The sequence below is a fragment of the Neopelma chrysocephalum genome, unplaced genomic scaffold (genome assembly GCF_003984885.1).
Source record: "Neopelma chrysocephalum unplaced genomic scaffold, ASM398488v2 Primary Assembly neopelma1_59, whole genome shotgun sequence".
NCBI classification, from domain to species: domain Eukaryota; kingdom Metazoa; phylum Chordata; class Aves; order Passeriformes; family Pipridae; genus Neopelma; species Neopelma chrysocephalum.
The window spans coordinates 15,584,547-15,655,508 of NW_020897714.1; the positions used below are offsets into that span (position 1 = coordinate 15,584,547).

At 44.9% G+C, this 70,962-nt stretch overlaps 3 protein-coding genes across 6 annotated transcripts in view; 2 read left to right on the forward strand and 1 right to left on the reverse strand.

Annotated features, from left to right (window-relative positions):
• Positions 1–5,609: 5,609 nt before the first annotated feature.
• On the forward strand, positions 5,610–27,533 carry FAM234B (family with sequence similarity 234 member B). 2 transcript variants are annotated; one of them, XM_027680047.1, is made up of 13 exons: positions 5,610–5,686; positions 11,554–11,946; positions 12,874–12,972; positions 15,575–15,763; positions 17,263–17,393; positions 18,075–18,222; positions 18,566–18,707; positions 19,337–19,480; positions 22,873–22,954; positions 23,185–23,340; positions 23,858–23,975; positions 25,129–25,355; positions 25,511–27,533. In XM_027680047.1, exons 1-13 carry the CDS (start codon positions 5,650–5,652, stop codon positions 25,514–25,516), a joined length of 1,872 nt encoding a protein of 623 aa, XP_027535848.1. In that variant the 5' UTR covers positions 5,610–5,649; the 3' UTR covers positions 25,517–27,533. The 2 variants fall into 2 exon arrangements, with proteins under 2 accessions (XP_027535848.1, XP_027535849.1); XM_027680048.1 differs by lacking the exons at positions 25,129–25,355; positions 25,511–27,533 and adding an exon at positions 24,068–25,119 and having other exon boundaries at positions 23,858–24,037.
• Positions 27,534–27,649: 116 nt separating this feature from the next.
• GSG1 (germ cell associated 1) lies at positions 27,650–40,679 on the reverse strand. 2 transcript variants are annotated; one of them, XM_027680050.1, is made up of 8 exons: positions 40,575–40,679; positions 40,383–40,486; positions 39,523–39,589; positions 34,863–35,181; positions 32,257–32,304; positions 30,121–30,273; positions 29,889–30,000; positions 27,650–28,675 (listed from the first exon to the last, which is right to left on the reverse strand). In XM_027680050.1, exons 2-8 carry the CDS (start codon positions 40,412–40,414, stop codon positions 28,363–28,365), a joined length of 1,044 nt encoding a protein of 347 aa, XP_027535851.1. In that variant the 5' UTR covers positions 40,415–40,486; positions 40,575–40,679; the 3' UTR covers positions 27,650–28,362. The 2 variants fall into 2 exon arrangements, with proteins under 2 accessions (XP_027535851.1, XP_027535852.1); XM_027680051.1 differs by lacking the exons at positions 39,523–39,589; positions 40,383–40,486; positions 40,575–40,679 and adding an exon at positions 36,289–36,327.
• Positions 40,680–53,565: 12,886 nt separating this feature from the next.
• The window catches only part of EMP1 (epithelial membrane protein 1), a 28,294-nt gene continuing 10,897 nt past the window's right edge, over positions 53,566–70,962 (forward strand). Inside the window, exons 1-2 of one of the 2 annotated variants that reach the window (XM_027680858.1) lie at positions 53,566–53,601; positions 67,029–67,211. The gene's annotated coding sequence lies outside the window, so the exon portion shown is untranslated. Of the gene's footprint in view, positions 53,602–53,967; positions 54,027–67,028; positions 67,212–70,962 lie in introns of those variants that run through there. The other variant, XM_027680857.1, reaches the window with a different exon arrangement.

Below are 70,962 nucleotides of genomic sequence, written 5' to 3' on the forward strand. Positions count from 1 at the left end.
GAACAGAGAGGTTCCACTGGAACCAGACTCAGGGGTATCTGCTTCTCTGACACCAGAAGCACGTGGTTTTGGCTGCTTCTGCTCCCCCAGTCCCACTGGCTCTGTGGCAGGGAAATTTCTGAGAAGACTGTGTTGTTTATGGAGCCTTGCCATTGAAATGGCAGGACACTCATTTGCAAAGTTATAAAACACTAGTTTTTAAAAGCAGCTTGTAATATACAGGCTTAATACAGGCCAACCCCTGGAGGAACTGGAAACCTATTTTTTCAGGGCTGGAGCAAGCAAACAAAACGTCCAGGCAACAGGCAAATAACCCAAACAATCATCTGCCTCCAGCTGTTCCCCATTCAGCATATGGCAAACACAGTCCTGTTATGCCTTTGCAACTCCCTGCTAAGAGGAAGTGAACTACTGATGGTCAGCATGAGATGAGGACACCAGACTGAGCAAGAACCCCTCCATGGGGGCATGGCACAGAGACACCGGCCGAGCAAACCTGATGGAGAAACACACACGCTTCCAAAATTCTGGTCCAAATCCAAACTGTGCTGGTGAAGGGTTGCAATGTGTACCCAATGTCCTAGTCCTGTGCTGGCAGCCTGCTAGCTCAGGACAACTCTCAGCAGGCAGGAGTGTGTATCAGCAAAATTGCCCATTCTGTGTGCCTCCTTGGGAATTGACAGGAAAAGAGGGAGCTGTATCTTTTCCCTTCCCTGTCTCCTTTCTGCTACCATCCACATTTCCAGTGATGTGAAAGGACCACTGCCCAGTCCACTGTCACCACCATGGCTGCATTCAGCACCCACCTGCCATCACTACCACAGCAAGCATAGACTAGGGAACTTTAACACAACCAACAAACAAGAAACTCCCTTTTTTTGCTGTTGACAAATTTACATAACTGTATTGTAAGCAACAGCAGGGTGTTCCATTTGCTGTCCTGAATGAGGACTGCTGCTTCCCGTCAGTTTTTTAAACTTGAGTAGCCTAGCATGAAGCTTGTTTGTGATATGTGTGTGTCTGTCTGTGGCTCTCTCAGGACACACAAGAGCTCTGAGACAGCAAAACTCTCCTGGAAAGAACAACATCTGCAGAAACATTTGTGGTCATCTCCCCAGAACCTGGTTCAGCCCATGGCCTTTGGGCAGGTGCAGATTTAACAAGCTAAGGGCAAAACAAAAGGGACATAAACCTTCCCTTGTGCCTGGCAGGGTGTTTGTGCTCCGGACTATGTGGGAGAGCAATATCTGTGAGAGTCTCCTCAAGACTGCTGCTTGTGTACTGCCCTGGGTGCCATACAGGCACTGAGCCAAAATACCCTGAGTGCAAAAACTGGGCACCCCGAGTGAGATGAAATCACAGAAGAATTCCTAACACAACATGGGGAACAGATGGCAGGCTGGCTCTGAGATGTTAATACCTGTAGGGCTGGACGCCTTTTAAAAATCCACACACAAGCCACCAGGGATTTCAATAAAGGTCTAAAGGGACACAGATGCTCCTGTGCAATTTCTAGGAGCATCCATCTTTGGAGCTGCCCCAGGGGCCAGCTGGCCAGCAACTGCTGGACTCTGACTGGTTTCAGCCCCCCATGCAAGTTAGAAAGCAGCCCATCTGAAACAGCTCCTCTCTTCCCAGCCTTTATTGTCCCAGTCACCTCCACCGCTGCTGTGCCCATTCACCTGCCTGTCCCTGCACAAACCACCACTGTCTTACTCACTCAGCCGCAGCCATTTCTCTCTCACTTTAGATCGAGACAAGTGCTGAGCATCTGTGAAGTGTTGCACTCTTCCCCTGGTACCATTTCACACCTGCTTTGGACCACTGCAAATCAGTAAACAAAATGTCTCTGATGCATGATGCCTCCTCCCTTCCCTAGCTGGGATGACTGCATGTCACTGCTCCAGGCACAGGCATCTGCAACTGGACTCAGACTGCCCGTGGCATCACCATGGGCTCATGCAGGGAGGCCAGGCAGTCAGAGGAAGCCACACAGAACAACAGGGAACACAGGTCTGGCACTGAGAGCCTACACAACACTTCACAGCATGCATTGACCCAGTGTTGTCAGACCCAACGGGTTAGAAGGAAGACAGCAATTCCCAAGGGTGCATCAAGATATATGCTTGCTGCTGGGCAGTTTGCAGGATTTTGTAGCAGATGCTGCCTCCTCTTTTGCATAACATGTCCCTTTATTACCTACCGTCAACTCTCACTTTATTGCTTCTCCAGTTCATACACCACTGGGCACTTCCCTCTGGGCTCTCAGCCACAAGACTCCCAGCAATGGCAGAACAACAGTGGGACTAGAGATGGACCCATCAGGAATTTGGTCGGGGCAGCCGTCCATAGTAACTCCCTCAACTAACACACCCCATCCCTACCCCTGTGAAAGCAGGATGTGAGCACACTCCACAGCCTCAGGTGCTGCAAGGCTTAAACTTTTGCACAGTCCTGAGCATCTTTTGGCCTTTTCTCATGCTGGGGTGAACACAGGGCTGCCACTGGTTTTACTGCCTGGGTTCATTAGAAACTATGATCATCCACTCAAAATTGCCTGAAGTGTGTCTGCTGTTTTGCACCTGCTAGAAATGTTATTGTCATTTTTCTTGGTTTTACTTGCTTTCATTGTTTCCTCCTGTTAGCCTTCACTGCTTGACTGTATTTATTTGCTGCATTTCCTATTTATTGTAATGTCTGCTCCTGTATGACTCCTCTGTCACAGAAGAACTCAGCTAGGCACAGGAGGAAAGAGGATGTTGCTCTTGGCTTGTCCATGTAGCCATGCAGAGGAGAAGGGTGAGACAAATAGAACAGGCAAAAGGATTAGCTTAATGCTAATAGGAGTCCCAGGATAAAGGTTATTTCTTCCCTCTGGACACATGGAGAAAGGGACAGCTGAGAATAATTCCCATACCAGCAGTTCTTCAGGAGGCAATTGTCCCTCTGTTCTTACAGCAGAACTGTGTGTGCAATCACTCCACTGTGCAGCTCTGCACAAGTGACCTTCTCTAGGTTAATGACCTTAAATAACAGTGTTTAATGTGGGTCCTTTCAGTGTCAAGGAGCAACCAGAGGTTCTTATGCTGGCATGCTGGAAAAGGCTATAATTTCTGTCAGACAGGTGTCAAGAAGCAAGTCAGTGAGGTGTGTCCTAGTTAAACTGCAATCCAACCCAAACCTCATTCTCCATTTGTTTGGATTAGCCTCATCCTTTACTAAGTGATTGGCAGGAAATCACTGCACAAAAAGGGCAATGCATTTGCCTTGTGGGAGCGTCAGGGTAGGCTGGTCCAGTGGCTAAAGCAGAAGAGTACTGAACAAACTAATTGTGGGGCAGGAGAGGCAAGAAGCGTGGCCTGTCCCAGAAGGAAATCAAGGAGAGGAAAAGACAGCTGCAACCTTGATGCAGAGCTAGAGTGTGTTATCTGGGATTGCTGGACAAGGCAGCTGTCCCTACGTATTGTGTTCTTGCTGCTGTTGTCAGACTTCACCCCTCTCCTTTTGTTGGAGCGATGGTGAGAAGTTACTAGAAGAGGTGACACTGAAAAGGTTTCCTTATGGTGTTTCCCACCAATTTTGAGCCAAATGCAAAGTCTTCTGAACTAGTCCTATTAGGTGGACCCTGGACCTACAGTTTGTGTAGGTTGGGTGAATATTGTGTACCTGTACAAAGATTCCAACACATGGCATTGCAAAGGGCATGGATCAGGTCAGAAATCAGGCACAGCAAATTTACCTCAGGCAGGGTATTCAGGACAGCAGGTGCCAGAGTGGGCAGAGAGGGCTTGCACAGGCTTAACACTGGTAAGGGGCTGGTAACTGTATTTTCATGCTTTTTGGCTTGTAACATTTTTCTGAATGACCACATTGTTTACCCAAAGCTCTCAGACTTCCAAACTTAAGCCCAAGGATCTAATTTTTCAGCATCTGGCTTTTTCAAACTGCTTTGGAAAAAAATAAATAAAATGAACATTCACATAAATGAATTATTTATTTGCAACTTTTTGATTGATATTAGTACGCTTAACAGGTCCAATTTATATGCGAATCAGCTTACATTCACAGCATAAAGAAGGAAAACTTAATTTCTCATGCTTTGCAAATCATTAAACCCTCTGAACTCTTCGCTTAGTCATATGTTCCTCAAAAGCATCAGTTTAATCACAAATCACTTGTCCTTGCAATCCATTAGCCTCACATAGAACTCTGGGCTTGGAGAACAAGCCATTTTTGTGGGAATGCATGAAATTAATGTAAAAGCTTTGCAAATTATGGGCTTTTGCAGTGTATGTGTGTGCACCAGATGTTAGAAGATCACAAATGAGGACACCAGATTTCCTAGTTCCTGCTTCTGGCTGTTTTCTGCTGTTCCTTTGCTCCCAGCTCTAATTGGTACCAGAAGCATTTTCTTAGAAGGAATCACTCTGCTGGACAGCTCTTGCTCTGTGTATCACAGGCTTTGCTAACTGAGACTTGAAAAGGATCCAGGACCTATCCTGTAAATATTTACATAGATACAGGACTGTCACTGCTCTTAAATCAAAGAGTAGAGGACAGGAAATGGCATACAGAACAGAAGGACTCTGTATTCAGAAAGTCCTGGAAGGGAAAGAACAATAACTACTGTGATGGCTTCTCCAGAGTTTGCCACCTGGGACTGCCCCCGCAAGTGCTGTGTTCTCGGGAGAGTCCTGGTCTGAAGCTTGTTGACACCAACGGGAAAAAAAAATCCCTCTGGTACCAAAAGGTTTTGGATCAGAACTACTCTTTCCCATTCGTATCTGAAAAAAAAATATCTTCACCAGCTAGACCACTTGGTGTCTCTCTTCTGCTCCTAATTTATTATTACTATTTAAGGACAGACCTAGACAGGAAAGGGTAACTACATTATTTGCAGAAAGAGCACCTGAAATAGGAAAGCAAGAGCAGCAGTAGATGCTGAGGAAACACGATGTGTCTTTTAGTTGGTCGGACTGTCTTTTCATGTATTTAGCCAATACTCCTTTCTCTCAATCTGTGACAGAGGACATTGCCTTGTAAGTTCTCATACAAGTCATGACTTGAAGAAGGGGCAGTGTTAGGTGGCCTGTGCATGATCCTGAGAATCAGGAAGCTGGATTCTTGTGGCTTTGCAGAAGCCGCAAAACCGTCCTTGCTCAATTTCCCCATCATGGGAAAGGGAGAGTTCACTTGTTCACTTACCTCGGAAGGCTGCAGTGATGATTGAAGACAGCTTTGGAAAACGCCCTGACTATCTTTTGTAGTTAAGCAACAACAACAACAAACCATTGCAAAATCAAACAAAATCAACAAGATTTCTTCCAAACAAAACCTTCCCAAGAATGAAGATATATATATAGCAAGAACAATTTAAAGGACTGGCATTTTCTGTGTAAACCACTTAGGATACTGAGCGTTTTTCCATCTGTCTGTGCCTACACAGTCGTGCAGCCTGTGGAAATATGATCTGTCTTTGGCCAGGGCTCGCTGCCACCAGGCCACTCCGCCCTGCGCATCCCTGTCCCTTCAAAACCGCAGGGAGGGCACGCAAGGGCGCGGAGTTTTTCGCGGCTCGGAACTACAGTTCCCAGCAGGCTGCGGGAAAACGCGGGGCGAGCGGCGCGCACGCGCACTACTCTGTCAAGCATGGCTACGGTGCTGTCCCGGGCGCTGAAGCTGCCGGGTAAGGGCTCCGCGCCCGCGACAGGGACGGAGGCAGCGCCGGCCGGGCAGGGCCGGGCAGGGCCGGGCAGCCGCGCCCGGGGCGGCGCCCGGGGGTGAGAGGCGCGGGTGGCGCTGGCCGGGGCGGCGGGGCGCGTTGCCATGGTGATGTGGCGGTGTGGGTCTCGGCCCCGGGGCGCGGGCCGGGCCCGCGGCGGAGCGGGGCCGCAGGGGACGGGGCAGCGCCGCGGGGCGCTGGAGGAGTCGTGCGTGGCGGCGGGGGGCCTGGGCCGCGGCCCGGTGAGGGGGCTGCGCGGGAGGAAAGACAGAGCTAGTCCCTCTCGGACCCGCTCCTGCCGGGTTTTGCCCGCAGAAGCCAAGGCAGGAGTTCGGTGAGTGCCCCTGCAATTACCCAGGTAAATGTTTAAAGCCTGCCTGCCGCCTCTGCACCTTCGAGCCAGAGATCTTCAGCGAGATGAAAGGACATACAAGCATAAGGGACTATTGTGTGCGGTGAGCAGCAGTCCAACAGCCGTTCTCTTCAGCGAGGAGATTAAAAGGGAATTAAAATACCTTGTGAAACCAGATCTTGAGCAAACTAGTTGCTCTTGGATTGACTGGAGACGGTGCCAATGCACCTGGCTGTATTAACTTCAATGGAAAAGTACCTCATTGCCCTTCCTAACTGTGTCTGGCCTCTGGGACAGCCATGGGACAGAGACAGGGCCCAGCTGTGTGCTGCTGGGGTGGGCTCCAACCTGGCACTACACACCACTGTGGTCTTGCAGTGCTCCAACCTGTGAAGCTGCACTCAGTGGACCAGTGATACTTTCTTCTTCCCTTGGTCCATGAAGTTATGTCTTCAAGGTCCTTCCTGCCATCTTTTAGTAACCCATACCAGGAGTCGTTACTTTTAGTTTATGTGCTGCCTGTTAGATCTCATCCAAAGAAATTTTTTTTGCAAATCGGTTACTTCCTGGTTTTTTATATATATATATATGTCTGTCTAAATGGGAAAGAATACATTTTACATGAAGTCTGTTTAGGAAAAGGGCAAACTGGTGGGTATAAATGTGTTCATTAGGACAAGACCAGCGGGGAACTGTGCAATAAAAGTGCACTTCTGGGACCTTTACAACCAGAATGATCTATTTGATATCTGCTGGTAGGAGACACTGATTTGGAAAGATCACAACAATTGCCCTTAAGAAAAAGGTTCTTGCATCAGTCCTTTGGTTAAATTGCAGAAATCATACCTTTTTTGTGTGTTTAATTCTTGAACAATGCAGCTTCCAACAGCAATGAGAAAGCAGAAAGCCTATTGCTATATCTGTTTTTCCTGCTGCATCTCATTAAATTTATTAAAAATCAATATGTGGCGACTTATCTCCCTGTGCGCTGAGAGATATGTCTGCAGTACCCCCTGACTGGTGCCGGCCAACTGCCAGAAAAATAAACAGAACATGAAGTGAGTACAAAGGATACTAGAACCAGTCATCATTGGAATAGTGCACTGAGAATTGCATTCCAAAAATCTACTCATTCACCCCAAAGTGAGTGCAAAGAAAAGCCTTTCCAGTCAGTCAAAACCAGAAAAAAAAAGATTACAATTAGTATCTTTCAAGCCATCAGCCCTAGAAATGAATATTTCATTATGAGTGGGACCTAATTTCAACACAGATCACCTCACAGATGCCTCCTTTCGAAATCATGATCACACAATTCACATGTTCTTCATTGAGGGGTCTCGTTCTTCTATTGCAATAGTTGCAAGAGCTGCCTGTGCAAAAATAGCGTTAGGCAAATACATAGGGGATTTTCAAAGTCATAAAGTGCAGTTTAGAAACTTACTCTACTTGAAAGTTGGTAAGTTTGGGGCATTTTCTCTCTGTTCTGCCTTTGAAAACCTCCATCTTCAGTTTTTGCTTTTTCTTCCAGTGGCTTAAAAAAAAAAAAAAGAAAATTCAGAGTGATGTGACCAGTAAGTTAGCCACAGACCACAAGCAACAGTTCCTCTGGTTGTAACCACAGGCCACTGAATGGGAACCTCTCTTTTATCACTGGTGCCATGGAAAAAATGGCAATTTACAGCAGGTCAGAACAGAAGGTGCTTTATTCACTGTACCTCTAGGAGGGAGGGAACACAGAGCAGTAGGGAAAACTGACTTAGCTGATACTAACTCCATAACTGCAAAGTGGATGCAAGGTTTATATACAGTTAGAGTCGCTATGGAAAAGACAGATAACAAAGTGTCAGTTATACAGAGCTGGTACATACATAAGGCCACAGAACTGCAGCTTACTTTAGCACAGAGACTAATTTATCATGAAGGCTACACAGTGATTATTGTTTCAGGAGATATGGTAAGAGTTTGACCAAGAAACTGGCTCAGATCTTAGCATATCTGCTTCCACAATGGAAACCTGAAAACTGCATGTATTTTCTGACAGCTGATCGCTTGCAACAGAGGCAGTTTTAGCTTTCTCTTGATGGACAAATGGTTTTCCCCCAGCCTGAGCCTTGTTGTTGACCAGAAAGGGAAGAACTTGACTTCTGGAGCACTTACAAATAAATCGTAGTTCCCTAAATGGTGTGAGACTGCCCCTGTTTTCTCATATTCTTTTCTGGTTTTTATGTTTATCTATGCTTTTCTGTTGAAAAATCATTTGGGATTGATTAAGGGAAGCCAGGTGTGATATCCCACTTTCCCACAGCAAGTGATCTAAAACTTGGATGAAGAGTCATGTTCCTCCTGGTCTCTCTCCAGCCAGGTGAATCATGAGTTATGTGTTCTCTGCACCTCAGGACAGCCTTGGGAGTCTGGGCTGAGCACGTCCCTGCCAGCTCTCCAGATGCATTCCCAAAACACCTAGAGGTTGGTTGGTAGGATTCTCTCTGAACAGTGGGATATAAGCGTTAGAAGCCTCTGAGATTAGATTTGCAGTTGTGTTTTACACGTGCTTAGGTGAGTGCTCCAGCAGCTGTTGTTAAAGGGCAGTGTCTTCCCTCCTTTTGGCTTAAAAAATCAGCAGGGCATTTTATGACTGACTTTATGGAGTGTTTGTGCCTTGTGGGAGTGCTAGATAACCTTTTGAGGAAAGGTAGGGCGAACGAGTGCCAGTTTCTGATTCCTAGTCCAGTTAGACATGAATTAAGACTTATCAGCATCCTGCTGTATAGTTCTCCTATAATTCAGAAGATTCTTTCTTATGTAGATCATCGAAAGCTGTCATTACTGTGTAGTAGCTGTTTTATAGCCAATGATCAGTGGTTCTCAGCAGGACAGGTGTTCCTGTTACAGATTGTCTGTAGTTGACACCATTGTCAATGGTGACAACGTCTCAATCCCTGCCATTCCAGGAGTGGGTGAGCCATAGTTTTGAGGTCCTTTCTGTCTCTTAAAGACCCAGAACAAAACTGTTCTAGATAAAGTTCATTGTTACCAATGCTTTTAGTTGCTCCAAGGATGAACAGCAGGTTTCAGTCTTCTGCGTTGCCTGTCTGGAGTTAAAATAATTTACCAAATCACTGTATATCTGCAGTGTAAGTATGGTTTGAGTTGTTTCACTCAAAGCTCACCAGTTTCCAAAATCAGGAGCAGTCTAGTTAACATAACTGTCCAACTTTGACTTCTCAGGCTAAATACCATTTACTGTGGGGCCAACCACATCTGTTTTTCATACCATTCTGACCTGGCTTGAACTGGCACATCTGGATCTGTAGTAAGAAGCTGCAAATATCCTGGCAGCGAGACCTCTCTGCAATTTTTTGTTTTCACTGAGTAGTCTTTCAGTCACTGTCAGCACAACTAACTATATAGACATCTGTGAAATTTATGCTGCAATCCCTGAGCAGAGACCTGTGTGCCACCGAGATCAGTGGCCTTATGTGCACTCACAAGATGGAGCCCAGGTTATCCAGACTTCCTGAAAAGCCCACACTTTGAACACCTGTTTAGAGCAGACTTGTGTGAAACAATGCAGTGTGTCAGACCAGACCAAACCACAGGAATGCAGTATTTTTTGGCTGGGTGCACTGCCTCTACAAGGAACAGATTTTTGGAGTATGTATGTGCACCAGATTATTTTGACGTGAGTCTTTTGTAGAAGCCCCTAGTTCAAAAAGGAAGAGTCTAACTTAGATATGTGATCTTGTTGGATATTTTTACTTCCTTCTGTTCAGTGTAGGTGGGTTGTCCTGGATGTTCCATTTAGTATGGAGCATTTGACTTTTAGTGGGATTGACAGTTTTTCTTAAATCCTAAAACTGACACTGAATACCATTTATAAGTGGTACAGGAAGGGGAAGCAAAGGTCCTTTTGTGGGGTGAGAAATGAGAAAGAAATGAGATACACGTGCTTCAAAATACATTCTAGATTATGCAAAATGAGTGTGTTGCACTAACTAGATACTACAGTACATCTGTAACTGTTCAGTCTGTCTAACAAGAAAACCAGAAGTAAGATATATTATCTTATTTGGGAAGAATAATCATGAAAGTCCTTAAATTTCTGCTCTATAAAACCTTCCCGTCATCTTAGTGTCAGAGAGGGGTTACAGTGTGCATATTTTTGCTTATTATTTATGCCTTGCATGTATCGCTTCAGGCATCTTCAGCACAAGTTAGTTCCTGTCTCAGATCAGCTTTAAGCAAAAGGAAATGAGGCAGATATCTGGGATAGCAAAGTCCCACCTTGGAACAGGAGAGAGAGAGAAATAGGCTGAGACTCTGCAATCATTGGAGCAGTGGCCATGGCTCCATGCCCAGCCTTGTGGCACAGGGCAGTTCCCTGAGACGTGACCCTCCACTCGTAGCTCAGGGCAGCGAGTCTGCGTGATCTTGCCTGTCCCCATAAACAGATGGCGCTGGGTTTATGCCAGTATGTATGACTGGACTCTGTACCTGCCCTCACCACACTCCCTGTGGCTGTCTAGGGCTCAGGGGAGAAGTCGTCCGTGTGCCAGGCATCTGTGGAGGAGACACCTAAAGCTAAGCTACTTTCTCCTCCCACCACCTGAAGGGATCAATACTAAGTTATCTCAGCCAGGCCAAGTACAAGCTGTTGGCTCTGCTGGGATCAGGAACAGAGCAGGTGCGCTGTGGTTGCCTACTGCAGGGGCAGGAGCATTCCCTCTTGCGGAGCTGAACCGTGCAGAGAAGCAGGTGTCTTAGAGGGGCAGCCCGATTCCTCCAGACACCAGCATGTTACTGGCCCAAAAGGGCAAAATCACTTTCCCCTCGTTTTCAGGGAGTCGATACCCATTTTTACCAGCACTTCAAAGAAATCATGCCCAGTGCTCTATCCCTTCTATCCCTCATGAAGCAGGACAGCAGATGTGGCACACTGGAAGACAGCAGTGCTCCTCCAGGCAGGAGGAGGAAGTGAAAAATGAGTTACAGAGGGAGGCCCCCTCAGAGAACATAGACTACAAGTGAAGAGGGGCTGTGTTGGGATTAGAGGCTGGCAAATGCTAAAGGAGTTCAGACCCTGAAGTTAAGACAATGCTGCAGTTTAGGTACTCATGTTCTTTAGGTACTTGTGTTCGCGTATCTCATTACCAATCAGGAAAGTATTAGAATTAGATCAGCCGTGAATTCCATATATATACACATACATATGTATGTGTGTATACATGTATATTGATTATATATATATATACATTTATCTGAGGGAAGTAAACTGAAAGCACCTTTTTTCCTGCAGCTGCTACTCTGAAACATAGAGAGACCCTGTCTTTTCCCTCACATTTCTTACTTGGATCCATGTAAAATGCAGACTGCTCTGTCATTCCTTCTGTATCACTTTCCACTGCAGCCTTTTCTCCATTGAAATCCTGAAAAAGTGAGGAACTTATGCTTTTTTTTCTCTCTCCATCTCTCTTCTCAGGAAAGAAGAGCCCAGACCTTGGGGAATATGATCCCCTCACTCAGGCTGACAGTGATGAAAGTGAAGATGACCTTGTACTCAACATCCAGAAGAATGGGGGGGTCAAGAATGGGAAGAGCCCCCCTGAAGAGATACAGGACCCTGATTCTGATGTGGAGGTTGGGATGACAAAGCAGCACACGTCAGAGAGCGCGCCTGAGCGTTATCCTGCAGAGACAGCTGGGAGTTTGGAGCAGAAGACTGCTCCCTCCCTCATGCCATACCTGCGCACAGCAATCTTTTTGCTCACTGTGGTGATCTCGATGATTCTTGTGTTGGTGTGTGCGTTTCTAATTCCCTGTCCCCCTAGAGACTTGCATAACACCTGGAACCGCAACCTAGGTCAGGGAGCAGGTGAGAAAGCCCCAGGAACGGCGTCTGGCGTGGGGGAGGTGGCAGTTCCCAGGCTGAGCATCGGTTGGAGAGACCTATCTGGCAGAGCCAGGTCACAGCAGAGACCCTTCCTCATCACTGCAGATGCTCTGAGATAATAGACAGGTGGGCATGTCCTGCTCGCTCTTCAAGCTGAAGCCTGTGAAATCTGGCATCAGTAGATAATAGTGCCACAAAATTTTATTTCTGCCAACACCAAAAATTATTTTGACTCTTCCCCCATCCTGCCTTTTTGTCTGGATGGTGTGCTCTGTTCTAGATGGGGATGGCCCAGCCCACTTTAAAATACAGTGCCTCCCTTTCTATAACCTGGATTTTACCAGCACCTCTACACTGAAGTGTGTGAGTGTGTTTGGGTGGAGAGGGATAGAAGTCTTTGTGTCTTCTAACTAGTTTAAGTAACTTTATTTAATTGTCTTTTTATCCTGCTTGAATCCATAAATCAACATTTGAGACCTTTTGTTATCCTGTACAGGCCACTGATAACATTTCTAAAGTATCTCCCATTCTAACTTCTTCAGTAAAGTAACAGTGGTTTGTGAACTAACTTCTGCCAAGTCTAGATATGTCTCTCCCTCCTTGCTTTCTGCCCCAGCTTCCAAATCTAAGCCTTTCATAAGATACATAGCTCCTACATCACCTCAGAAATTGAAGTGGGAAAGATAACTCTTTTTCTGTTAGCTCCTCCATTTTTCCTTTTTTGACCCAGATGCTACATGTCTTTCCATGCAGTGTGAGCTGCCTGGCATTGGTGGTTCCCTAGCAGACTTTGTGAGGCTTGACTGTCCATGAACCTCTTTTCTGGACCAGCCCTCCTCTCCCAGTGTGGAAAATGAGCCAGGTGGCCTTTTTTGACAACAGTGCAGTGATTCTCTGTAATTGTTGCAGGTGGCATATTATCTCCGCTGGAACTGTGTGATGTGAACGGTGATGGGCTCCCTGACATCCTCATTGTCTTCACTGCCTTGATGAATGCCAGCGTCATGGGTAAGCACCACACCTCCTTTCCATTCCTAATTTGTATGTGTCAGTATGGACCTTTGTATGTTTGTCTTATGCTGGAGGAGTTCCTGCTGCTGCAAATCCACTGCACTGCTCTTTTCAGAGTTCCTTAAAATTGCTGGGGTACTGTGCCCGTGGTTGGACATGCTTATAATTTTCATTGCAAGCCTGTGCTCCCATACCTTTTGGGTCAACATCATCTGCTTGCCTTTATTTCGGGGCAATTTCATCTCTTTGTCCTGCATTTGTGCACACTTGACTTGGGAACAGAGATAGAATGATCAGAAAGCACTGCTGCACAAATAGCAAATGGAAATAAGGTGGGTTTTTTTCCCCCCTTGTAATCTCTCAGACTCCTTCACAAAAGAGCTCAGTCCAACTGCTTCCATTTTACAGGCACAGAAGTGGAAGCACAGAGAAGGGAAGCAGCTTGATGGAGGTCGCAAATGAGATTCAGTGGTAGGGTCTTGACTCTTCCCTGATCAGTGGTCCAGTGTCCTGGTCATTACCAAGGGTAGTTGGCAAAAGGAACAGTGGTGGCCAAGCTGACTGTTGGAGTGACCCGGTTCTTCTGAACTAAAGAGTGGCTTGCCAACAGGGAGCAGTACAGATTTTTTTAGAGCATCTATAGGTCAGTGTTGCAGGAAACACCTTCATTTTTCTGCCTTTTTTTTAGGTCAGTCCATATACTTGCCAGGCTCCAAATCATTGTCAATTCACAGACTGATGATGGGGAAGCTACGGTTCCTGGCTGTTTAGCAGGTATCACCCTGCTTCCTCCTCCTGGCTGCTTTGCTTTCTCTGTTAATCCTCACACCCCTCAGGTAACATAGCAGCAGCCTGCTGATACTGGCCACTGTTACACAGGGGCTGCCAAGTCCAGTGACATCCTATTGCACTGGGCTTCTGAAGTCCTGGAGGTTACCAGCTGTCTGATATACTGTGCCTGCCCATCCTGGCATTGCCTGATATTAGGTGAATCTGAAAATTCTTAGGGGAGCAAAATGCCTTGGCTCTTCAAAGAGTAGGGTCATAAAAATATCGTTAGAAGATAGGGAAAATGCCTTTCTCCATGGCGCAAGCAAGGCCCTTGGTATTTCACAACAAGTCCTTTAGAAGGAAACCTAGGAACAGAAAGAAAACCGTAAAGTAATTTAAAAAATAAGTGAGAGAGGGAGATACTGTTGACATAAAGGCGGCATTCAGTTCATGTAGGTTGTCCTTGCATTCAGTATTTTTGCCATTGCATTGTATTTATCTTTCATTACAGATATACATACAGTTCTCAGCATGCTCTCAGTGGAACTAGTCATACTTCATTGCCTCCTGGGCTATAGCTATGCTGGAAGACAAAAACCAAATACTAAAACAAGTATAAGCACATCACAATCCTAAACCCACATAGCTGGACATCAGTCCACCTGTGGCTTGTGCTCAGAGCATTCACACAGTGTCAAGTAGAGATAAGCTCGATATAGGTACTGGATGGAGTAAGCTATGACTTGTTAGTTGTTTCTCCAGCTTGTACACAGAACAGCTGTGAGCTGCATTCAGGAGTTAGTTGTTCTTGGCTCCTATCAACATAACAAAGATAACTTGATCTGGGGCAGCCCCTTAGTGTAAACCACATGATTTTCAGTTTGAGAAGAGAGGAAGTTTGATTTAGAGAGTGGGCTCAGACTTGTATTTAGCCAGTGACACAGATATGCCCTTTGTGTAGTCAGATCACATGTTGCATGTGTTGCTAGTAAGACAGAAGTTGACTGAGACTGTTGTTACTTTGAAATGTGTGGGAGTTCATCTTAAATTGTGATATGACCATATTAGGTGGAGATTACAGTAACCACACTTATGTCTGAGGGAAGGCTGAGCTAAAAGTTGCTCACGTTTGGAATCAGAGCCAACAATCAATTGAAGCAGCACAGAGTACTTTATTTTACAATTATTTTGTGCTAACTGGTGAATTGGAAAAAGAGCTGAGCTCACCTGAGCTCACCCTAAGTTACACCAATTATATTTGCATTCATACTGTTTTTCACAATAATAAAACTCATTTGGAAAACAAAGGACAGAGCTCTCAGACTGCCAATCACCGTCTGTTGCTCCAGAATTACAAACAAGCCAGGACTTTCATATGAGGTGATATCTGCCTTGGGAATCACTTAAGGTTTCCCCTTGGTGCTAGCTGTTTTGTTGAGGGATAAGGGATCAGAAGAACCAGTCTGGTTTGACAGCAGTAAATTTCACATGAAAAAGTCACCACAACCGAGCACCTTGTCCCCAGGAACTTGGTTCTCTGTGCCCAGCTGACTGTATTTCTTGCTGTGAGCTCAGGTCCAACCTCCATGATTGTCTGCACTGTTAACTGGCAGCCCAGCTTGTCTGGAGATTACTGCTAGTCTCTGTGGGCAGAGAGACTCAGCCATGGGGTGAGATTTGACCTTTGCTTTCAGGCAGTGTGGATTTGGCTGTCTTGAGCCACTCAGCTCCAGGAGCTAGAGCTGGAACCAAACACAAGGACCAAAGGCAGCATGGTCACAGCCTCTGATACCAAGGGATTACACTCTCTCTTTCTTGCCTCTTCTAGGTGTCTCTAAACCCTCTGTAACTGTGGTGGCACTTTCTGGTATGAATGGCAGCACCTTGTGGTCCATCCAACTTCCAGAGGACACTCGGAGTGTGCAGTGCAATGGGCTATCACTTGGGGCAACTGCAGAGCCTGTCTGCCTTGTTACAGGAACATCAAAATTCCTCAGCCTTCTCAGCGCCCCCACAGGTACAGTTAACTACCAGCATATTAGAAATATGCTATTGCCTTTTTGTTTTCTTTAGAGGACTAATAAACATGAATGATTCAGTTTCGGCACTTCATGGTGGCTGTTACTTAGTGGCATACAGGAAGAAATCAAAACACTAATGAGTTTTTAGTTACATGTGATAAGAGAGTCCAAACCATTGCAGCTCTGTGGCAACATCTTCATCCTACCATCTCAGAATATTTCAAAGGGTTAATCTTACCCTGTAGCATTCCCATGTCATAAAGAATATGTGAAGTCTGTTCTCATCAGCATTGAGCTGTTAGTACAAGCTATCACTTACCTCACAGCACTACAAAGCTCAACGACATTCTTGGATAAGTTATATAAGGATATGCACAACAGCCAGAAAATCGTACAGAGAAATTAGGACCATAGAAGAATTGATTAGATGTGAATGAATATTGCATTTTTAATCACTGGATCATGTGCACCTTCATTCTCTGATTGCTGTTTGTTCTACCACATGAATTCACTGGCAGAAATATTCATAGGTAGGTATAGGGATGTTTTTGGAATCTGAACAGAGAATGGAGACATATAAGAAACCTTGGGTTTAAGTGACAGATCCAGTCAATGAGCAATGGCATCTACCTTTCAAATGATTTTAGGGACCAGATTACTTGCATAGCGTTTGCATGGTCAGGACCATGAGCTGTCTCCTTTACCAGCAGTAATTAATGTTATTAATGTACAGGTTTGGCCTTTAGTTTGTCATACAGGATCAAACCCTATCCTACAGAGCAGCAGCAGCAGCAAAGCATTTTTGAGATTGAAAAAGCAGAAGTGTTAGCAAAAGACTGATGGAAAAGTAAAAGCATTGAATTTTATTTTTGCCCTTTTCTAGGGGTATTTATTTGCAAGTTTGCAAATCTGGTTTTCCTGAGTTTCCAGCTGGGTCCATGCTGGACTGCTGAACCATTTGACATCATGTCTGCTAACATGCTTTCACCCCGAGGTGGAGTGAGCTTGCCATGCTGGAATGGTAGTTTGCTGCTGGGAATTTAACTGAGACACAGATTTGCACTTTGAATATCAGAACTGCCCATCTGTTCCCTTTCCTCCCATCTACCTAGCCTTTACTGCTGGCTGAGGCAAACAACTGCTGTCCTGCAGAGCAACACTCTCATTTAGGTTCTCCTTCCAAAAGTGAACCTGAAATATTCTCTGATATTTCAGGAATTTTTTAGAGCTCAGGTCTTTCTAGAGAGATGCTAAGAAGGATGCACAGCAGGACTTGAGGCCTGACTCAAAGACAATCTGAAGAAACGCTGGGAGAAGAATATTGCTTCCCACTGCAGCTTGCCCCAGTTTGTAGATTTGTCTTTCCTCTTCTCAGAGAATGGGGGAAATAAGCTCTCTTGCTGCCTCCTTCAAGAAGGTTTTGTGCAACCTTCTAGGGATGCCCTCTGTTTCCACAAGTGCTGCAGGTCTCTTTCCCCTCCTGTTCTTACTGCAGGCAAGACCATCTGGACGCTGAACTCTGTCCATCTTTCAAGTGGGATCCTGGCTGCACCGGCTGCAACTCTTCCAGATGTAGATGGAGATGGGATTAGGGATATTGTTGTTCTGGCTCTCAAAGAGATACAGGTACAGCATATCCCTACTCAAGGTTTGGAGAGACCTTGACTATCTATCTGGATAGTCCCTGGAAGAACAGGGAGCCTGATGTGGAAGGATTGTAACAGGAGCTGCAAGAGCCCCTAATTTTCATTTCCTTGCTGAAAAGTACCCTTTTTTCTTCCAGTAGGTCAGAGCAGTTAGATCAAACAATAGTAGTGACACTACCTGCATTTCTTGACAACTGGGAATGAACAGAAGGGTCATTATTTATCCCTGACTGAGATTTGAGAATTATCTGTTTCTGTTCAATGAATGCATAGTTTGAAGTGAGTGTTTAGCAGCAGTGTAGGGATGGATCTCTGGAGAAAGGAGCATTTAGTTTACTCAAAAGAAAGAAAAATACTTGCATGATTAATTCAGATGCAGATTTCCTTTATGCTCATTCCTCCCCACAATTCTAACATTGATGTTGTTAGAGCAGTTCAGGTTTTTGAAGTCCCTTCCATATTTGATGCATTTATATCAAGAGAAAAACCTGAATGTAAGATGTCCAGGAAACCAGACTGAGCAAAGAGAAAGAGAACGCTAGCTAGACCTTGTTGAGGGGGAAAAAATTCAGTGGAGCTTCATGCTGTGGGGTTGGGGGAAGATTCAGTGCACAGGTGCATGAAGGCACTGATAAAAACCTCTACATCTCTCTCTTTGCAGCCTGATATGTTTTTCATCTTGGTATCAGGAAAGACTGGGACTGCTTTGGGTGGGCCTGTGAAGTACAGCACCAATGGAGAAGGGAAAGTGATTGGCCCCCAAGTCCACATCACCAGCCGGGGAGCCATCTACATTCTGTTTGGTTTTGGTAAGATGCACTTTACCTCTCCAGCACTTCACCTTACTGAGAAAACATTAGTTTTTATCTAAAATGGTCAGCGTGCCTTGGATGTTTCTATCATGCCTTCTGATGTACAAGCTAGGAGGGCATAGGAATAAGTCTCACTGCCGTGGTGTGGAAAAGTATAGGAACACCAATACCTGTTAACCTGGAATACCTTGAAGTTTCCCAAAAGGCACATCATGCCAGGGAGGTTCCAGCTCTGGGCATTTTGTTGCCTTCTACAACAACTGCAGTGGTTCCAATCACCCCCTGTTCTACTAGGTTAGCTTTTACAGGCAGGACTCTTCATCTTTACTCTTCCTGGCAGGTAATGTTCAAGCAGTTGCCCTGAAGGATATCTTTACCCAAGCCAGAAACCGGGACAGCTTTCCTGCAATGCTGCAGCAGGAGGAGCCAGAGTGGGAAAAGCGCAGATCTGTCAACCTGTCAGAGCTCATTGACATTTACAGGTAGAAGATGAATTTGTCATCTTGCTCCTTCTGGGAGAGGAATGGGAGGGTAGGCGCTTCTTAGTGCTCCTAGGAATGGTCCCTTCTACTTCAATACTGTCCTTCTGTTCATTGTCCGGTTGATAACTGGGGAATACTGTCAGGAACCGATCATTTCCCCCCTGTCCTGTGGTTGTCCTATCAAAAGAAGAGCAGAGTATGATAAAAGGGACTCCTTAGCTTCTCCTGCTCCTTGTTCCTTTCTTCAGTCCTGTAAGTGTAGCTGAAGGGAAAAAAAAAGGTACTCCCAGCTAATGGAGTCTCTTTGGGAAGCTCAGCCTGTGTGGGCCTGAATTTCTCAGCTCATTCTTTACTGCCGAATTTTGGTGCAGGTCAACCTGGATAGGAACAAAGGGTGGGAACAAATGTGAACTCACAAACTCTATGCTGTTTATAGTAAATCATAATGTTCAGAAGGCCCCACACTTGAATTAAGCTCACTTAACTGAGGAACACCCATCACTGGGGAAAAGATAGACTTCTCCAAGAATAGTTCAAATCTTAAGATGAATTGCTATGTGGACGGGCAGCTAGTGCTGAGATGTGCAGATACAAGCCTTGGTTTCCTCTCTGCTTTCCATTTGTCCCAGTGGAGGTGTTAACTTCCTGCAGACAATGAAGACACCTGACACAAACTGCAGCAATCTGCTCATCACAACCAAAGAGGGCTTGATTCTACTGGGGGGACAGGACCTGGAGCCCCGCTGGACCCTGGAGCTGCAGAATATCAGCAGGTTACTTACTGGGAATGTTTTTCTGTCCTATTTCTTCCTGTACCATTTCCTGCCTTCTAGTTGTAAGCACATGTGCTGCTTAGAAAGCCATTGACAGGAATTCTCCAAGTCTGCAGAGGGATCTAAGAACTGGAGGTGTGCATCGTTTATCAAGTGAGGAAGGCAGGAGGAGCAAGGAACAAGAAGACTGGAAACTTGAGCTGTGTGCTTGTGAGTGATCACAAATAAGGGGCTCAATTCAGGTACCCAACACTGATGTCTTGGGAATGATGTGGCACTGGAATTCAGGAGATTACTGATGTGTGATTCAGCCCATCTGCTGTCCAGGGCTGCCACATCCCAGCTCAGTAGAGAGGAACAGTTAGTGATGTTAAGTATTTAGAGAAGATGTCTGAGGATGGCCCAGGGATTTTAACGTTCCTTGAAAGTTGAAAATGAGCACTCTGTTGGCAGTCAGCACACCATCTATATTAAATGTAAACCTTGAAATAATACTGCTCATTCTCTAATATCACACATGGAAATTAAGTAATTTTCCAGATCTTGTGGGTTGATAATAACCAGCAATTTCAGCTTGCCCAGGATTAAATATTTGCAAAGGGCAGTTGGGCACAATTGAGGGAAATTATGTAGGAAACAAATTATTTGCACTGCTATCTAGAATAAAGAAAGCAGTTCTCAGCTCAGTGTTACGTGACTGTCAGGAGCACGAATAGGAAGAAGGCATTAGAACTTCATTAAGAAAAAAAAATCTGTTCAACTATGTTTGATATTCAGGTAGTGTCCACATTCTTGAGGGCTGATAGGCGACATAAGCAACAAGTTTAAGAGTGGCTTATGGCTAGTTGATCATGCTATGGGGAAAGGAAATGGATTAAAAGTGTTTGGGGCCCAGAATCTGCAGGTCTCTGGATGTGTATGGAGTCTGGTGTAAAGGGTAAGTGTGTACTGACTAAGCAAAGCCACTTCATAGATGCTGTAGAATCAGTTATATACAGGAAATTTCTCAGTGGACCCACTAATACATTGGAAAATTTTTATGAGTATAAATCAAGAAGGGTTGAAAACTTCTTTACTAGTATGGTTAAGGTTGGAAGGCTCCTCTGGAGATTGCCTAAGCCACCTACCTGCTCAAGCAAGCTCAGCTAAAGCAAGTTACTCAGGGCTGTGTGCTGTCGGGTTATAAACATCTCTAAGGATGGAAACTTCACAACGTCTCTAAGTAACTAGTGTTCCAGGTTGCTGTTCTCTAGCCCTTTTTTTCCTAGTTCCATGACCTCCCAAGGGACAGAGTACAACACATGTAGAGGAGCTGCCAGAAAGACATTGAAAAATAGTGCAAGCAATTCTTGTTCAAGGCCACTGTGCTAAAGCCCTGGACTGCCTGTTTTCTCAGAGTTAAAAAAGACAAAATTTGCTAGACTGAATATATTGTGGACAAGCATTTATTTAAGAGGTTTGTTTGGGTTTTTTTAGAACTTAGAAAAGTTCTGCTTAAGCAACACAGGCTGGGGGACAAATTCAGCTCAAGGATGTTACCACAGAGTCAGACTGAAATCCTTGTCAGACAAAGCGTACAGAGCCAGCTGTGAGCCCCACTTTCCCTGGGTATACCTGCCCCAAGCATACTGAGCCAGGCAGACTGAGTCCAGACCTTTGGGAACAGTCTCAGAGAAAAAGAAAACATGGCTGCCGCAGATGTGCTGCATTTCCAGATAGCTTTTGACAAGATCCATGGAAAACCATAAAGGAGAATCAGTAGTCATAAAACAAGGGTGAAGTTCAGAGACCATGAAATTGAGTAAGCAGTTGCAAATTGTGTTGTAAATGGATGTTTCAGATGAGAGAGGATTAATAGCAGATTTCTGTGGGGATTACTGTTGGGCAGGAATAATTACTAGCCTTCTGGTTCATTTGAGAAAGTGCCCAGGGGATTTTTCACTTGATTGGTAGCATCTGATATACATATGTCTATCTGCGTTCACTTTGTGGGATCTGCCGCTGACTGTAACCCATAAGGGACATGAGAAGAGGCACCTTAGGAGATGTTTTGAGTTAATACCCGTAGGATAGAATTACTTACTACTTCCTTCTGCTACTGGAGAGCTTTCAAGCTATAGGAGTGTCTCATGGTACTGCATTGAAAGCATTCATTCTGGTTGCCAAAGGTAAAGCAAATTACATTGTTTGATGCCATAAGTAAAAAGTCAAGCCACTGCTGTACTGTGGCATTGCTGCTCAGGAACCATTCTGTCAAGCACATTTTAAAGGGGAAGCTGGAAAAAAATTGAGAAAAGGTCTGGAAAAAATGCTTTAGCATGGAAGATTGAAGTTAGTGAGTTTATATGATCAAAGAGAAGCCTGAGAGGTGAGTTTATAAGCATGTGTAAGAAATAGGAGCTAACAGGCATTTTAGTCTTGCCATAGCAAGAAAAAGTGCCTTGAAGCAAAAGCTGTTCATGTTCAAGAAAATGAAAATGCAAGTATGTTTCTTTGGGTGAAATTAATAATTAGAACTGACTGTCATGAGAAGTGATTAATTCATCTCATCTTTGTATTTCTGTAGCAAGCCTCATGGCTGGTAGATCTAGGCAAAATTGGCCTACTGATACTTGGTTAATTGGGTGAAATACAGTAATCCATCATAAACAAGATCCTTCCTTGCCATAAAATCTTTGATTCAGTGAACTTTGAGGAATTGTTTATGCTTATTTAGAACCTTGTGTCTAGCTGTGGCGAACTGAAGGAAGACAGAGGCAAGACTCAGAAAGCCAAAGGGAAGAAAGTGCTTAAAAACCACTTATAATGAGAGATATTAGTATGTTATGTCACCCAGAAGGGAGAGGATGAGAGGGCACTTCATTTAACCTGCTGAAGGTCATAAAAAGGCTTGTAAAACTGCCAGCAATAAGAAAACAAAGAATCATGGGGTGACATTATTGGTGAGTATATTAAGATCCACTTCACACAGCTAAGGCAGCCTGGGAAATCCACTTTCAGCAGCAGGTCAAATGTGCCAATGCATTTTGGAAGGGCTGGGTAATTTTTTTATAATCATAGCAAAACTGTACATGTTCTCATGCTAAGGAAAGAATAATAGAGAGTCATGTCACAGGGTGGGCAGCCCATCAAGGGATGCCCCCCACACAGACAATTCTGAAGAATGGCTAACAAGCACTATGGTCTGCTTGACCATTTTTTGCTTTTCTGATCCATCAACAAGCGGTTCCTGACAGTCAGAACAGCTCTGAGTGGATAAAAGATCTTCTTTAGCATGACAAATTCTACCATTTTAAGAGACAGAAGGGAGGATGGAAGCAGCTGTTCTGCCTCCATCTGATATGCCTTTTTTCCTACCATGGGGCTTAGTGTTTCTTTTTCCAAATTTACAGCCAACCTGTACCAGGTTACTTCAGTGCTGACCAAACTCTGGACTTCATGCTGCAAGCACAGACTGGAGATGGGAACAAAAAGGTAAAACAGGTGAAGGCAAGGAGGCCAGGGGTAGCATAGGAGTGGGGGAGGTTGGGTAGAAAGAGACAAGCATTCTTTGCTCCTCGCTGTTCCCATTTCTGTAGCTGACAGTCATCACTGTGTGGCCACAGGCATGAAAGGGAACAGCACCGACCATGCCACTGCAAGGGCACACATATATACCCACACCTGGACACCCCATTAATGCTCGATCTCTTCCCTGCCTTGAGGTGGTGGTGGTAGATGGCAAATCCGGCCTCCCTCTTTGGAACCAGGAACTCCCGTGGCAGAGGCAACAACTTGATGCACTCTCAGTCATGACTTTGGACAAGAAGTCTGTTTTTCTCTTCTGGGCTGATGAAAAACAGCCTGTGTTACAAAGATTGGTGAGCAAGCATCCTTTCCTCACTTTGAAGTTTCTCTGTGAAGTGCATGCAGTCTCTGTTTTTTATTCCTGTTATCACTGAATTTTAAATCTAATGTATAAGAAAGCTGTCAGGGACATCTCTTACTTTGACGTGAACCTAAACACAGGAGTTTTTGTGCGCAAATTCTTCACCATAGAGCTTTATCAACAGAAATTTCACATCCACAAACCCAAAAATTTCTGTATGAATTTCATTCTTTTATGCAACACTGAGGTGTTGTAACTGCAGATTTGTTTCCAGTCCCAGACCACTTCTCTGCATGCAGACACAGAATTCAGCATGGAGACTCAAACTTCCAGACTAGCTCTGCCCATCAAGCTGGATATGAGAGAGCCAGATTTCAGTCTTACCAAGAGTTTTTGATTCTCTGATCCATGAAAGACAGCACAGTGTCAGAAAACTTAATGTTTTGGCAATGCTAGAGTCCTCTTTGCTAGCCAGTTGTTATGTTTTTGTCTGTCTTTCGATCTAACAGCAACCTGGTCCCAGACCTGAGCGCCCAGGGCTGCACCACCTCTATCTCCTCCATCCTGTTTTTCCTACAGTCCTTTTGGACCTCACCAATGCAACAGACAAAGTCATTGCTTCAGCAGGTGGGTACAAATGGAAGAGAAACTACGTAGGCTAAAAGAACTATGGAGAGAGAAGTAGCTGTGAGAAACAGTGGGATGTAGTTGTGCCTCTAGAGAAACAGTGGGATGTAGTTGTGCCTCTAAAGGTAGCACATAGGCCAACAATGGGAAATAAGATCCACCATCCTCCTGAAGGAGTGTCCTGTCCAACCCCTATTTTGGAAATAAAAGACCCACAAAGTTTCTTGCACATGTTTAAGCAAGGAAAGGTCCAAGTTTGATTTCATGCATGTTTTACACCAGAGAAGTTGCCTTGCTTTCCATGGAGCTATTTATGATGTAATGCAGCGTATGAAAAATCACTATGAAACTTTGTCATCTCAGATACACTTTGTTGGCCATCTCTTTGGGATATCAGCCATGCTGCTTCTTCATCTTTTTTTTTGTAAGGGAGAATTCAGAATATTTAAACTTGTGTTTTTAGGGAAAAGTAGATATGGATTTAACATCTATACAGGACTGTACAGTCCCTGTTGGATTGACTTGCTCTTTCTAAAGCAGTTCGACCAATAGCCAGACTCTTGTGCAGGGCAGTGTGGGATAAAAGAGGAGTTCATCCAACACTGGGACCAGTAGTCCAGGAAGCATGGAAAAGCTGCCACATAGTGATAACATTTAATCGGGTTTGTATCAAAACCACAGTTCAGTCAAGAACAAATAGAATATAATTTTTAGAGGGATTTTTTAGAAACTGGGATTTCTGAGGTCTGTACAGATCATTCTACAGTGAGTGGAGTGAACTGACTTGCCTGTGCTTTACGGATTTCCCCTTCTATAGAGGAAAACAATAGCTTCTAACAGGTGTGGGAAGGAAAGCTCTGAGAGTGAATTGCATTCTTGAAATATGTGCATCTCCTATGTCAAGCCCAAAACCATAACCTGGAACCAGTCCCTTCCATTTCTGATCTAAATTTCAGTTTCTTTCCATGGAAAAAAATTTAACTTAAAATTATTTTCCCTTATCAACTATGGTACGTGGAATTGTAAAGTCAAACTGAACATACCCTCAGTCCAATGGACATTTTTACTGACTAAAGGCTGTAAGATTTCTTTTGGAAGAAATGTAATAATTTACTCTTCACCACTATTTTCTCGCCCTTTTCTGATGGACCAGTTGGAATTAACGATCTCCAGAAGGATGCATTTCACATCACTGTGACAACAACTGCAACCTCTGAGAAACAGCCAGGATTTCTCTCAGTCAGCAAGCTGGGCCTGAAGTGGGCCATGATGAGTCAAGGTCGAATGGTGTGGTTAAAAGACACCACCACTCCAAAAATCAGCCGTGGAGAAGTGAGGCGATTTCTTGCCCGGATGAAATTTGTTGACTTTCCTCAGAAGGTGAGATTGTGCAGGAATCCCTGCACAATGAAATCCAGGCCCTTGAAAACATCTGATCTCTTCCCTGAGAACAGACACAGTTAAAGCGCTCTTTGGGATGCAAAGAGATGGTAATAGGTTTTGGCTTTAATGTTTATTTGCCTTTCCTTCTCCAGCTCTAGCCTGGTGGTTCCTCCGATTTTGGTTGGACCTGTGGCCTGTATGGGGAATACAGGAAGCTGCTCTGTGGATCTTCAGGAAAATTGCTGTGTAGAAGGAATGGGGGCTAAAAGCACTTCCCCTTTCTTCAGCTATCTGGGGAATGCTGGTGGAGACAGGTTTGTCCTAGGCAGACCTGTCATGTACCAGAGGAACCTTGTTCAGCTACTCCCCCTCCATATGCTGTTCTTGCATGCTTCCTTCCAGGTAGCACAGAAATGTGAATTTAGAATTTATATACATATATATATAAAACCAGGCTTTATATATATATGTGTTAATTTATACCATATATGTATATTTTTTGTATGTTTAATTTATGAATGAGATTTAGGACACACCTTTTTATGTCCAAACAGTATTCCCAGGCAGTCAAACAAGCTGTAGGCCTAAAGTGGGCCATGATGAGTCAAGGCAAATGGTGTGGCTAAAGCACACTACCTGCTTTAATATTTGTATTTTTAGAGTGAAGCCTCTGTCTGGCTCCTGCAGGGTTAGTCTTGTCTACAGCCTCTCCTGTGCTCTCAGCCCTCTTCTTCATGCTGTCCCCAAACTCACCCACAAACTAGCTCTCTAGCTGAATTACCAGAGAAAGATGGTCTCCACAGCATTTGCCAGCCCTTGCACTTGTGTATTTCTGTCCCAATTCCAAGTTCAGGACAGGTGCATGTCGAAGTGCAAGATTCACATCTTATTTCTATCCATCCCTGAGCTTTGTATGAACCCCAAGTGTCACTGTAATATCACGCTGCAGTCCAATGGGCTGAGTTTCCCTTTGCAAATGTATCACAGCCCTTTTGGCATAGATTCCCAGCAGATCCCAACTGTCACTGTAAAGGTCACTCAATCTAGTCACAGAAAAGCTGATTCTTACGCCACTGCTTCAGGGTTTACAGGCTCAGACAGAGACAGAACCGGAAAGATTTTCTGTGCATTTTAACCCTATTCTGAGCTCAGTTTTGCCATTCCCTTGCCAGCCCAGCCCTGCATGCAGCTCCAGGAGAAACAGGCTACCCCTGGGAGACGTTTGCTCGCAGTGTGTTTAGTGTTTTGAACTGTGCCCCAGAATGTGTCATCAGTCTCCTGTGTTGCAGTTACAGAGCACCTGTACAAATTTTCTTGTGATAGAAATGACTGTATAAACAGGAACCACTTTGGTGCCCCAACAGTTCCCCACAGTTCAGGGCAACAATGTAGGGACTGTTTTCCCAGTATGCCTTTCCAGGTCTGACCCTTGACATTAGGCAGAGCTAGGCTGAGATGAGGATTGCAAAGACTCTTCTGTCCTCCTGCTGGCATGTGCCCTTCTAGCCTCCCTGCACTTCCCTGTGAGTGGTGAGGTTATGGCAGATTGACCCTCTTTCCAGATGGCACATCTACCATTGGTTTGCTCTCCTGGGCTCTTGCCATCTCTCCTTGCTGTATCACCCTCTCTCTTTATTATCTCTGCATCTCCATATAAAGCTTCCAGGATAGCCCTTCAAGATTAGCTGCAAGCCCCAAGGCTGGTCCTTGGGCCCTGCTCTCTTAATGTCAGAGCCTGTGAACAGTTTGTATATGTTTCATGGTATTTTTGTGTAAATAGCTTTGTATATATTTAGCACAATTGTAGCAACTGCCCTAGGCCTGGCATTTTCCTTCAGACAGGGTTTAGTGTTTATAATACACAGTCAGTTAATACAGCTGCATAATAGGACTGAAAGTGTGAGGACCAGTAACATAAGAGGGATTAAACAGGAGTGCCTCTTCCCTCCTGTCCAGCCACCACCTTGCTGGGAAAGGTGAAGTGGCTGTTACCTAAGTAGTTATTCTTCTGAGGTTCTTCCTGAGAGAACTGTTATTCCAGTGCAGTGGCATTAGCTCCTCCTTAATGTGAATTCACCTCCCCCCCCCCGTGAATAAAGAGTCTGTCTGTATATTGTTGGGAAAATGTATTTGAACTGTGAACTGCAGTGGAGCAAATAAATACTGTGTACAGCATCATGTATCATGTGAACCAGTGTTTCGCCTTTGAGAGATTATGAGTTTACTTTGGGTTTTGATTTGGGGGTTGCTTGCAATATTTTTATGATAGGGAAGAAGAAACAGATGAATAGAAGCAAAGAAAAAAACAAAAGTACAGCCAAAGATTCTTAAAGGTTGTGGAGAAACAGTAAAAAGAGGCAGACAGTAAAGTACCTCAGAATGAGAGATTTCTGGGGAAAAAGCAAGAGGGGAGCATGTGGGAGTCATTACGGATAGGAAAGTGGAGGAGAGAGATGTCTGAAAGCTAACCCCCATTCCTACTGCAGCAGGACTTTTAATCTGGGGGCAGGGAGAAGAGGAATCTGGGCCTGGAAATTAAGAATAAATAGGGTGTTCAGAGAGGATGACAACTAATCAATATGAACACTGATGCCCTTCACCATAGCACTGAACTGGGGTCAGTGTGACCCACTCAAAGAGGTCCAGCAGTGCAATTTGCCATCTGGATGGTGCTGACCGTCTATTCCCAAGTGCAGTACTGGGGTTAGGATATTTGCCTCAACTCTGCCTGAAAGTACTTGAGACAGCTGGCACCAACATGTCCCTCCAGTTTCACCCTTCTCAGCAGAGGACAGCCGTAAAACTGTGATCAGGGAGGACCCTCAGCCTGCTACTGTTAGCACTGTAGGTTGCCCTGACCCAGTGCCCACCTTCTCTTCTCAATCCCTGAACTGTAGAAGAAGGAAGAGTCCCCCAAGAGCTTGCTAACAGTGGTGCCAGTGTTCGTTGCAGAGCTCTTGTGCCTCCCAAACCCCACTGCTCTGTCCCTGTACACTCATCATCCCTAACAACGATCCTCCCCGATTGTCTGGCCCAAGACTTCATCCAGCTCCAGCTCTGGTTCCCGCTGTAGCATTTTCTGCTGCAGATCAGTGTAGAAGTCAACTCCCTCAGAGACTGAAAGGAAGGCCTTGCCTCTGGGCTCATAGTAGCTGCTTATTTGCTGTAGGAAGCACTGGTGGTGCTGAGGCTGATCCTTGAAGCTCCCATCGTAGCCCTTGATGTGGTTCCTTTTGAACTCCAGTATCGTCTTGGTGTAGGTATTGAGAGTGGTGACAGCAGAGGCCATGCAGCAGGTAAAGGAGGCCCAGGCCATGCTACCAGAGAGACACAAAAGAAGCACATGCTGTAAGAAGCCAGGTAGGGTAAGGAATTGAACAGTGACACACTCTGATCTTCAAGGCAGAAGCTGCTGGGCATGGACATGAATTAGAATGACTAAGGCTCATAGCATTACAGTTCTTGGGGTTATCCCACCACAAGATCCATATTAGTTCAGTGGGTTAAATACTGGTCATCCCCGTCATAGGGAAGGGAGGGATACAGGGCAGAGGAGAAGGGCAGCAGGAACATCTGTAATTGGTCAGAGCAGGACAGCACAGCTTGGAAGCAAGTTCTGTATTACAGGGCTGCTCAGTGTCTTCCTCCACATGAGGCTTTTCTACTTGTGTAACCAGATTGCCATGCTGACATTTGATGTCCATGGGTGGCACATGGCACTGGAGTGTTTAAGTCTTAAGAATCAGTGTGGTCATCATCAGTACAGCATTGCAAATCAAACCTGCACTTTCTATGGACACTTGGAAGGCTCGTCCAACTGTTTATCAAGTCAGATATGTCATACCAGCTGTTGTTGGCTACTTTATCCTTTAGAGAAAGGCACCCTGAGCCACCTGCTTTTTGCAGCTGCTCTTCCTGGCTCATAAATGACACCGTGGTCTATCACCCCCTTTCGCTCCTTCCTGCATGTAGTATCATCTTAAGATGACCTTGGCCTCCAGTGCAGTTGCCATTGTACAGCTGGGCCAGCACTGGAGAAGATGGTGTGACTGCTGGTTGTGGGCTGGGCTGTGTCCACATCTTTAAGCATATGTCTAGATTTGGTGTTGCAGGAATAGGCCCTTTGGACATTGCTTAGTGAAGATGCCAAACCAGCATGCAACTTACTAAAACTGCAGAAAAACAAGGCATGTTTAAGAGCATCATGACAAGTGTGACACTGCCCTCTGCACACAGGGAAGAGCTGAGACCAAACAGGACAAACCAGCAGAGGGGCAAACCTGATTAGTCAGCAGGGTCGAAGGAAATTGTTTGGGTGTGACCCCATTGTTTTGCCAGTCCTTTGGTAGCTACTCATTTAAGTAACTCAGCACCTGCTTATTAAAACAGGGGATAAGGCAAAGACAAGAGATTAATAGTAGGAGAACCATGTCTTTGGAAACACAGAAGGTCAAGAAAGGAGGAGGAAGCAGTGGCATGGCTGAAGCCCAGAAGGCTGGGGAGGTCAAGATGGCTTCAGAGCTCACATACTAGAACGCCCAGCCATAGTCCCATGAGTGCGGTCTCCAGTCCTCTGGTCCCAGATTAACAGTTGCCTGGAAGACTTGACTGTACATCATGTGGGCCACCATCCCAAGGAGACCTAGACACAAAAGACAAAGCAAATAAGTTACAGCAGGAGCCAGAGCAGCATACTTCAGCCTTGTGTGGAAGAGGAGGCTCTCCTGCTTTTGTGATTCCAAGCCTACAGTAATAAGCTTACCTGACAGCACCGAGGAGACAGCAGCAAAGGCATTGAGCTTCATCCCACAGACAGGATTGCCAGTATGCAGCATTTCCACTGTCAGGAGGATGAAGCTGATGAGCAGCAAGCTGATGTACAGCATCTCTGATCCCAGCGACAGCCACAGGATTCCTGCCAGGAATACAGGATGAAACCATGTTCAAGGGAAAGTACCCCCTTTTCCAACCCAATCCTTAAAGGATGTACTTTGGAAAGAAGGGAACAAAGACAAACAACAAAGACCCAAAAGCAATTGCTTCAACCTGTGAGTGAGAACTCAGAGTGCTGAATGGGACAGTGTCTATCACAGAAGATGGCTTGGCTAGTCTAGCATGGCAAAGCTGAAAAGAACTAAAATGCCATCTGTGAACAAGTCAACATTATTGATAAACAGAAAACAGGGGGGAAAAGACAGGGGAAGCTGTTGAGTATTAGCATAAAACCTAGTGATCATAGATTGGCCACGAACACATCTGAGCTCTAATCACAGCAATGTAAGCAAACAATTTTTAACCTGGGACTCAACTAGTTAAGAACTATATGGTGCATCCACAGCTTTGTCAGGACCTTGCCTCTGGAATTCAGGAAACCCCTTGCAAGCCAAATCCCCAATTAAAATGAAACATTCTTTGGGGTCGATAGCCAGCTAGGGCAGTAACATTCACCACTCACCCTGCTTCTTGAACAGAGTGCAGGTACTTTCATGCTGGGATTTTGAGTGGGATTTAAGTGATACCACAGTACACAGCTGAGCTCAGTTCTACAGCTGTGCAGTAGAACTTGGAGGAGAATGACAAAAGGCATTCTGTAATGTAGGGCTGTGGAAAAGCACAGGATTCACTGAGGAAGAAACATTAATCTGACAAATGAAGCAGCACTGTGAACACTACTGTTAGCAACTATTAATGGCTGTAGAGGAGACATTCAGCTGGGGAAAAGGAGTGTGAAGAAAACCCTCATTAATGTGGCACTGACTTGAATACTCAACATCATTAGTGCCATAGAGTCACCCAGCTCTTTAGCAGAAATTGATGAGCTGCATTCCCTGTTTAAAGGAGCTGGCTTGCTTGCTGCAGCACCATCAGGGAGAATATTTCATTAGAGGTCAGACTGCCAAAAGTATTCTGGAGGTTGCAGGCACCACACATGCACAGAGACCTCTGCATCTGGCCTTTCGTTGTGAGGCCAGGCTCTCCACAGATGCTTTGTAATTTGGTCTTGTAATGTTGCCTATGATTTGTGGAGCTGCTCTGTACACACCCAGCTTGGCCAGCCAAGCCCAGCCCACAATCGGCAGTCACACCACCTTCTCCAGTGCTGACTCAGCTATACAATGGTAGCTGCACTGGTCATCTTATGATACTACGTGAAATGATGATGATACTATATTGTTACAATTCCTCAGCATTTGTTCCAGCCCTTGCTCTCATGACTTGAACGCTGACACTGGCTCTGCACCCCAGACCTTTCCCTTCACATACAAACATCCTCTGAAATGACTTGCCTTCATCCTCCATCTCAGGGAATAGTTAACAAGCCCACACCAGTTGAAAAGCTTTCATTAACATCTCCATAGCATATGTACACATACATTGAAGTATACTGAGGTTAATTTGAATCATGTGACAGTGACAGGAGGGATGATCTCTCCTACCCAAATGATGTTTTGTATTTGATGAGGCAAGGACTTTACCCTAAAAGGGTAACTTTCAGGTGTCCTGTTCACTTACCACAAAGAGGTGATTCAGCTTCTAGACTCACCACACTAGACTTCACCCAAACGGAAGCACTGAGTTAACATGTGGGAGGGACTGCCCTCAGGTAGCATCCACCTCTTCCCCCTGACTACAGCAAAATGACAAGCTCCGACTGGGAAACTTACTAGATGAGAAAAATCCCACTTCATATGAGAGGGGGTCTGAGGTTTCCAGCACTGATTTCACAAATGGCAGATATCTGGGTCAAAATCTTTGCTCTTTTAGCAACCATGAGGCCAGGATTTCATGCCTGGCTCTTTGGGAACCTGCTGTCCCCACACAGGCAAAATGTTGCAGGTCCCCTGTCTCAAGTAGGCACACTGGGCAGCTACAGTGAGATATGGGAATTTGCTCTTACCTCTCTCTGCTGGTGGTGAAAGCTCAATAAAGCTGCGGCATTTCTCTTCTGAAACACAAAATCAAAGCTATTAGTTTACAAAACAATGAAGGGCACATAAGGGAAAAAAAAATATCTTCATCTCACTTCCTTTTCAGTGCATAGATCCAGTCATCCCTGAGTCCACCCATCAGATATTCTCACCTCTGGTCTTTTTCTGACTATCTTTCCAGATTTTCACTGGGGCAAAGTAGGGAAAGGCAAAGTCTGCCTGGAAAACTAGAAATGGCCTTTCCAGAAAAAACCTTGAGCAATTCGTAAACCTTATGAGCCTCTGCTGAATATAAAAATTTGTTGCTATTCATTGACAACATTACTGATGGTCAGGCCTATTAGGAGTGTAGCTTGTAACAGATTGCAGACCCACCACTTCTGCTGAGGATGTGAATTCCCACTCACCCCAACCTCAGAAGAGCAGTTCTAGCACCGCTTCTCAAAGAACAAAGAAAAAAAACAAAAACAAAACCCAAGCTTCCCACATAAAATACTTCATGACAGAGATATAAGTCCCTCTTCTGTGGCAGAGATCATACAGAAATATGATCCTCTGTCCTCACATATTAGGCATGCTATTTTGACAAATTGTGTTCATATTTGCTTTGGTTTTTATGTTGGCCAGGCACAAACTACTGTCTCACCTGAGGGTCCATCATTATTATCTGTAAGTTTCTCTTCCTGCATACTGCATTACTGCATTTGGGGGTCCTGTCCTCTACTTGGCACAATATTTTCTCCCAGACATTTCCGCTTCATGTAAGAATCCCATTTTCCTAATTTCTATCCCCAGTTCTAATCTTTCCAAATCTCCTGTGTTACTTCTGTCATCCACAGTTCTCAGGATGCTACCCAGTTTAGTGCCATCTGCAGTTCTCATTAACTTGCAGTTTGCTACTTCACCTAGAACTTTAATGAGGATATTCAGTAATGGCTCATCTAAACTGATCCTGAGATTAGCCTCAATAATGAAATCCTTTCTGCAGCTCGGCTCAAACTCCTTTTGTTCTTAGTAGCCCCTTTTATGTTGTTGTCGTTGTCTATGCACTTGCTTCAAAGATACGCCATAGTGGGTGGGTTGTACTTGATTTACAGGAAGCAGGAGACTGAGACAGACTGTGCTCTACCCCATGCTCCACCCCATGCTCTGCTGTGATCCAGATGTAACATGCTCTCTGTGTTCCTTCAGGCATTGGGGTTATCCCAGGACTGCCCAGTGGCCAGATAAGTCTTTTAGAGAAATCAGTCAAGGGATGTACTTCCATTCCCACAAGCACCATGGAAACACACCCCAACCCAAACACCCAAACCAGTCCCAAATAAACACATCTCCTTCTGCAGCCTGTCTGGAAACGCTCACAACAATTAGCAGCCTGCCCGTTAGGACATGAGAGTTTAAAGCACATTCCCTTCTGCACACCCCCGCTTCTGTCTGCTTTTATTCACCAGTTATTTATTTTCAAACTCTGACAGCAACAGATAAGAAAATTAGAAATGTTCTACTGGAACTGTGGCTTGCTTAAAGAAGATGAGACATTTGTCCTTGGGGAGAGCTGAAGGGAAGGCAGTGGGCTCAGGGGAACGGGCCTGATGAAAGTGACTTTCATCACTGTATCCTTAGATGCGTATCTCTCCATTGGCCACCTTCTGGGTCAGTTCCAATCCTTGATGTGTGTGCCAGGCCGTAAAGAGCATCTGTGCGCTGCAGAGCATCCACCTGTAAGGGTGTAGCACAGGTTCCAGCAGAAGGACTTCAGCAGATCTGGGCAGGAACAAGTCAAGGGTGAAAGGAGGCATTAAAGGGTTCTCGTACAGGTTGCACAACCAGTCCTTGGCACTTCAGGATTTACAGTGCCAGTCCCAGGTGGTGAAAAATGACAAATGAAACCTGTCACAACATCACAAGAACATCTAAAAACAATGAGAATATTGCTGCTCTAATCCTCAGGTCAATTTGCCTCCTAGCTTCAGTTTCTCTGGGTTCAAATCCTCCAGGTTTTCTCTGTAGTAGTAATTCTCTTTCTCTCTTTTTTTTTTATTTTAAGAAAAGCCCAGTCTCTCTTTAATAAAACAAAACCTCTCTGTTTGGTGGTTTAAGGACAACACCAACTAATGCAGTCCTCACGGTGGTAGCTAAAAATTGACAACTCTGCATAAAATCACTGTACTTAAATTTTTGAGAGGACATGCACAAATTTACCCTGGACAGCATGAAGTAAGCTATGTGTAGGAATGGAAACATGGGGAAAGGGAAAGAAGGGTCACTGAAGTTCCCATCAGGATGGACAATGCCATCACAAAGTCACTGCCATCACCACCACCATTTGCACTCCACAGCCTCTGTTCCAGACTGAAGGGCACACTAGAGACAACCATTCTCCCTTTCCCCACTCTATGAACATTCCAGTGAAGGACAGAAATATATCAAGCACAGCAGTGCACAGGGCTGATGCCATCTAGGAAAATGAAGAAGACTTTTCTCCCAAGTGTTGTCAGCCTCCCACCTCTCAGTTTCAAACTCCTGTGGAATAAATACAAGGGAATAAGTTGTGGTTGCCTGAGCAAGACACTACCTGGCCCTTCCATGTTCTCTTCACAGGAAAGCCACATCCCTGTGTGGAAGTATCTGAAGGCAAAACGGTCATCTCCAGTCTCCCAGCTGTAGTGCACCACATCCTCAGATGAAACATTGCTCGTATCTGCATCAGATGGCATGGGGACACCGATGCACTGGGTGGCTTTGCTCTTCCCACACAAAGGTTTGGGCACTTTCTGGGTCCCGGTGCACCAGTAGCTGCCAAGCAAGGCAGTGGTGGAGAGGGCGAGAGCCAGCAGGTTCAGGATGACAGCCAGGAAAGTACGGTGCAATGGCAATCTCTTTAGCAGCTCCATCTACAACACACAAATGGGAGGGACCGTCACACCAGCCACTTGTCCCACCTAGCCTTGCAATTCCCAGCTTTTCCCAGCATGCATCTGTGGGGAGGGGTTATGAGGACTCTGTCCTCCTCACAACATCCCAACAGCTCACTTATCATGGCAGAACCATTTCTTGAAAGCCAGGGCAGTGGATCAATACGTCAACTTTGACCATTTCAAAGTATGCTGAATATCTGTACTGGGTAAGAGAGGGTAATCCAGCAAGCATAGCAGGGCTGAGTGCATTGAGGTATCTGAGGTATCTGAGCACATGAGCAAAATGAAAGAACGTCACATTTACTCCATCTCAGAGATGACAGAAAAAAACTGTTAACCAGCTTCCTCAAACACCACGAGTTGCTCTATCCAGATAAATGAGAAATCTTGCTGCCAAGTGTCCCAACACTTCTTCAAGCAGTTAATTACTGACCCTATGGAGGTAGAGAGTGTAGTGATTTCACAGTGGGGAAAGGCATGAAAATGTTCCCGTATTGCTGAGGGTCGTAGGACACACATGAAAGCAGTGGCTCAGAGGAGACACCCAGCTATCCAAATCTGGCAGCTCAAGATCAAACCCCAGAGCAATACCTCCTACCTGAGCCCTGACCAGCACATCAGAAATCTGGTAGGGTGGTGGGATGACAGGGTCTCTGCTCTCACACAAAGTGCCAAAGTTTGGGGTTTTTTTATAAGAGCAACCATTACCACAAACATTCTTCCCAGTTTCATCTCATTGTTAAAAGTAATTCAGAATGCAGTTTGGGAACCAGGGTCATGTGGACTTTCCCACTCAGAGGAAAGCTTAAGACCTTAGTATTCTTGCGAAACCCTTCACTGACTTCTAAGAACCCCAACCTATCACTCCATGGATTAATTAGATATCATCTACCTACACATCAACTTTCATGTAATCAACGCATGTCTCTTCCCACATGGCACTCCCTATGTTTGGCACAGCTTCATCCAGATACTCCCACTCTTTCCTATTTATGACTCAAAATCTATTTGTCCATGAATAGATTCAGTTTGTACAGACATTGCCTGCTGCTGGTCCTCTTCACTTAACTCCGGCTGACTCACCCAACGTCGAACGTGTGAGAAAGACCCAGTATTCTGTGGACACCATTATAAATAAACAATACAAGAGCAAGCTTTGCATTGTTTGTGACTGCATCACAGCTAAAAGTGGTGCAGTTAGAACCGTATTTTCTGCTAACCAGCAAGCTTGGAAATGTGGTCAATAAAGATGGTGCTGAAGCTCCTCTTGAAAAGCAGGACTTCATTAGCGTGTCATCACACTGAGAAAGCAGTACCTGACCCAGAACAGCCTCACTGAAAGCAAGAAAATACTCAGCTCCTGAAAATTTCCTATGTTGTTTTATGCTCTGGCTTCTTTTGTCTCTTCACCAGGGCATTTCTTTCTTGCAGCAATGGAAAAGCTGCACCCTGGAGATGGTAACATCTCAGTGATTCCATAGCTAATGACTTCTGTGATCTGAAAGCATGTTGGATATCACCATTTTTGCAGAGCAGATACCTACTAGGAACAGTTTTTGGCTAAGGTTCGTGGCAAATTTCTCACTGAAAGTTTTTTTCAGTGGAAAATTTGGCTTATGACTGAAAAGGAAATTATAGATAAAATTGTTCTCCTCAAAAACATGATTTTCCACCTGAAAATAGAAACCTTCAGCACACAAAGTTTTTCAGATTTTCATCAATGCTTTAATATAAGAATTTCTGTCATGAGGTTTTGCGCTGTTTATGCTTTTATTTAAAAAAAAAATCCACTCACAATATTGACAAAAATCATCTTTCTAATTTAAATCGTCAATAGTGGGAAAAATGTTCTCTCCAGTTGATTTGTGACAGTAGTTGAAAGGCCACATAATTTCAAGAAAAATGTTAAGGAAAAGAGAAAAAAAAATACAAGAAACAAATAAGTCAGAAGAAGGAAGTGGATCAAGAATGCAGAGGACATAGGGAATGAGAAGCAAATCTGAACTACTTCCTGAAAACATTGTCAGAAAAGCTTCCCTCCACAAAAGCTAAGCACTCACTGACAATAACTGACTATTAATATCTAGATAGACCCAAAAGGAAATAGAGCTGAATTTACCTTAGCAGCAAGTCTTCGAAGTCCTGTTAATTTGTTGATGAGCAGTATAGAAATGGGACTCACGCTTTGTCTGCTGTTTTGCTCATCTCTACATCCTCCAAAAAACCCAATTGCTGCAAAACCCCTTTCTCTTTTGTCTTGTCCCCTCCTCCCTTGCTTCCTCAGTGATTATTAAATGCTATCCCTCTGATCAGCAGCTGTTTTGTGGAAAATGGTCATTTTGTAATCCACAATGCAATCACAGCACAGCTGTTCTGGGAGATTATATGGGAGGCGATTGATGCTGTGGGTTGGGATTAAGTGGAGAACAGTGACCCGCACTGACTGAGTAGAAAGTTTCTTTAAAACACAGAAATATTCCAGACATCCCCATGCGGTGGCTGTTTGGGAGCTTGTATGGAGTGAGCTGGCAGATCTTTGGCTTCAGGGAATAAGTGACCTTAGCTTGGAAACCCACAGCAGCCTTGTCATCAGGTCACTCCTGTCTCAGAAGAATGGCAAAGTCTGCAAGCCTCCCATCCCTGTGATATCTTCCTGGCCAGACCTGGCAGTTGCAGAAAGGGGAGAAGATAAAAATGAGGAGAAGGAAGTTTATGCAACTCCATCTGCTCTGAGGACTGAGGGTTTCAGTCACTGAAGAGATGCCAATGCCGCTCTCCCCATAGGCACTGGAAATTCTGATGCCAAAAGGAGCCCCTTAGCAGAAGAGCTGCTGAGTGGCAGACTGGCACCATGGCTTCACCACCACAAAGGTGTTGTGAAACAGTGACAAGTCAAGTCCAGTGCTCAAAGGATGGGAGAATGAGGTAGACTGTCTGTGTCCCTTGTAATCACAGTTTTACCCAAATGTGAAGTTCACTGGGAATCCTAGCTCCCAACAGGTTAACATTGGATGAATTTGGGAACCTAATAAGGAGAGATTCACACTCATCCAAAGTCCCCTCTGAGCTCTTGTCCTGAAGTTTTAAAGGCTCCCACAGTACCTGAAGGTGTTGATACCTCTTGTTTGGTATCAAAACTGTGAAAAGTGAGAAAAACATCACCTCTCATGAGAATGCACTGTCACTAGAGGGCATGGAGCAGAGCTGCATTGACTCAAACTGCAAGGGAGAGGAGCATCCCAAAGGTACACATCCTGTCTTCCCCACAAAGGCTTTGCCCAGCGCTAAGTGGGTGAGACTACCACCATCACTGGGAGGGAGCAAGGCAGATTCCCTGCATGCCTCCCATGGTGCTCTGTTGGGACAGAGGAAACCAGTGGTCCATCTGCTCTCATCGCCCCACTTCCAACACCAGAGCTCAGAGGCTAGAGGCAAGTGTAGGAATAGTTCTGGGTGACAGCACAGTCTGTGACAGCCCCACAGCATAGACAGCAGACGGAGCCCACATGTTCGTGATCCAGTATGTGGGCTGTGCTATCCCAGGCTCCTGACCCTTCCTGCCCTGAGCAGAGCGGGCAGTAGCTCTGTGGTTAGTGTAATCCCAGTCACTGCATAAACTCCTCTAATTCAGATAATCATTTCTAAGACGGACTAACTGAAAGCAATGCTAAATGTCTCTGTGCTCCGTGGACTGCCTGCAGGTTTTTGATTAATAAAAGGTTCTGTTGAAACAGATGTACTTAGTTTATTGAAGTAGGTAGGATAACAGCTGATGCTGTTTAAAAGGAGAGTGCATTTTTTTTTTCTTTAATTGTTCAGTCTGCATCTGGGCACCTTAAGTTTGACTTCTAAATGCTTAGTAAAAAAAAAGCCTGGTTTACAGGCTCAAGAATAAATAAAGTCCGGCTCTCTACTGATAATCCTTAATGTTAACACCTTCGTTATTTTAAGCTTGATGAAAATATAATTAAAACCCAGGAGTCTATGTCAGTTTCTAAAGCTGGAATCATGTTATATATACTGATGAAATGAGACTGAGTTAGTTTTATGTGGATAAGAATTCAGGCAGGTAAATAAATTTATCGGAAATATACTATGGTTTCAAAATATGCATATAGCAGATTTAGTATTCTGAACAATGGCAGATATTTATCCTTCCAGAAGATGGCAGTCTTTCTCTGGTCTTCTTTTTGTGAGTCGCTACTGCTCACGCGTGTAATGGGGGGAAGCAACACCTAAGTTTAGACTTCTATTCCTTCCCTTGAAATTTCCTCCCCACCTTTTCTTTTTACATTTTTATAAACACAAACTCTTTACCTTGCCTGTGATATGGAAGGTGGGTCCTTCTCTTGGAGTTATCTGAGCCTGGGAATACTTGAAATCACTGAGGAAAGCAAAAAAAAGAGGAATGAATGCAAGAGCTTAACAGGTCATCTGCTCCACCTTCTGCCCTGCATGGAACTATTCTTTCTAATACTTTTCCCAATATTTTGTCAAATACCATATTAACTTTCCCCAGATCATTGCACACAGCTCATAGAACACCAACACCAGAACATATTTCCTAATGTTCAACAATCTTCCTTTAGCAAACCTCCCTTAGCAAAATTATGGGGGTTTTGTTTGGGTTTGGTTTGCATTTTGGTTGATTCTTTTTAAAATGTCTATTCAAACCTCACTCTAATCTGACCACTTATGGACAGGAAAATCAAGCTGTATCTGTCTTTCACCCCCTTGTGTACGTTACAGTTTTCTCCTCTTTGTATCTGATATTTCCCACCATAACTTGGCTTGGCTAGAGTTTTTGGATGTCTCTTTCTCTTTGAACTCAGCAGCAGCCAGTCCCTGGTGACTTGTTTAAAATTCGCCCATTGAAGTGAATGCCCATAGCAGTTGACTTCCTGTGCAATCAGCCAAGCCCTTGGCTTAAAGAAACAAAATAAGGAAACAAAATGCAGAGCATAAGCTTAGCACAACACCTCTGTGGCGATTGCCAACTCTAAAAAAAGCCCAGGCGCTTACAAGTGATGCATTTTTATTCTGGCTCTATCACTATCTACACCCTGGCTTTGGGTGTATCCTGTCCCAAAGTGATACACTCATCTCCCAGGGATGTTGGTGGAAAAGAAGGGCAAGAAGACCTTACCAGATAAGGCCCAAAAGTTGCAATACTTAACTGGCAGGTCTCAAGAGGCACACGGCTCTTCATAGCCCCCCATGCAGCAATCCTCCAGGGATATCAGGGATCATATGCTGTCCTGACATTGGCTCTTCAGCTGACCTGAAGAGGAAAAGAGAGGAGGAAGAGTGACTAGTTACGCCCATAAAGTCTCTCTGTGAAAACTGGACAAAGATGGGCTAATACTCACCCCTCATTCCACACATTCCTCACACATGACACTTCCCACTGCTCCTGTTTTTGCTGGTTTTACAGGAAGATCATTCAGTACTGCAGTCCCCTCCCTCACTACCACACAGAAAGCAGGATGTCTCCTGAGTGACAGTGACTGGAGAGAGCCAGACTTCTCAAACCCAGTGACAGACTGCAAATGCCAGATTTCTCCCTGAGCTCTGAATAATTCCACTCAGATTGTAACCTTTATTTAGCTGTTTGCATGATGCATTAACTCTTGCTCTAAAAATGACCTCAACAGGCATATTTTTTCTAGTCTAAGCACATTTAAAGGTGAATTCCGTTTTAAATATGAACAGCATACATTGCTAGACATCAAGACTGTGGCAGAACAGAAATAAAGATTGAATTGGAATAAGTAAATCCATCTTAAAGATGGACAAACAAGTCCATGAATTCAGACCCAACTACTTTCTATTTTTCTTCTACTTTTTTTTTCTTAAAACAAGACTTACTTGGCTGGATTTTTTTTTCCTAATCTTCATGGTTATCAACCATTCAAAAACCACACAGAAAGCAGACATGAAAAGAAAAAAAATATCAGACGCAGCAACACAGACTTTGAGGTCTCAGTAGAGATTCCAGGTGTTTCAATTTCTGAATAAGAATTATAAGACTATATATTATATATAAGGCTAGGGGATTGCTTTTCACAGAGTACTTAAACTCTGGCATCTCTCGGATGTGTTCATCTCAGCACACAGAAAAAATAGTTATTTATGTAATTTAGCTAACCATAAACTGTAAGCAGACAAGAAAGCCCACATATTTCTACATAGATCTGTAAGGACATTAAAGAGGAACCAGCCCTGAAAAGGGTCCACACAAACCCCCAAGTAGATAACCACTTACCTTATCCACTGCTCACTATCCTCATCTGCTCTTCTGAGGCACCCAGTGAAAATACCACAAGGTGATTATGGACTCTCCCCACTATTTCTTTCTCTCTGACTGAACAGGTAGCAGCCAAGAAATTCCATGAGATCTGACCAGATGCTTTGAAATGTACCAAGTCTGTCATTTTATTGATGGTTTAATTCCTTCTGAGCTCGCTAAATCATCACTGCACATTATATCAGCCGCAGGATTGGAAGGGTGTCCACTTCTGCAGAATGCATCTTTGTCATTTGGTAGTCCTGTTTGTGAAAATTGTTTCTAGTTAAAATCTACCACTTACGGGATCTCAGTCTTTTACTATACAGAATCACTAACACCCAGACTCAATGACTATCACAGGCTCACAGAATTTTTATCATCAAGAGTAACCATTATAACAACATTGTCTCATCTCAGGGGTGACAGAACCCACAGAACTTTGGATAATCATTTCTAGTGGTACACAGAACTCCTACTGGAGCTACAGCATGTATTTTATACAACTAAGTGGTATTGACTGTGTATCAGAATATGATGGAGAACCCATCACATCCTTAGAAAAGTTATTCCAGTGGTTAATTAACCTAATTTTTAAATTTTGTTCTTGGCCTATAAGCACAGTGTCTCCTTTAGTTTTCCAACCTCATCAGGCTGCTCCAACATACAAATAAATAGCCACTGAAATGATTTCCTAAAAACATTATTGTAAGAGTCACAAATCAATGCATTTCATTACAGGCACTCAGTGTGATTTAACCAGCTGGCTGATGGCCCAAATTCCTGGTTCTGTACTTGGCTCTGACACATAATTTTCCCCTCCCATCGGCCAAGTCATTAGTGGTGCGTTTACACTGCAATCAAAGCAGTGGCAGTGATGGGGAGTAAACATTCAGTGCTTATTTTAATTGGGTCTTGCTAGGAATTTCACTCCAGCAAAATGGAGCACAACGCAGGATACAAACCTCAGCCCAGAAATGGAGTAAATTGTGCTGAACTCCGCATTGCCGTAGCTGGACTGATACTTCAAAAATAGTTCTTGTTTCCATACATTATAAAGTGGGGTGTTTGTAGTCATTCCCACAGATACAAATCTACAGCACAGCTAATCCTTGTTGATGTTGGAATCAGCGCAAAGACAGTGAGAGACATTCTGTTTTTATAATGACAAAATTCAAGGATCTAAAATTAATCTGTGCAAGCAGTACATCACATATGCAGGTGATCTTGCAGTCAAAGAAATGTTTTGTATGTTTTAAAGCAAAAAAAAAAAAATACAACAACACAGTTGAACCACACTGCACTTTAGTTTCACACATGGAAACGAGAAAGCCAAGCAATTGTTCTTTACTTCAATTTACCTTTTCCTCCATTTCACCATGGTGAATCAGAATAAGCAGAGTTAGGGGAAGTCTCCAAAGATTATCTAGTCAATCCATCTGCATCAGTATGACCTAAGCACCCTGAAGAATTTCAAGCCTACTGTTAAAATTTTCTTCAAGGGAGTTACTACTCCATCCTGGATTGAAGTCCCTTGTAATAACTTTTTTCTGATCAAATCACAATATAGAACAGAAAACTTTTCCATCTTTGCTAAAGGCCATGGTCTCCATTCCACAGCTGATTTATTTATTCACATGGATTGTCCTCTCAAGGCCATTGGAACTACATGGTTTACTAAAGTTATACTCACGTGCTAGTATTTGAGGAACCAGTGCCTCAAAGGAAGCCTCTAAGCTAGCAAGAGAGGTTTGGAAATCTAAAAGAGTGAGTAAGACAGAGAGTTAGCTTTTTTGAGGCGAGACGTGGGAGGTGCTTTCGTTCTTTAGCTATTAAAAACTCCTTGCTTTGGGAAGCGAAAAATAAGAGGGGAGAGAAAACTGGGAGGGGAAGGACTAATGAATAAAGAGACAGCAAGGCAAGAGATGCAGCAAGCAGAGTGGCTAGAAGGCACAAGCAAGTTTCTGATGGGGCACACAAGCTTCCCTGATGTGGCAGAGATGGTAGCAAACACATCAGAGGAGTCAAAGTCTAATACGCTGTCCAAAGGGAATAATGAAACCACTTTTCCTTACAGTGCTGAGCAGAGGGGTTTTGTTACAGTGGGTGCTTTGAAAACCACGGTGCTAGATATTACAATTGCACCTTTTATATTTCTGGATGTCCTGGTGATTATTCAGGATTGAGGGCATCTCCTCTTTTTCTCAGATTTAATGAAGATTTTGGATTCCTTTCAATTCCTTCATGGCATTTTGGAGCTGTGGCTTCACAGACAGTCCTGCTATCGAGTGCCATCTCCAGTGCTCATGAATCCCATGCCCTTCGACGCTGTGGTGGGCAGGATGCCGAAGCTACCTGTGCCCCTGGGAGGAGACAGGTCAGGACAGAACAGCAGTGACACAAGTCTGGGGCCCTGGCCACATGCCTTGGACGCCCAGTGGGAGTAGGCAATGCAGAGAGTAGATGGTGTTGCTGCCCTGGGTGTGGGATCGATGCAGCATGTGTGTGTCATAGCCAGGGAGTTCCAGGGCACCCAGGTTTCCCTACATGTCCTGAGGGAAAGGAGTGCCCAGGTTGGTAAAAACACAAACACAAAATATTTTGGAGACAGCTAGCAGAGAAAATGGGTGTCTGCCTCTCTTCTGCTGTATTTCTTTGGTTGGCTTTTTTTCAGGTGTGGTTTGGGTTTTTTTTCTTTTCTCTCTCCTCCTCTTGTCTCTGTACCTCCCTGTTTCCTCACAGCCAGGTTTCCGCATGCCTGGGCAAGCCCAGTTCCATGCATGGAGCGAGGATGTCAGTTCCCAAGGGTGACCCTGGCCATGGGCAGGAGGGGTCCATCAGCAGTGACAGCAACCCGGGCCAGGGGAGGCCGGAACAAGGTGACCCTGCAGCCACAGTCAGGGGCCTTTGTGCAAGTACATTGTAATCTGGGTCTTAAATCATGTGCTGTTATTTCCATCAGACCTACAGTAAAAAAAAAATAAGATAAAAGCTTGTCCTTCTAGCCCCCGTTATTTTTTCTGAGCAGGCTCAAGCTGCAATAACTCAAAAGTTCATTATTTAGCCAACTTTGGGTGGGACTTTGTCAGAGATGACAAAAAATGTGTTCCTGACAGAAAAAAATGTGGTTTATTTTAAAGCAAGACATTATTCAAAAGGTGGTTTGTTGGATTTTTTTTTAAAGAAAAAGTAATTAAAATTTTTTTTAAAATGTGTATGAAACAGAATATTCCCTTTCAGCCTTGTTCTCAGAAATAGCTAAGTGGTTTTGACTGAAATTAAAAACAAACCCAAAAAGAACCCAATAAAACTACTGAAGCAGACATGAGCTGGAAGATGTTGGCTCCAAGTTTGGCAAAGGCAAAAGCAACCAAAGCCAGACCTTGTGATGGAATGCGTCAAATGACTGTTATAACAAAGAGGCAACCCTACTAGCACTGTCTTCTATGTTCTGTGCACCCATTAACATGTTAACCTCAACATTAGTCTTTCCCAGGTAGCCAAGGACTATAATTGTTGAGCTTTACAACTAAGTATTAAGCATTGTGGCTAAACAGCTTGACTGAACAAGAATTATTTGCCATCACCTGAACAAGGTAAGCATGAAGGAAGGAGAACATTTGGCTAGCATGTTACCACAGGCAGAACTTAAAGAAATTAGGTCAGGCAGAATGGAAAGAAAACTTCAGAAACCTCTTCCAAACACTGAAAAGCAATCCTCTGTGGAACACTTTCTCATGGGAAGTAAAGGATGCCAGACTGGATAATGCACTGGAAAACGTATTGTAGGTAAGAATCTTGCAGGAACTGGGCTAGGCTGGAATGAGATGATGGACTGGATGAGCTAAAAAGATTTTCCCATCTCTAATTTCTATGATTTTTTTAAAAATTTGCTTAGTTTGCATTGCTTGAAATTCCTTCACACAAACTACAGAATCTCTGAACGAGGCAGAATATGAGGCTGGGGCAAGAGAGGTGGGTGTGTTTCCTGGATGACACAAAGAAAAAAAAAAAGAAGCCTGCAGCCTGGAAGAGGCTGTGAAACTAGAAAGACTGGCTGGAGAGAACAGAAGGGAACACAGCTCGAAGGGGCTGTGTTCATGGGTGAGACACGCTGAGGACATCAGGGGTGAGGATTAAGGATTAGGTCAGTGTTAAAGAGGATGGCTTTGAGAGAGCTGTGGCACTGCTTAAGCATGCTGCAGTCATTCAGCACTGGGTAAGAAGGAAGGCTCAGTTCCAGCTCTCTGTATGACTCTTCCCTGTTAGTTTTCACCAATGGATTTTTGAGTTATCAGAAAATTTTGATTAGGGTCTTCTCTCTCACCCTCCTCCTCTTTAAAACAAGAATTTTCTGTTTTGCTTTGGTTTGAACTCAGCTTTTAGAGGGTTGGATTAAAACAGGGATTGCAGAACTGGTTTTTCACTCCAATCCAGTGCTGGACAATAAATACCCTTAATTACTCCCATCAGTCCTGAAGACTCACACACAGCTTTACCAATGCACTGCAATCCTGATTTTCAAAATCCCTAGCATTTCAGTTCATGACTGGATGCTGTCACAGGTCAGCCACTCCCCTTTCAAAGCAGATCACTGGCCTGTGCTACTGCCCTTTAATAATAATAATGGCCAGTCTTCGCGAACGAAGATATTGGGAAAGGTCTTTTACCTTTCAAGCCTGCGCAATGGATTTTTTAGGTGAGACACAGCATGCGCTGAACTGAGCCCACCCTTTAATCCTAAGGTTCATCTGCCAGGGCCAAGGAAGCTTGGACAATGGCAGTGAGGTCCTCAGGACGTAGGTTTGTTTAGAGTGACCTTCTCATAGATGGATGGCCTCACAGGGCTAACGGGCTCCATCTGCCCGGGGGACTGGGAATCGAACCTGGGTCGCAGCGGTGAGAGTCCTGCATGCTAACCACTAGGCCACCAGGGGTCCCTCTGCCCTTTAACATTTCTGGTAAATCCATCTGTGTTGCAATCTTAAGGATGCCCTAGAGCTCTGCTAATGTGTACCTGAAGTATAATGTGTATTGAGCAATTTTCAATCAGCCCAAGGAAAGTTCATCTGTCTTACTGTACCACATTTATTATTCCAGTCTTGGAACACCTCTTGGTTTGGGCTAATACAGCAGTCCAGGATAACACCTCCCTCTGCAATCATCATGCTCCAGGTTTGGTACAAAGGTGATGTGTGAAGTACAATATTACTAAGATTCTCAACGAAACCATTCTGGAACTTACTGGTATTTCTTTCCACCCACAGTCTATTACAGACCTTAAATGTGTGCTTCACAGCTTTGCCAGAGCAGATCTGCCATTTCCTTCTCCTCATATTAAAATTCATTTTGTAATTATTAAATGAAAATTAAAATCCATAGTGATTGAACCTCCCCATAGTCTTTCATGGCCATTTTTACATCTGGTTTAACCTCTGGACTGAAGATCTGGAGAGACTGTTCTTTCAAAAGCTGTAATGAGGTCTCAAGAGGCTTTGAGATCCTCTAGAAGAGAAGAGCCACTGATGTCTTCTTGTTGTTGCTAAAGAAAAAATCTGTTGGTCACAGGTCAAATCTGGTAAGGTACAAGGTGTCCCAGACACCTTGCTTCCTTGGGGATGTATCCGGGGAGTGTAGGCAGGCATGTCAGAGGAGCCATACATCCAATATGACCTTGTTTATATTATTTCCTAATGGGAAGATTCCTGTACTATCCCTTCTCCACCTCCTCACTCCCAGGCTTTCACTGGGGTCCTGACTCACACTCGGCTCACTAACCCAAAATGTACAGGCAGGGAAAGTGACCTGATGCCTGCAGGATCTTAGCCAGCTTATTGCATCACTGCTTGGAAAATAGCCACGGCTTGGAATGCCTATGTCCACCCCCAAAAAGCTTCTCTCTCTTTTTCTGAGCCCCCATAGCCCCTCTCAGCTACTCAGTTATGTGTAGGCACTGAGACTTCCCACAGAAGAGAGCAGCCGGGAGTGTAGGGAGTGCCACTTCAATCTCCTATCCCAGAGGCAGAGATTTAATCAAGTGCTTTCCACAGAGCTTAGGGCTCCTAGCAGTGATGACAGAGAATGATTTTCTTTATGATCATTAGGAGGTTCTCACAGAGGCTTTCCCCATAGTGAACACACCCTTCACGGATACAGGTGCATCTGCTGGACATGGCAGATACCTGCTCTGACCCCATGCACAGCATTCACCCTTGGGCTCTCTCCTGCCCACACTGTGGCCATGGTTTCTCTTAAATCTGTTGGGTGACATCCAAGCTGGACTGAAAGACTTCAAATGACAAGGAATTTATTGTCCATAAACTCTCCCACTGGCTAACCAACCTCACAGTTTGGAGACCACACCCTATTTCTAGATGGCATTCAACCGCCAGCCATTGAGGTGACTTCTCTATTACAAGCTGAGCAGTTCAAGCCATGCACAAGCCCTGACAGGCAATTTTCTGTGTTGTTAAACTGTTAGCATGCTTCATGGCAAGATTTGGCTTGTGGCAGCTAGTACTCTGAACAACAGGAGGGTACTCTCCTCACAGCAGGGCTGAGTCCGACAACATGGGTAAGGGCATCATTCCTAATGGATTACTTGGGCAATCTTCTCTAGGGCAGAAGAAGTTTTATTCAGACAGATGCTGTGCCACTTGCCCTGAGGTTCAGAGAACTAGCTCTGGATTGCTTTATTTACAAGTGTAGGTGTAACCTAGATTTCAACAAGACCTTTTCTGCCAGCATTGTTTACTATTAGAAATCTATCTCCCAAGTGAAATATTTGTAGAGTTTGATTAAGTAAATTCTTAACTTTCTCTTATATAAACTACATTTTAAGTCCTTTCCAGTTTTTAGCATCCTTTGAGAAATTCAAACAGGAAAACAGAAGACAGTACTCCAGCATGATCTCACCAGTCATGCCTGTATTTCAGGCCCTTCCCAGCTTGCCTTCCTCTTAGGAGTGTAGCACAAAGCACAAAGCACAAGCCCTCCTATCCTGACCTGTGTACCTCATTTCCAGTGTCAGGAATCTTACAGATGTGGGCCAACTGGATAATGTCTCCAATCTACTTGTCACATCTAAAACCACTGTTTGCTATAAGAAGGTAGCCATGGCTTTTTGTTGTTCAAATGCACCTGAGATCCATCTGTGCAGTTTGAGCTGACCTTACTGTTGGTATCCCCCTCCCATGCAAATTATGCCAGAAATTAAATTTTCCTGATAAATTAGTCCAGTACTATCAGGTTAAAAGTTTACATCCACAGGAACCCCACTAGAAGCACTTGCTGATAACAGGATCTCTCCTTGGCAGGTGCTTTCTGAGGTCTAATCAGTGATACTCTTTCCAGCGATGTAACAAAGGTGGTGGTGGGTTTTTGCCTCTCACTCTGCTATCCACATGAAGGTTTCTGCATCATAGCCCATGGACTCTTACATACCACAGTCTTGATCATTATGTCATAACACAAAAAATAACTACGACTCAGTCCCTCTACTTCTTGTCTCTATGATCACAGAAAGGCTCAGTTATTTCTTCACAGGGCTGTTGGTAAGGCCAAATCAGGGAACCACTGCAGGACACTTGGTGATACAAGTTAGGTGAGCACATAGACAGAGTCACTCTGTCACTACACCTGCACTCATTGACTTGGGGATACACTGATGCAAGCTTTACTCTGTTGCAAAACAAATACTACAGAGTTTCAGCCTCACCACCCCTCAGGTGTGACACAGCTGTCACTGTGCCTCAGCACACTTGTCACTACTTTGCTAGGCAACCATCATAACATGGTAATGGCCTGTCAGTATACCGCAGGAAGGTCACAAGGCCGAATCTTCAGCAGCAGTCTCCAGAACTTCCTTTGTTAAGCTCCCCTTGGCCAAGCAGCCAAGGAAAAATTCTCTTCAGCAAGCAGTATTTGCCTGAATAATAATAATAAAAAAAAATAAAGGGACAATAAAAGCCTCAGCCTGCTTTGCAAGCACAGGTGCAGCTTGCAACCATGAGCCTAATTTCCCAGCCATTAGAGTGTGTTTTTCTCCGTATCTGTCCTTTTTTCCCCCAGACAAATACTGCACTCTCTGTAACATGGGCAAAGTTTTAGGGCCTAAATCCAGCCCCTTGGAAAACACTGTACTTGCCACACTGGAAGCTTATTGTCAGTGCAAGACTTCCCCCTGAATTCTTATCCCTGACTGGTAACCTCTACTGGGGCACTTGGAGGGACAAGACTTTGCCTTCAGCAGAGAGCAAGGTGGCATTAAGTGCTGAGCACTTGATAAAGCCAAGAAAGCAGGAGTCTTATTGTGCTAACCCTTATCTCCAGAAACACCTTTGACATGTAGAATGTTTGTTCGAAGTGATTACCTGGGTGGAGAGGTTATTGTTGCATAAATTATTTACTTTTAAAACCACAGTTATTTGCCTCCACCCTTCTCACAGCTGCCCTGTGTACCCCAGAACTAACACACCTTAGCATTTGGGAACACTGGGAAGGACTATAAGGAGCACTAGGAGTATGGCTGCTCTAGGATGCATCTGGCAAGGGACACAGATGTTCACTGGAATCACTCATCAGCACAAGAGCAAAAAAGTCACCTGCCTCTGCTGTAAGGGCTACTGGGCAAAGTAGCCCCAGGGGAGCAGGGGGCACCAGTGAAACGATGTGAAGTAAGACCAAGCCTGGTAGAAAGACATCAATTCCTTTACCTTTGCCTTTCTCTGCCTTTGCCAGATCAGAGGCCAGGGTGAGTGTCAGTTAATTAATAGCCCTTGAGGACATGTTTTTGTGGTGAATATGGTGGTGGTGCTAGGTTGACAGTTGGACCTGATGATCTTAGAGGTCTTTTCCAACCTTAATGATTCTATGATCTATGAAATAAATACAGTCTTAGTCTTACATAGACCTTATGCACACTGGGGATGTATTCCCTCCCATCCCTGCAGGTGAGAAGTAGATCTGGCTCTCTTCTCCTAATGCTCTGTGCATCTGAGACACTCAGCACCATTCCTTAACAGTTGCCTGAAAGGAGCAAGGAGCAGAATTGAATGGAAAGGAATGGGTTTAGATATACTGGTGACATTGCCACCACCACTCCACTGATAAGAAACACCTCACACTGTATAGGAGAGATGGAAAATCAGCACTGGATTACTGCTTAGAAGGAGCCTATGTTCCCTGAGATCATTGGCAACACTTGCATTGTTTTTTTCGTGGTGCAGGGTCACACCCATACTATTCATCCCAGACAAAGTAAATTCATTTCCTGGCCTGCAGTGTGTTCTGCTGTGTCCAGTCTAGTTTTGGAGCTCAGAATTGACAGGCTTCCAATACTGGGTTTCCCTTAGGAAGCTATTCCATACACCAACAAAAGTCAGTTGCTAGCAAAGATTTCCTGATATTCAACTGAAAATTTCCTTTCTTTCCATTACAACAGCTATTTTCTTTTGGTTCTTCTCCCTTAAGAAGTGTATTCCACTTCCCTCTGTCCTTCCAAGACAAAGTTTCATCACCATGTACGTGCAGTGGGTTGACCCTGGTCAGATACCAGGTATCCACTAAAGCCGCTGTCTCACTCTCCCTCTGCAACTGGACAGAGGAGAGAGGAAAAAAAACAGCTAAGGATTCATGAGTAGAGATAAGAGCTGGGAGAGGTCAGTGACTGACCACCTTCACAGGCAAAACAAGACTCAAAGTGGGGATAGTACTTACATTTGTTACTAACACGATAAGAGTCAAAGAGTGAGAAATAAAACAGTCTTAAAAACACCTCCCCCCCCACTCCTTCCTTCCATGTCCTCCCTCCTCCCCTCCCAGTGGTGCAGGGGGACGGGGAATGGGGATTATGATCAGTTGTTGTTTCTGCCGCTGCTCAGGGAGAGGAGTCCTTCCCTTGCTCCCGTGGGGTCCCTCCCACGGGAGACAGTCCTTGATGGACCTCTCCAGCGTGAGTCCATCCCTCGGGCAGCAGTTCTTCCCAAACTGCTGTCCCGTGGGTCACTCCTCCATGGTGTGCAGTCCATGAATGAGCTGTACCGACATGGGTCCCCCACAGAGGCCACAAGTCCTACCTGGGAAAAACCTGCTCCAGCGTGGGCTTCCCTCTCCATGGGCTGCAGGTCTCCGGCAGGACCCCGCTCCATCCTGAGCCTCCCACAGGGTCACAGCCTCCTTCATGCATCCACCTGCTCCAGCATGGGCTCCTCCATGGGCTGCAGGTGGGTCTCTGCACCCCAATGGTCCTCCATGGGCTGCAGGGGCACAGCTGCTTCACCATGGGCTGCACCACAGGCTGCAGGAGCCTCAGCTCCGGTGCCTGGAGCACCTCCTGCCTCTCCTTCTGCACTGACCTTGGTGTCTACGTTGTTATTCCCATGTTCTCACTCTGCTCTTCCCTGGTTGGAATTTTCTTCTATGCAACAATGTTCTTTTCTTAAATATGTTATCACAGAGGCGTTACTATCACTCCTAATTGGCTCGGCCTTGGCCAGCAGCAGGAAGTCTCCGGGAGCTGGCTGGCATTGGCTCCACGGAACAGGGGAAGCTTCCAGCAGCTTCTAACAGAAGCCACCCCTGTAGTCCACCCCCCCCCCAAAACCCAGCCACAGAAACCCACTACAGTATGCAAGTCCAGCTTCTCAGAACTACCAGTCCCACTGCTGCCCTGCCCTGGTTCACTGCCCTCTCAAAAGGAAGCACACTGCTTGCAGTGCTGGGAGCAAGAGCCAGATTTTCAGAATTATTAAGAAACCACAGTTCCAGAGCAATCTGTAGGAGCTACAGATGTGACTGTCTCCAGCTGCCCACAGCAGGCAAAAAGGCTACAGTTCCAATGGGACAGAACGGGTTGCCTCCAAAGGCAGGTATTGCTGCTTCTGACAACCTTCTTATCACCAGAAACAGAATAATTGAGGTGTGAAGGTCAGCATCACATGTCTGGAACTATTCCCCAAAGTATCCAAACTGAAGAGAAACAAGAAAAGAAAATGTTTTTCTGTCAGGCAAATCACTGTACTCTGAAACAGGGACCCAGATTTCTGTGATAGCCACACTAGTGATGACTATTGCATTTCAGCATCACACTGATCTCTAAGGACAGTGATGGCTGATTAGATTTCTGATCAGAACCTTGTATGTTGGGGCACTAGCTTCTCAGCACTGCCAAAGGGCAGATAACAGTAATAATCATTAGTAATAATATGGTTTGGTTTGTTTCCTCAGACTGTTAGAATAAGATGACAGTAACAATAATGAGCATTTTGCTTGCCCTTTATACCAGTGCAAATTTAATCACAGTGCTACAAAGGTATTCATTTGGGTATAGGAAGCCATAGAGTCACTAGCTTTAGGCACAAGCAGCCATATTCCCCAAAATACAAGTCTATTCCAGATGTTCTGGTGACCATATCACACAAAGAACAATTCTAACTTGAGAAAAGAAAAAAAATAGTCACTTACTCACCAGAGCTATTAACCCCTTGTTTCCTCAGCAGACTCATCAGGGAAATAGTCATAATATGTGAGTCAAACTGCAGTAGCATGTAGGCAAAATATGGCTCAGATATGTGCAGACCATTAAATTACATTACATTTATGGGGCAGCCTAGAAAGCTAAATTGAGTCAGACAAGTACCTATAAAACATGTCATGGTTTAAGTTACTCTTGTTCAGTACTTTATTACTACCCTCTCAACTATGATGCATGAGCTGAACAGTGCCTGTAGTAGTATGACGTGAAACAGAACAGCTTAAATCATACCCTGCAAAAGTTAACTTTTCAAAAGGGGAATGAAAGGATGCCTTTAATCTCTCAGGGGTTAAGGATTAGAAAACTGATACAGCTCTACTAAAATATATTCTTTCAACTCTTGAGTGCATGGATATACACAATACATCTATTCTTTTCAGAATAAGGCTCGCTCACTTTAAGAGTAAAAATTCAACAGCCAGCCACAAATGGTTCCCAAATTATACTAACATAGAATACAGCCTCTCTAGTCTGTTCAGATTTGCAATGCAAGGAGGAACATCAAGGCAGATGTTTCCAGGCAAGTAGGCACACAATATGAGTGCAACAGTACCTTAGTGTGATGACAGAAGATAAGGTATTTGGACCCATTCAGGTCCCAGAGACCCAATACAGGGTGAAAAACCTGAGGCTATTGCGCAGCCAAACCAGTGGATTCCCACAGGAAAGGCACAGGAAGCTGCTGGCCCTTATCAGAACATAAAAGCAGACAGAATCCCCTTGGGAAGCAAACATGGCATCCCCCTCACTTTTATTTATTTATTTATTTGTTTGTTTGTTTTTCATTATTTTAAGAAAAAGACACACCTGTTTCCTCTGTGCCAAGCCTTAAATTCCAGACCACCAGCTCAATGAACTTTGTCCTATTAGTCATGACAGGGGCATTTATGACAATGATGAGTGTGGTTGTAAGCATTGTAAAGCACTCCATAATGCTGTCATAGAAGAAAGGCTATACAGGCTAAACAAACCCAGCGATAACAACTAAAGCTCTGTTCTAAGGTATTTAAAATGAACTTACGAATTATTCACCTTCCTGGCAAGCAGGGGGTCAGATTAAAGCAATTTACTCTAACTCGGCAAGGAGGATGGAAGAAACATAAAGTTTTATTCTTCAGTGGTGGAAAAGTTACCAGGAGCCTGGGTGAACTGCTCTACAGACAAAATGCAGCCCAAAGGCCACTGGCTGGACTGTTTGGACAAAATCAGTTGTGGATGTTGGAATCTATTTAATGCTTCAGCAACTTCATTTAACTATTGCTGGGTATATGACCTGGACCTTAAATCTACCAAATCCAGGCATGAAAGAAACTGAACCACAGATACTTGCTGGTTTGTGTTGTTGAGTTTCAGGGGATTTGAGGGCTGCATAGGAAAAACAGAGTTACTGTACGGGAAAGCTTGAAGCTATTCACACCAATGGAGGATAGGGTGCAGAAGAATAAACACCCCTTTCTGAATTGCTTTCAGTGTGCCTATTTGGAGACCTCAAAATTAGGAAGCCCTAAACCCAAATCTGGAAGTCTCGCACTTGAAAAAGGATGTAGGGTCACAGGTGTCTTCACAGGATCCCCTCACAAAGCCTCTTTCTGCCATGTATTTAGACAGAAGGTTACACGGATTGAATTTCAAAGCAAGGAATGTCAGCAGAGATCTTCCAGCTGTGAATGGCCTCCAGATGTGGGCTTTTCTTCTCCAGTCCTGGGGGAGGGGATATAATGAAATGGAAAAATGGGCAGGCAGGCAGAGAAGGTGGAGTCAGAAACTGGGCAGAACATATATAATGGCCCATCTTCGCGAACGAAGATTTTGGGGAAAGGTCTTTTTACCTTTCCAGCCTGCGCAATGGATTTTTTAGGTGAGACACAGCCTGCGCTGAACTGAGCCCACCCTTTAATCCTAAGGTTCATCTGCCGGGGCCAAGCAAGCTTGGACAATGGCAGTGAGGTCCTCAGGATGTAGGTTTGTTTAGAGTGTCCTTCTCATAGATGGATGGCCACACAGGGCTAACGACCTCCATCAGGCCAGGAGACCGGGGAATCGAACCCGTGGTCGCAGCAGTGAAAGTCCTGCACGCTAACCACAGAACAGGGGGAAAAAAGCAGGACCATAGCTGAATGGTTCAGGACATGTATCATCTTAAAAGCTATAGTCTCTGAGAAGAGATTGACCATTAGATGACTTGACAGGCACCAGCAATCAAGGCATTTGAAATGGAAAAGGCCAAATAAACCAAAACATAGCTTTGTTTGCAGAGAGAATATTCTCCCACTCCCAGAGCTGTGACAGGATCTTACATTGTGAAACACCTCCAGAGAGGCTGAGGCTAGGACAGCTTGCTGGTTGAAACTGTGCTAAGCCATAACCAATATGTTTTTCTTACCAGCACCCCAGAGTCCTGGACTTGTAGCTAGTTATCTATTCCTCCACAAAGATTGTCTGTAGACAGCTTATACCTTCTTTCAGTTTATTCATGCAAAATTATTCTCCTCTATTGAAATTTGTCCCCAAGAAGTGAATCTCTGCAAGCTGGAAAGACCAACACCCCTGGGGAGAAATTTTACTCTCAGTTATTTCTGCAAATATTCTACTCATGGCTGCAAATACACAGAATCCAAATTTCTTTACTGATACAAAACTTGGCACTTCCTGCTCGGACAGGTGTAACTGTTTGGATCAGAACAGCTAGGGCATATTTACTGCTCATTCAGCAAGGGAAGATTATGTCTCTTCTATCTCCTAAATGTCTAATGACATCCATTGCCCTGGCCAAGCTAACAGGAAAAACAATGTTTTCTTCATTTTAAGAACATTACCACAATCCTTGCTTACTTTCAATCAAAAGTCTCTCTTTCTGGTTTATGGTATGTCCTAGCACACCAGTGCAAAAAACATTAAGAATTTATATAAGAGATGTCGGCTCTCCATCTGGAAGTTTGTGCTCTTCTCCAGCTCACTGGTTCACTTTCCACTTCTCCTGTAATGTATCATCAGTGGTCAGATGACAATTTAGGAAAATAGTGTAGGAAAAAAAAACCCTAAAAATGTAAGACAACCTGTGGTAGCTCAGATTAAATAAGCAGTGTCTCTTCTCTAGCAGTCACCAGGTATTTAGGAAAGAAGTATAAGAAACAAAGGAAACATAAGCTATATCCCAGTCCTTCTGCTAACCTCCAATCAGCCTGCTCTTTAGGACATTTCTGATGCAGAGGTAACATCTATGCTGCTATATCCAACAGTCTCCAAAGGAAATATGCTGTATAGATGTGCCCAAACCCTTCATGCATTGTTTTCTACCAACACTCTGTGGCAGAGTTCCATTATTCCTAGATGCCTACGTGGAAAAGCTTGTTTATTTTAAACCTGTTGCCTAACCAGTTTATCAGGTGCCATTAGTTTTTGTGATATGGAACTGCATGAATGTTATTTCTCTGTTGACATTCTCCATACCATTTGTGATTCCCTTTCAGGAATCTCTTCTTCAAGATTAGCAATCTATGTTTCCCCAGAAACTATCTCCTACTTCTGATCATTGTTGTTGTCCTTTCTTCTCTTACTAGTGTGTCTTTATGGTCTTCAAAGTAGTAACCAGAAACACTCACAACTTTCAAACTTTCAGCAGACCATGAAGTACACAGAAGCATAATCATGTTCTTTGTTTCTTCTGTACTCATTCCTAACATTTCTCTTTGGCTTTTTGACCTCAACAGAGCCTTGAGAGAGTGTTTTCAGCAGCCTATCCTCAATGAATCCAAGAATCTCCTTCTCTGCTAGCAGCAGCTGACTTAGAGCCATTCAGTATATCTGTACAGCTAGACTGTTTTCTTCCTAGTGGAATTGCCTTGCATTTGCCGCCACTGAATTTCATCTGCCAGGGAGTGTCCAGCCACTCAGAATCAGGAAATTTTCTACAACCCTTTGCAGTCAGCCATATACTGCCTCTCTGGAATAATTGTGAGACACAAGTAAACTGTTAACTTGATGTTAGTGTTCCTCTCCAGACTGTAACAAGTGTGTTGAATAGCACTAGTGCTAGCACAGAGCCCTGTGAGGTCCTTCTGATGAGCTCTTTGTCGAGACCGACCATTTGAAGTGCTCAGGTTGTCGCTTGTTTTCTTACTTATGATCCCATTTACAGAGCTCTCCACAGCCAGAGCTCGCCTTTGAGACTGGTCCAGTGCACAGGACTGCCTGGCACCAGCCCTTATAGAAGCAGTGTGCTCAGACAACAGGCATGTGAGGACAATCTTTGTGATAACTAGACTTAGTTGCTTTAATGACCTGGACCTTAAATACAACAAATACAGGGAGGCAAGAAACTGAACACAGATGCTTGCTGGTTTCTGTGGTTTTGAGTTCCAGGGAATCTGAAGGCTGCATAGGGAAAACAGAGTTACTTGGGGCTATCCACAGCAGTGGAGGATAGGGTGTACATCTGCACCATCCCACTGCAACTCCTCACCTCCACTGAGTTGAAACATTCCTGATGTGTCCCTTCCCTTCATCTATGGGGCCAGTGATGGCAAGACAGGATGCCTTGGGCAAGTTTCCATCAGCTGCAAACAAGTCTGTACACAGAAGGATCCTCCTGGAGCCATCTACAAAGAGTAGGATGGATCAGAAACACACCAGTGGGCCAAGTGTGGGCACAGCACACCCTCTACTCTCCTCTGCCAAACCACAGGCTCTCTGAACCAGGATGTCACCCTGATATCCTATTTGGATACACCCCAGCTCCTCCATATTCTGCCCCTCAGAATCCCCCAGCCCAGATTCTGAACTGCAAAATAGGCCTTCTGCTCCTGAACTGGAGCTGTCAATAACCACATGGTCATGTGCCCCATGGTTTCAGGTGCCACACTGTCTCCAAGGCAAGAGGGGCCACGCTGGGGGAAAGCAAATAGGAAAGTATCCCAGGCATGAAAATGCCTCTGTGGTTCTCGAGACAGGAATTTGTCTCACACCCATCCCCTCCCTCTATTCCTCCACACTGCTTCGTGCAGCTGCAACGGCAGCAGCAACAGCGGGCAAGTTTAGTCACTCCAGCACCTGAGTATCGATTACACCTGCAGGTGGAAAACAAGCCATCAAAAACAAGGTGTCAGCTTTGCCAGAGGATTCTCCTTGACTCCCAGGTTGGGCCTTATGCCAGTCCTCACCCTGCTGTACTTCAGCGTTGCAGCTCTTCCCATGACAGTCTGGCAGGTGTTTATTCAGGCAGAGGCATTTCACTTCACATGTCTTCAGCTTTCATGGAAGGAAGAGAATTTCCAGAGCTGCTTTCTCGAGCAGCACTGAGCAACCTAACACCGCTGACAGCGAGGACAGGCAGAAAACAGCAGCTTCTTTGTGTTTGGGTCAAGCCCTCCCATTGCTTGTTTCTGCCTGCTGACATTTCCCTAGACGGCAAAAGGAATTTTAAATTACAGTGACAAGCTGGCCTTTCTTGTATTAAGAACTCAGCTCTACAAGTAGCTCATGGTACACAGCAACAGCCTGCCTTCAGAGATTGATCTCTTGGGAGGAGAACCCCTCACAAATCTCCAGTGACTCAGAGCCTCTCAGCTTGGCAACTCTTTCCAGGTGTTTTGGGAGGGACAGTGCATACCCAGTGCCCCATGTTGGTGAGCAGCATCAGTTGCTGCTGGGACAAAGTGGGATGGAGAACAGTTAGTTGCCACTTGTATGAGTATTGGGCGTGATCAGTTTCCAGCAAAGAGAAAGGCTGGGAATTCATGTCTCCCATGTAGCCACATATCTTGCTCCCCAAAAAGGGGACAGCAGAGACAACAGTAAAACCCCTGCGAGAGATGAAGATGCCCATCAGCTACCAAAGACTTCGCAGATTCCATTTGTCATTGCTGTTTCCATCCTGCTCTCACTCTGCAATCACTTGTTTTGGTGGCTGTGACATGCAGAGATCTCTGCTAACTTTCAGAGCTCCACCATGCCCACTCTTTGCCCCATGGCATGAATATCACCTCTGCCTTAAGCCATGAAGGTAACAGCACTGGATTGAAACAAGTGGATAGAAGGCAGCACAGGGAATCTCCACAAGCAGCAGTGCAGCTCATAAGCATTCATTTACAGATCAGAGCTGGTTTGCCCTGACACACTACTGCTTCTGACTCACAGTGAGCCCATCCTTGCTGTGACATTTGGAGAGTTCAAAAGACACTACCTTCTCTCTGCCCTGACCACTTTTCTTATAGAGAAAAGGACTCCATGGCCAGCCAGATGGAGATGTGGTGATCTGGTGGGAATAGCTGTTCTACATGTGGTTCACGTGTCAGAAGGGCCTCTTTTGCCATCATCTGTAGAAAACATCACCAGTTTAAGGAGCATAACCATCTGTAAGAGATGTGACTCAAGTACCACATAGGATTTCCTAACATGTGGCTCACTGCCTCTTTAGCTACAGTAATAGAAATAAGACACTGGAGTGGGCCAAACACCTGCCTGCACATTGCTCACCCCAACACACACACTGAGCAGCTCTGTGAAGAGGATCAGATCCTGCACTTAGAAGGCTTTTGCCCTGTTCTTCTGGAAGTCATAGAATCACAGAATATTCTGAGTTGGAAGGGACCCACAAGGATCACTGAGTCCAACTCTTAAGTAAATGGCCTATACAGGGATCAAACCCATGGCCCTGGTGGTGTTAGCACCATGCATATAACCAACTGAGCTAATCTCAGGGTGATGAAAATGATGGTGCCCCTTGCTCTTCTGTGTTTCACTTGACCCAGTAAACTCATCATTCATACTGAACCCAGCCACTACAAAGCTATTGTTGCAGGTTATTCAGCCTCTGCCTCATTTTGCTCACTTTCATCCTCTAGTCCAATTTGGTCAATTATTTTAAAGTAGACTCATTCTCTTGCACATCCCAAGAGATGTAGCATTTGTTCTCAGCAAGGCAGTACCTACAGTTTTGGGGCAACTCTTAAGCTTCAGTCCAAGGTTCCAAATCCTCATTTCTTCAATTCACCTCCAAGAGTCCTTATTCTTCACTTGTAAGCTCTCTTTACCACTCTGCCATGTTCTTTGCTTCAATTCATTAATTCTCACTTTTTGTCATATATCTTAGAGGGATGGAAGTGCTCAGACATACCTATCAAATTCAAGCAATCATTTTGTAATATTGAGACGTTCTGTTGATGTTTTGTTCACACTCACAAAGCATCATCCTTTATAGGTACACTTGAAATCAAAAAGCCCATCTCTGTAATCACCCTGTCTAATCACCCTCAGAGCCTGGCAATGTGGTAAGTGCTCCCTTTATCCACTCTCTTGCTAGCTCATGTCTTCCTGCATATTCCCAGCATGGAGCTGCACAGTAGCATGATGCCTCTGACTTTGACTGGTATGAAGGTATCATAGACCATCCAGGCAATTCCTCAGTCCCACAACACTGTTGTGACTACACTAGAGTGATCCCTTGCCATAGCATTTAAGGGAAATCCTCTTAGAAATGAAAACCTTTAGCTTTCACTGTCATTACCACTGATAGGGCATCTCTGAGGGTGAAACATGGCTCTGAGATTTGTAGATGTGAGAGGGACATCAGCGTCTGAAGAGCTCTAAATGACATGGTCTGCTAGGTGCTGTACCACAGTGCAAGTTCTTCTCCAGCTCTCCGTCTGTTGTCTCTGTTAAGTTCCTTCCAGCTTTATTTCTCTTGCAAGTTCCAAAGGCTCATGTTCTCTGAATAGCTAACTTTGAGTTTATTTTCCCCCAGATAATAGGCTTGCATTTTTCCAGTTTGAATCTCGTGCTATTATTTCCTGCCTATATCCTGCCTCAAGCATGAGGGAGCCATGCAAGTGATGACTGTACATTACAAAAGGAGAAGGAACAGAGTCAAGAAAATTTTTGTGCTTATGAATGCATAAGGTACAGACAGGGAGTGAGTGTGTACAAGGGGAAGCAAAGTATAACTTATGTTCCTTCTCAAAAGTCCAGTGGAGAGCTGGCAAGAAGCAGGGAGCAAGGAAGGAGAGAGAGAGCTTAGTTAAATGTTCAGTCTTTGTGCTGAAGTAAGAGGTCTTCCCCCTCACAAATTCTCTCTTTACCACCGGCTTCTCAACATGGTGTCACTGCTTCAATCCCTGATTCAAAATCAGAAAGACTGCTATGAAGTCGATGCAAGTTGTTCCAGTTCTGTCCTGCTGCAAATAAACTCAGAAGCTGGCCCATAGTGTGACAAAAGTGGATATTTCCTCTTTTAGAAGGGAACCATTGCTCTGCAGTCACAGGAGTCATTTCCCCCTCTGTCAGGAAATGGAAAAGCAAACCTAGAGATTGTCCCCTCCCTCTGCCATGCAACAGCAACAGGAACGAGAGGACTTCCCAGCCCCCTGCCAGCACTCAGCTCAGGAACTTAAAGCTTGAAGTTGTTATCCTTACTGGCTACATCACCCATGACGTTCAGCCCTCTCTGTCCTGCCCTGACCTTGTCAATGTCCAGCCCGTCTTTCCATCTTTGCTACCTTTTCCTTTTTTATTTCTCCTACCTCCTCACTATGCACTGTGCTTGGTGCTTTTCCTGCTCCCACTAACCCTTCCCCCCACTGGGAGACCAGTATGGACACCACTAGCAAGCCTTCCCTGGGCTTTTCTTTCCATTTAGTTGCAAAAGAGATCTGCTTGTTTGGTTTGTTAATATGGCGGGCGCCTTGCAGTCTCTGCCATCTAGCTTCCTAGGCTAGCACTCTCCCTGCATATCTGTAGAGCCTGTGACACTACAACGTTACTTAAAAAAATGCATCCTGAAATTCAAAAAATGCAAGATATTGCAAAGAGTGAGAAGCAAGTATGAAGTCTTCATGCCCCTTCCAAGCCTTACCTCTGGCTGGAGACAGAGATCCTACAACTTTCTCAGGACACCAATATATGCTCTAAGAAGAAAGTCCAGCAAGCCTTGAGTAGAACACATGCAAATAGCTCATAGGAGCAGCAGATAAATAGAAATAAGTCCCATTGTCAAACCACAACCACAGCACAAACGGACTCACCCTTGCCTTGGCCTCTTCGTCAAGGTCGGTTTCTACGGCCAATAACAAAATTGCAGTCCAGGACACAGGATGGTCAAGCAGCTAATTCGCTTTGTCAGCACTGAATGAAAGGAGAACAGTAAGACACTGTCAACCTATGCCAGTTCTTGGTGCTTTTAGGATAGTTGTTGCTCCACTAACATGGTCAAACCTGTTGGTGAAGCAATCGGGAGTGTGTACTGCATGGTACAACAGTCACAGAAGACAGAGAAGCAGGAGCAGGAGAAAGCAATAAAGAAAACCTCCTTGGTTGCCAGAATGGAAGAGAGAGATCTTCATGCGCAGGTGGAGAATACCAACAACGACCACTCCTTTGATGTGGAATGGGAGAAGTTCTTGTGGAAAGTGACAGCTCAGATGGGTCCGCCAGGGCAGAGGTACCATTTGCACATTATAAGCAAATGCCTTCAGCTGGGCTGTTTCCAATGGAAAAAAGGAAGAGACTAAGATAGAGCCTAAAGTAAGAGAAAATGAGATGGGGACTGCAGTTCCCCTGCTTTTATAAAAGCAGGGGAAGACCACTTAATTTCAGATGGCTCTCATCTCACCACACCTTCTTTTACACCAGAGCTCAGAAAAAAGTTAAATTTTCCCAGGTTCGGGTCTCTGGAGTACCAGCCAGCTCATGCTCCCTCCTCCATGTGTTCAGAACCTCAGCCTGAGGATCACATTCAGCCCATTCAACAACACCTGGGAAGGTAAGGCACCTCTGGGCTTCCTGACCCACTAAGAACTAGTTCAAACCCCTTCACCGGTTACACATCAATTGCTATTGAACAAGTCTGGGAGAATCTTCTGCAGAGACCACAGTGTGATTGTCAGACAGTGTGAGATGCCAGTTCACTCACTACACAGGAGAATCTTATCTCCCTTTCTAACATAAAAACAAAGTGTATGGTCCTTTCCACATGGGAGGACAAAAGTAAATTCCAATCACTATGAAATTATGATAGAAATGGTCTCCTTATCTCATGCCCATAATAATTTTTTTACTCCTGTTACGGAACAAGGGAACTTTTGGGTCTTCCCAGGTGTGATAAGTGGGATATGGGAAATGCATTCTGACACAGATCTCACTCATAATGCTAAAGTCCTGGAAGGAACTACTGGAGTTCTTGCCTGTTAAAGCTTTGTGACAAACCATTCCTGCAAAAATACTATAAATCCAGAGCATTTTCAATTCAATACCTATCATGCACTTTCAAAAGATCAGTCAGTCTGGCAATCCTGAGAGATTTTGGAAAAATCAGATGTAGATGTTTCAGTAGGTTTCTTTCTTCATACAGTTTACCAAAGTACTTAGGACAGAGATCATCCCTGACATCTAAAAAAAAAAACAGAGAGAAAACAACAACACAAGTCAAAACCTAAACTCTGCACAGGAAGAGTTACATCTCTTCAGTGTTGACTGTAATCCACACTTTTCTTGTACCATTGAGTTTGTAAAGTCAGCTGCCCCAAGTACTGGACATCTAGCAGTCCTTGGAGGGACAGGAACATGACAAGGCACATTAGAGAAATGATCAAATCCATAAAGGTGGGACTTCCTATATCTGTTTCCTCAAAACTGAGTGAAGCTATAAACAAGGGAACTACCACCCTTTCCTCTCCAGTGGATGAATGCTCACATTTGAAACCCTGCCCAGTCAGGTGTGACAAATGCAGTTTATCATATGGCTCTGAGATATAGCCTATGTCTCTGCAAATTATTGTATCGCATGGATAGCCCCACAATACACACACAAACACATCAGTTACACCACTACAGAGCAGTATGAAATTTGCTGGTTTCTATTTCTTTAAACCCATACATTAGCTCAGGCTCAACTGCACCTTCTCCATGTCATGACAGGCATAGAAGTAGCGAACATCATGGACCACATCACTTCCATTTGTCCTGCAACCGGCCAGCAAGATAATGCACGGAATAAATAGCAGGCATTAGAGAGAGGAAGGAGTATAAGTATCTTTAGGTAGAAAGACATGCTTAGGCTGAGGGGTGCTTAACATGCAATGTGTATTTGCAGATAATTAGCCAGAAAAGCATATCCAAATAGCATATAGCTAAATTCCTGTTGAAAGCATTCCAGAGAGCATGAGAGGTCAGCTACAGATCTTTCCCAAGCACAGATTCTTGCATCTGCAGAAAGTGCAGAGAGGCCATGGCTTATTTCTCCTGGCACCTCCACTCTCCAGAAACAATCTGTTCTAGATGCTTCCAGCCAAGCCTGACCATGCCTCCCCCACTCCTAACTCCACACCCCATGTCCCAGTTATTATGGTTTATTCCTCCTTTGATCTGGGTTTGCTCTGGTCTTGCGAATGCTTAATGTTTGTCTTATCTAATGTCACTGTGGATGCTCATCTTGTTAGCCAAGGGCTACTGTTCACAGACAGTAGTAATGTCTGCAAATGTGTGGAGCATGGCAAAACAAGCAGACTTAAGGAAGCTGCAAGCTGCTTATTTGGGAGGAACAGAACTTTAGCAAAGGCATGGCACGCGTGGGAAAGCTTCACCCTTTCGTTGACTGTGAAAACGCTAACCCAGATTCACACAGCTTAAATTCTCATGGCTTTGACCTGACCATCTCCTATTAGCAGACTGCAGGCATTCAGAAAAACATGTGAAATGAGTGGTGCTTAGGTCAAGAGACACCATGGATTATGATTTGGGGATTTGAGGTACTTCAACCTTAGTATGTCAAACCTGCAGCATGCTTTAGACTTTTGATCTCATGATGAGACTTTTCATGTCATAGGTTTTCTATTGCAACCTGCCTTGTGGAAACCACACACCCTAAAGGGAGAAGTTGATGCAGACACACAGAAAGACCAGCCTCTTCTCCAGATGCAAGGTGAAAATATCCCAAAGAGCTACCAATCTGCTCAATAGAAGCTGAGCTCTCCCCTGACCTCGTTGCTCCTTGACATTAGGGGGGTACCATCTCTTGCTTAAACCATCATCTTGTTGACATGCAGCATTGCTCCCAAACAGGAGCATCTATCCACACCTTTATTCACTGGACACGTGCTGTTACCTCTGGTCATACCTGGCTTGACAGGTCTAACAACAGGGATGAAACCAATTGTTGGCAGGGTACCAGTGCTTCTCCAGGGCCATGGCCACAGCCTATGTGACCTGTCTGGTTACTTTTCTTTACTCTCCTGGCTGGGCACCAACACTTCCAGATGGAGAGCTGGGAAGCAGTGCTCCTGTGGGCAAGCTGACGCTGCAGAACACCACTGCCTTCCTGCAAAGCCTCTGATATTGGCAATTGCCTGTCACAACCTCCCAGGTTAGAGAGCAGTTTGTACAAAACTAGTCTGCTCTCTCTGGACAAAAAATAATGCTTTGCCATTTACGGCTCACTTCATACCCAGCCTCTTAGGGGGCTCCACTCCCTCCACGGGGGCTCCACTCACCATGTGAATGTCTTTTTGATGTAGGTGTCTTGGCTGCTGGGTCTCAGATAGCAATTCTGTGATTGTGCAGGCAGCTGCTCTCTGGCAGGTGGGCAGTCACTTGTGAAGAGGTCTGCGACAGAGACACAGCTGAACTCTGATCCACAGAGTTTGCTTTGAGATGCTGTAATCTAGTATTTTGTGTGGGGCTCCAAATAACTGTGCTGGGGGAACACAGAAGGGCAAATGGATGGTGCAGCTTAATGGGAATGCCAACTCCTTCTGCAGGGTAAGCAAATAAACTTTCCTTTCCCTGGTTATTGTATTCGTGTATATCACCAAGAAGCACATTCTAATCCATAGGTATTAAACCCAGTTAGGCTTACTCTATCCTTGAGAAAAAAAGACCCTATGTTTATTTTCCATCACTGGAAAACTTCCCATGGGATTGTCTTTGTCCACCATATGTGTCATCTTTGCTGCTGTTTTATCTGTAGCTCTGTTTATAAGCAGGTTGCTATAGTCTAAAATTAGACCAGACACATATCAATAACACCAGACATAAGGAATAATCTGAAAAACAGCAAGATCTTTTAATCTGTGTAGATTTCAAAGAACACCAGCTTTGTCTTTCAAATAAAGGCAATCCAATGTCATCTTCATTAAAGTGGGAAAGCCTTTGCCAGGTATTTTTTTTGTATCTGCTTATCTCTTGTTGGGCGTCTGCAAAGACACGGTTGATTCATTGCTGTAGCAAACCACCAACTCTATCACAATATGGATCACATTTTAACATGGATGCTTTCTGACGAACTTCTTCCCCTTTCATCCATATCTCAAGCACATCCCCACTCAATCTTGCCTGTCGCATCTACAAGACAACTCCACCAGCCAATTCTCTGCAAACATAAAGGATCTATTTTTAGAGGTCTTGAAGATGACAAGAAATGCTGACCTCAGAAAACTGTGAATAACAAGCTCTTTATTTCTCCTTCCTTGCCTGCTCTCTCTCTGTGGAAGCAAACCACCACCATCTGGCCAACTTATTCCAGAGTCACCACAAGGCCAGAGCTGCATTTTGAGCATCTCTGATCCTTGATATATTCCTGAAAGTCTTGTCCATGCTAACCCCACAGATCTGATTTGAAACCCCCTATGCTGCCAACCTCAGTGACTTCTTTCCATACAGCACAGGGAGGGGATGCGGTGACTCACCCAGCCTCATGATCCCCCCTGCCAACCCACTGTTTGTTTGAGTGATTGTATTGTTGCAGTCCTGTTGCCACATTTGTAACTATACATTTTTTTTTTTTATGACAACCAGAAGTTCAGTTTTATAAACAGATGTTGTTGTGGGCCTCTCTTACTCAGCTGGATCAGCGTCAGTAGTTTTTCCAGGCTGCGGTCTCTGTACTGCACACTGAGTCAGACGCAGCCCTGTACAGATTTCTTTGAATCGCTGGTTTCCTCCCAGAGACTCTTGACTCCCTGCCAACAAAGCAGGGCGTAGCTCATTAATTTTATTTTTTTTTCCTTCTCTTTAAAGGCACACTGATTCATAGTAACTCCTTTAAAACAGAAAAGACACCACCCTCCCACACCACCAGAGGAAACTTAAACCACCACCAGGTCACTCCCCTTCACTCCAGCTCCGCACTCCAGGACATCAGCAGTGCAGCCCAGCACTCTCCTTCTTCCACAGGTGCCACCACCGGCCCCAGCCCACACGGTAAGAGCTGCTTGAAAATCCTCACCAACTTTCCTCTCTCACTGGCTGTTCCCCATTCCCAGCAGCACCAGTCTGCTTTTCTCTTCTGCTCCTTCACTTCTCTTCACCTTGGCACTCGAGCCGGCTATGGGACACACCTTAATTTTCATATTTTCCTTTGAAATCCAGCTGCGTTATGGGGCAAAGGGACAGTGCAGGGCTCTCTGGTTGCAACTCCAGGGCACTGGCAGCAGCAGTGTTATTTTCACCTCCCAGGCACATGCAGCCAGGGTGCAGACACAGGGTGCCCAACCTGGGCCAGCCCCGGCTCAGGTGCTGTTGTGTGCTTTTGGAGTAGCATTGTTTACAAATGTGGGAAAATGCCTGCTTGGAATTAGGGCTGCTGGCTCAGTTTTTCTGGTTTTCGCATGTTTCTGCTTGTCTCTCTCCCCTCCGTCATTAGTTTGCCAAGCCCTAATTAAAAACAATAGCAATCATTCCAAGTGAAGACTGAGAGGCCCCAAAGGTGCAGACTTTGGGGTACAGTGGAGACAATCTCTTTTTCTGTGGGGGTCCCGAGTCCTGAGGCTGAAGCCGAGCCCCAGTTCTTATGAAAAGCCACGTGATGGGTAGAAATGCATGCTGCGCCTTCCTTGGCAGCACAGACCCTGGAGTGGGGAGCACTGCGAGGCAAAGTGAGGGAGCGGGGGGAATTGCTAAGAGCACCACGGGCTGCATGGTAGGGTGGTGTGTCGAGGGGGTAGAGGCACTGATGGGAAGTGTAAGATTACAGAGACTGGCAATTTTGCCTCTTCACCTGCCTTTTTCCACACAACCACCCCCTCCTTTTTCCCCTCCACTTCTTCACCAGTTCTCTCATTTCATGTATCTGCTATGGTTTGCGTCCTGCGGTCAAATCTGAACTATTTTTGAGGTCTGAGAAAGAGAGTGCAGCAGAGCCAGTTTGTTGGCACCACACTTTGGTTCCTGTTGCAGGAACCCATCCCACTCCTGCACAGTTTGAAAGAAACTGAAACAGTATTTAGCCCAATAGGACCAGGAATGGGTGGGGCTCAGGCTGAAGCTGTGCACAGTTACTACATGAATGACCAAGAAGCTGAGTTGACCTGAACTTTGTGGCAGAGGGATGGATTTTGTGAATTTCGAAGTCCCCTCTGGCCCTATTGCGTGTGGCTCAGTCAAGCAGCAGTGCCTCCTGACTGAGAAATAGATGTGTTTGAATGGTGGGAAAGCTGACTGAAGCATGTTTCCAGGGCAGTCAGCAACCAGAATGGAGAGAATTTTCAGAAGTTGTCAGTTAATACAATTGACAATTAAATCATTTTTGGAAAAAAAAAATTAAAAATGCTGCGGTTGTAGAACAACTTTCAGTCAGAAGCTTTGAATTCCTCAAGTCACCTCTGAGAGCAGAGTTGCCCAGGAACTGCCCACTTGACATTTCTGTATGGAGTGGGATTCTTTTCTGAGCAAACACAAAAAAGGGAGCTGGACATGAAGAGTGTGAAAACTTGGAACCCATTAGCCATTGTTCCTGCGATAACAGGGGTTTAATGCCTCCACCCAGTCCACCTGAGATAGTGAGGGCTTAAAGGCAGTTTATTTCTATTTGCTCCCTTGGGGATTAGCATAGGAAAAGGATCAAAACTGAGGTATCTTACTAACACTGCAGTGCCTGGAAGGATACACTGACATGCAGCTCCTTCATGCGAGGCCCTGCACACCCACCTAAGGAATTCCTCTCAGTAGGCTTCTGTGGAAGTTCCCCCCAGCTATGACTAACCATCCAAACACATGACACAAAGTCTGAGCCATTCATCCCAGCTACCCTTGTGAACAGGGCATCTCCACTGGGCACATGCCATCCCGAGATAGACATCTGAGAGCTACAGAACAGAGTCACACCCAAGGATACATTAATGGAGGAGCGACTTGGGATCTTGTGGAGAAGCACCAAGTTTTGGAGTGGGTGCCTCAGCTGCAGGGTTGTTAGTGCTTCCCTGGTGCTCCTGCCTCCCTGCTGAGGACAGAGATCCCTGGGCTTGGAAAACCAGCCCTTCTGGTCTAGCTGGTGGTCTTTCAATTCTGTAGTGTGGGAGCATGCAGGAATTACTGTTTGGTGGTCTGGGGTGGAGCTGAAATTGTATTTTGAAACAGTTCTGGGAGATATGCTGGTGATAGCCAGCATGGTTTTGGTAAAATACCCACCTCGGGGTCTTGCTTATAATGAAACAAGGAAGATTTGCTGCAAGCATTAATCCTTCACTATATTCATCACCCTCCCAGCCACAAGGCTCACACATGGCACCCAGCCTGTGCCTGCTTGAGTTTCCTCAGAGCAAGCAACAGCGGGAGGGTGGTGGGTTACAGCCTGCTTCCATAGCCCTGCCCACTCCCGTGGGGCTTCACAGGCTCCATCAACCCCAGGCGGCAGCCATGACACCCCTTCCATGGCACGTTTCCACTTGCTTACCCCCCCCCCCAGTTCACTATGGCTGCTGGAAAGGTGCTCCCTTCACTACGTGCTACACAGATGGCAAAGGGGGAGGCACCTGATACTGGGCTAGGATTCACCCTCAGATGCTCAAGTTCCCCGTAAGACAAGAAATAGCACTATGAGACCCCTTTGATCTCAATGGGCTCCCGTGCCTGTACCCTTCAGTAAGGAAATGATAGCACTGCCACCCAACACAACATAAGGTAGGCTGCAGGGCATGGCACTCCTAATTTTTTTCCTCCCTTCTGTTTTCCTGCAAAAAAACATAATGAGAAATAACTAAAAGATGAGATTTCTTTACCCTTCCTTCGAGGCAGGGAAAAGTAATAGGCCTGGAGTTAATCTTTTACTCCCCTGAAAAGGAGAGCAAAGAAGGAGATTTCTCATCTTCCCATCTGAAGATGAATGCTTAATAGTTCACGGGTTTTTTCTGCTGAGGCAATGTTCACAGAAAAGGAGGCTTTTCTCCATGGCCCTGCCAGGAGTGATAACTAACTCATAGCCACAAGTGCTGTAACAGTGGCCCTGAACAAATGTTTTGAAGCACCATCTCAAATGTGCCTGTATTGATCCTCTGTCAAGGCCGGTCCACACCCAGTCATCCCACAGCATGACAGTGGGTCTAGCAGCAATTCTCCCATATAAACTGCCCAGAGGGAAATCTAGAGTGCCTCTTAAACTGCTTTCTGCCATTACACTGTGGGGAGAGCAGCAAAACAGCACATCTCGGGGCTGCCATCTGGAGTATGATTTCTTCTAACTCTGCTGGGAGAGTTTTGGGAATTATCTCCTTATTTAGCCTAGCTGGTCAATGAGCAAAGGAAACTCTAGCCAAATTTGCAGCTTCATGCACCATCCTTCTCCTGAACTGTTTTCGGCAGGGCAGAGATTATATGGGGACTGCTGTCTTAGTAAGACCAAATATAGCCCATGCCTTGTCATGGTAGGGAGGGACAGTTTAGGACAACTGAGCTCCAGAACCGACATTGCCCAAGGGAGTGACCATTTTGCCAGGCTTATAATTAAGATCTATCCCCTTTACCCTGCAAACCAGTCTCTAACACAGGCATGGGGAGACACCCATGACAAGAGCCCAGGGACAGATCCTGGGCTAGGTCTTCCCCAATCATGCAGAGAAATGCACTGAACTATGGAGTGGCTGACAACAGGTGAACAGTGACTCATGCGGAAAGCTTAGCTCTTGTGATGTCAGGCCACCTGGCAATATGTTTGTATTAGAGGAAATCCAGGGTGAGG

Bases quoted from the DNA above. Each gene is read 5' to 3' on its own strand.
- FAM234B (XM_027680047.1), top strand. From the start codon at position 5,650: ATGGCTACGGTGCTGTCCCGGGCGCTGAAGCTGCCGG. The intron at 15,764-17,262 runs GTACAGTTAACT...TTCTTACTGCAG, and splicing joins CCTTCTCAGCGCCCCCACAG to GCAAGACCATCTGGACGCTG. The intron at 23,341-23,857 runs GTGAGCAAGCAT...TCGATCTAACAG, and splicing joins AGCCTGTGTTACAAAGATTG to CAACCTGGTCCCAGACCTGA.
- GSG1 (XM_027680050.1), bottom strand. From the start codon at position 40,414: ATGAAGAGCCGTGTGCCTCTTGAGACCTGCCA. The intron at 39,590-40,382 runs GTTAAGTATTGC...TGCTTTCCTCAG, and splicing joins GTGCCTCTTGAGACCTGCCA to TGATTTCAAGTATTCCCAGG. The intron at 35,182-39,522 runs GTAAAGAGTTTG...TGTGTGTTGTAG, and splicing joins CCTTCCATATCACAGGCAAG to ATGGAGCTGCTAAAGAGATT.